The sequence below is a fragment of the Delphinapterus leucas genome, chromosome X (assembly GCF_059928025.1).
Source record: "Delphinapterus leucas isolate spDelLeu-1000000601 "Yukka" chromosome X, BTC_Dleu_Yukka2, whole genome shotgun sequence".
NCBI lineage: Eukaryota > Metazoa > Chordata > Mammalia > Artiodactyla > Monodontidae > Delphinapterus > Delphinapterus leucas.
Window position 1 is genome coordinate 102,358,387 of NC_143150.1, and position 69,116 is coordinate 102,427,502.

General features: G+C 38.9%; 1 pseudogene; it reads left to right on the top strand.

Moving 5' to 3' along the window:
• The first annotated feature begins 43,195 nt into the window (after positions 1-43,195).
• On the top strand, positions 43,196-44,722 carry LOC111169590 (poly(A) polymerase alpha pseudogene; annotated as a pseudogene).
• The last annotated feature ends 24,394 nt before the right edge of the window (positions 44,723-69,116 follow it).

Below are 69,116 nucleotides of genomic sequence, written 5' to 3' on the forward strand. Positions count from 1 at the left end.
AGGGGTAATTGGTATGACAACTTCTAGTGCTTCTAGGAACAGCATGAGTTAAGTCCCTTTTTCCCACGGGATGTCTCACATTCCTCAACGCTGTTGATAGCTGTCTCCCAAGACCTATCCAGAAGTCATAGCCCCTGTGAAGTCTAAAATCTGATAGGTAGGTCTAAGTGGGAAGCATAGTTGATATATCTCTTGTTCTAATGCATACAATGACAATGTTATCTTTCCTGATGTTCAAAGGTATTAAGGGTTAAAGGTATAAATTCTGTTTTTATACTTTATCAAATTTTAAGCCATAACACTTAGTAAAGCTAACTCTGGTAAATATTGTTTTACTTAGAAATCGTAAAGTAGGTTTGACTATATTATCTAGAGAAAAAAAACTTTAAAAAAATAAAGTATATCTTTTTGATTAAAATAAACATAGAAATACTATGTACAGAAACATTGAGTAGTAGGGAGTGTTGGAGGTTGTGGCAAACTAGAGGTTCTGCGTCTCTTCTGGAGGGCATATACAAATTTCATGTGACAGTGGCTCTGTGGGTTAAAGGTGTACAGAAATTCTCAGGATAGGGCTTCCCTGGTGGCGCAGTGGTTGAGAGTCCACCTGCCGATGCAGGGGACAGGGGTTCGTGCCCCGGTCTGGGAGGATCCCACATGCCGCTGAGCGGCTGGGCCCGTGAGCCATGGCCACTGAGCCTGCGCGTCCGGAGCCTGTGCTCCGCAACGGGAGAGGCCACAACAGTGAGAGGCCCGCGTACCGCAAAAAAAAAAAAAAAACATTCTCAGGACCTACAGACCTCTTTATCTCCTGTGACCAAGGCCAATGTCATAACAAATAATCTAAAGGTTTCCTGGATTCATTTACCTCCCTGGGCTGTTGACCTTATGGCCATCACTGCACAGGCAGGAACCCTAGGGCAGAGAGAAGAGATTCTCAGTAGTCTTGGATGGGTCTTGTGACCAAGCCATTGTTTAGGTGGGCGTGGTCTTAATTGTTCTCCAGTTTTTGCTGCTACTGAGGCAGAGCTGATCCTACCAAGATATGGGACATGGGAGATGGTTGAGTTGATATAGGATTGGCTGATTTTCCAAAAGAAGTGGGGGATCCAGATTTTTATGTAGAACCATTTTATCTCTTAACAGCTTTATTGGTGTATAATCGGAATACAGTACACTGCACTTAAATTGTACAATTTTTTGAATTTTGACATATGTATGCACCTATAATACCATCATAACAATTAAGGTAATGAAGATATCATTAAATCTAAAGTTTTCTCATACCCCTTAATAATCTCTTCCTCTTGTCCCTCTCTAATCCACATGCGAGTATTGTTTTGTTTTATTTCGTAGTACATTAGTTTGCATTTTCTAGAATTTTATATAAATGTAATACAGTATGGGTTTATTTTTTTCTACCTTCTGTCAGTAAGCATAATTGTTTTGAGATTATTTACTGTTGTTGAGAATATCAATAGGTTACTTTTTGTTGCTGAGTAATATTTCACTATGTATGGATTTTATACAACTGTTTATCCATCAATTGTTGATGGACATTTAGGTTGTTTCCAGGTTCTATTAAAAATAAAGCTTATTTGAAGCAAAAAAAAAGAATCTTTAATGACTTCACAGAGGCAGTTCCCTTGCAAAAGAAAGGCAACGCCTCAAGAACAAACCTCACCATTCATATTGCCTCCACATTGCCCTTGAAGGCTCAGGTTCTAGCATGGCCCAGGGAAGAATTTCAAGATATGGGGATGAAGTAGCACCTGTATCTGAGGTAATTACAAGTTCTTGCTAATTTGTATAAGCAAGAAATCAGGAAGTATTGTGGGAATGGATTTTAAGCTTGCTGGACCAAGGACACTAGAACATAAGGTTAAATCAGGTAAAATTTATTAAGATGGTAAACTTACCTGAGATTTGGCATTTAATGGACAAGGTGAAGCAGCTGGAAGTGGATCTAACAGTTTGCTAAAGCCCGGATTGAATGGTGGCCTACATAAAAGAGTTCAAATGACCCAGAATTCCCCTGGGGTAATTTTTCTGTATCTCAGAGGTACAACTCCTATAAATTACATTTCCAAGTTTTCTTGTCCTCTGGCTTCCATGAACATTCAGCCCGTGGGAGGCACTTAAGGACAGGAAGGAGAGGAAGTAGAGAGAATCCAGATTTCTCCTCCTCCCTCTATGCTTCATCTGGCTTCTCTGGCAATGTCTGCATCTCCTTTGCTCCAGTAGCACTTGCAGACAGTCCTGCCATGGTTCCAGCACTTACCAAGTTATCTTGGGCCCTGGACACCAGTAAGACAACCCTAGCTTTGTCCCTCTAGCCTAGAGCTGGTAATTGCTTCTTGCTGATACTAATTTCTTTGTTGCCCCACCTCCCCGCAATTTTGGGTTCCCAAGAAATCCATCAACTGAGTAGCTAGTTCCCTTAATTAAGATCCTTCTATTTAAATACTTCTTTAAAGTACTGTTTTCTTAAGTCCTATTTTTTCTGGTAATATCCTAACTAGTAACTAACTATGCTGAAAGAATGGGAGGGGGAGGTAAGTGTGTGAATAAGAAATACAGGAGCTAAATATTCTTTAGTCATGGTTTCTGCAGAAAGCAGCTTATTCAAAAAGTAGTTGAAGAGAATTTAATGAAATGACTATTCATAGAGTTAAGGGAAGGATTAAGGAACTCAATAGAAGCAGTGATGCACCCAGAGATTAACAATAGTAGGGAAGCTATTCCAAGCCTTATAAAAGAAGGCAAGGGAGAGAGCAGGGTTACTGGAACTGGCAAGACCTATAACTGTGGGAAAGGGACCCCCAATAGAAGTTGTGGCCATCAACAGGGGAACACAGCCACTATTAAAGTGTAATCTGGCAGGGAAGGATCATTAGGGAGGGTGAATAGACACCTGACTTTTCTCTGCTCCTGACCTTAGATCTCCTGCCAATACCTGTAATTGGCAAAATGCAAATGCTAAGCATAGCTAAAGGGGGCTCTCGTGATCCAGTCCATAGAAGTCATCCTCCCAGGGCATAGAACAGAGCAGAGAGAGGCAAAGATTGGATCTAGAGGAGCAAATAGAGATTGATCTGTGTACTCAATTTCTGAACTGAAAGTTGAGAGCACTTGCTAAAACTGATAAATCAAGAAATAGCTGTAAAAGTGTATGTCTAGGGAAAAACACACTGTTTACCTTTACTCACACGCAATACTTCTGACACCAGATGTGTGAGATTTTTCCCACACAACTCTCCAATACCAGCTGAGTGTCCTGCAATTGAATTCAATTCTTGTACTAACTGGAGTTAGCACAGACCCCACAGGTTAAGGGCTCAGTCCCACAAGACTCCCCCCACCTTCAAATGCCAATTACAAGTAGTAGGTCCCCAGGTTACTGACACTTATTTCTGACTTGGCTACAAATCAGATTCCCATGGCCCCCTTCTTGAGTTTAATAATTTGCTGGAATGGCTCACAGAACCCAGGAAAACAGTTTTACTTACTTTTGCCAGTTTATTACAAAGGATATTTTAAATGATACAAATGCACAGTCAGATGAAGAGATGCCTAGGGCAAGGTCTGGAAGGGTCTCGAGCATAGGGGCTTCTGTCCCTGTGGAGTTGGGGTGTGCTACCCTCCCAGTATGTAGATGTTGTTCACAAACCTGGAAGCTCCCCAAGCCCCATACTTTTGGAATTTTTATGGAGGCTTCATCATGTAGGTACAATCAATCGTTAACTCAACCTCCAGCCTCTCTCCTCTCCTAGGACAATGGGGGTTACAACTGAAAGTTCCAAGCTTCTAATCATGGCTTGGTCTTTCTGGTTACCAGCCCCCTCCTGAAGCTATCCAGGAGCCCACCAAGAATTACATCATTAGAATCAGAACACTCCTATCACCCAGGAAATTCCAAGGGATTCAAGAGCTCTATGTTAGAACTGGGGTCAAAGACCAAATATTAGAACAAAAGATGCACCTGGTTCTTGTCACTTAGGAAACTCCAAGGGTTTATGAACTCTATGCCAGGAAACGGGGGCAGAGACCAATATATATTTTTATATTATTTCACAGTATATTATATATAAAAATAATACAGCTAAAAGACTTGAAAATGATCACTTCTGAGAGTGAAATGCAAGAATAGGAAAGGAGGATTTTTTTAATAAGCCATAATGAACTATTTGAATATTTTAGCGTGTGTGTGTGTGTGTGTGTGTGTGTGTGTGTATGTATACGTATTGTTCTGAGTGCCAGTCTCAGACTATTAATAGCCAGTATTGTGGCTGAACCGGCCCTTGTGGTTCTTATTATGATTGCAAAACACCCTTCAGCAATAACCATCAGGAAACTGAAAAAAAAAGGTTTATTGCTTACAGGTCCTGGAAATTACATGGCATACCTGGGGCCACACAGCAAGGTTGCAGGTAGAGAGAGAGAGAGAGAGAGCAGGGACCTGGGGTTCTGCTTTTATTGGGGTCGAGGGTGGGAGCCCAGGGGTTCACCAGCTCACTCTTTATTGGTAAATTTAAAACATAAGAGTGGGAATTTAAAGCTCAGGAAGAGAAAAAACAGGTGGACCAGCGGGGAGGGGGGTACAGGTAAGCAACCTGGCTCTTTAGTCATGTGGCTGGCAATGTGTTTATCAGAGATGGCCATCATCGAAGGGAATGTTTCTTTGAAGTGGATGCCTCTGTAAAGCTTGAGTTAGGCACTTGCATTACAAAAAAGAAAAAAAAACTGTCAGGGCTTCACACTATATTAACACATCTCTCTCTCTCTGTCTGTCTATATCACGTAATTTAATTAAAAATAAAGTTCTTAGGGCTTCCCTGGTGGCACAGTGGTTGAGAGTCCGCCTGCCGATGCAGGGGACACGGGTTCGTGCCCCGGTCCGGGAAGATCCCACATGCCGCGGAGTGGCTGGGCCCGTGAGCCATGGCCGCTGAGCCTGCACGTCCGGATCCTGTGCTCCGCAACGGGAAAGGCCACAACAGTGAGAGGCCTGCGTACCGCAAAAAATAATAATAATAATAATAAAATAAAGTTCTTAGAACAGAAAAGAGTGAAAACACTTTTGTGTCAGTAAATATAGGAAGGATTTAAGTGTCAAAGGCTATTTGAGTATTTTCATGTGCATATGTGGGTATGTTTACAGACTGAAAAGAAAATAGAAAGCTGGAGAGATGGGAAAATTTTTTGAATGATTAAATATTATCAAAAAGCAAGGAGGAAATAGGAGGAAATAGGGTCAAGAGCACAAGTATGGAACTAAAACTTCTTCCAAGAGCAGCAAAAGGGAGGTAAAGATTAATATTCATGCAGATTATGGATAAATTGGAGACCAGACATTGAGAAATTTCTTATCTGAGCATGTCCATTTATTGATAAAATAGATGTTATATTCATCAGCTGAGAATGAAGGGAAATGGATAGAATGGGATGTAAGGACAGTCAAGAAATTCTGCAGTAGCTGAGATGGAGATAGAGTGAACATTTGTCTTCCAAAATGGGACACTTTTGACAGTATGTTAGTTTCATGTGGCTGTTGTAACAAATTACCATAAACTGGGTTTGTTTAAAAAAACTGAAATTCAGGGTTTCCCTGGTGGCGCAGTGGTTAAGAATCCACCTGCCAATGCAGGGGACACGGGTTCGAGCCCTGGTCAGGGAGGATCCCACAGGCTGCAGAGCAACTAAGCCCATGCGCCACAACTACTGAGCCTGCGCTCTAGAGCCCGTGCACGGCAAGTACTGAGGCCCGTGGGCCACAGCTGCTGAAGCCTGCGCGCCTAGAGCCTGTGCTCCCCAACGAGAAGCCACCGCAGTGAGAAGCCCGCGCACCGCAAGACAGAGTGGCCCCCGCTCGCCACAACTAGAGAAAGCCCGCGCACAGCAACGAAGACCCAACGCAGCCAAAAATAAATAAATAAATAAATATAAATTTATTAAAAAAAAAAACAAAACTGAAATTTGTTCTCTCACTGTTCTGGAAGCCTGAAGTCTTATGTCAGTTTCCCAGGACTGAAATCAAGGTCTCGCCAGAGTCATGCTCCCTCCAGAGTCTCTAATGGAGAACCTGTTCCTTGCCTCTTCCAGCTTCTGGTGGTTGCCAACATTCCTTGTCGTGTCTGCATAACTCCAGCTGCTGCCTCCATGGTCACCTCACCTTCTCCTCTTTTGTATCTGTCCAGTTGTCCTCTACCTCTCTCTCATAAGTTTACATGTGATCGCATTTAGGGTTCACCCAGATAAACAGGATAGTCTCATCTCAAAATCCCTACCTTAACCATATCTGCAAAGATCTTTTTTTTTCTATATAAGTTAGCATACAGGTTCCAGGGATTAGAATGGGGATATCTTTTACAAGTTGCAGGGGGTGGGGGGGAGTGTTAAGGCATGTTCCAGAGGAAGCAATTATCCTTGAGGTAGAGGCAGGAAGCTGCTGGCCCACACACCTGTGTGTGCATCCTAATGAACGCAGCTCAGCACCAGGGTATATGGATTTGGTCACTCTGCAGTAAGCAGTCTTCAAATATATGTAGTAGCCCTAGATAGACACCAGTTGTTTGTGAAGAACTTTGGAAATCAAAGAAGAAAAGTTGAATTTGAATCACTGATTAAATACAGATACAGAAAATGTGGTGGTAATAGCTGATTTCAAAATTCCTAGTTGACATTTGTTATGAACTTCAGGCACCAGAATTTTTTTCATGATGAGTGGGCACCAAAACTTCTAATGCAATATTTCCCCAATGTTTCTGCTAGCTTCTTCCTCATGACTTATCTCAGTTTCTTAACTTCCCAGATTTCTGTGTGGGAATTACAATTTGGTATAAGCGATAACCTCTTCCCAATAGGGAACATTGAGACCTGACTTTTTCTTAGATTGTCTATTTAAACTCAAATCCATTAGATAATTTCAACTAATTTTTCAACTTTATGCTGTGCAGCTTAAATGTGAATTTCTTAAATTGGAAAAATACAATTAAAGTAAGAAAATTAAATGTAAGGCAGGCATATCCTCCTTTTTCTCTTTTTAAATTTTGTATATACTATTCCCCAACTTTCAGTTGCAAATTTCTGAGAAGGAGCAGAAATTCATTTCCTTAATGAAATAAAATGTCCTATTTAAGCAAAATAATTTCTTCAGTTCTCCTATTCAAAGGAGCATATTCAGTTAAAGAATGATAGGGAGTGAGGAAATTATTTTGGATGAAAAACAAATCCAGACCTGTTAAAGATGCTACTTCAAGAATAATATATCTTTATTACTCTGTTGATAGGTAGTTATGACAATATATAAGCATTGTTTTGAGTTGATAACAGTATTCTATCAGTTCAGAATGTATAAATTGTATCATGTAGTTTCTTGATTTAATGCACACAGAAATAAAAGACAGATCAAAGCAAAACATTTTTCATACAAAAATGAAAGGGAATGAAGAAATAATGGTAAATTAAACATGGTTTGCTCAACCCTGTAGTAAAGGATTGCACTACATTGAAAACAATTCTATTAGATTTTAAAACTGTTGATTGGCGAGCTATTTTTGCTATTGTTTCCCTTGGAGACGCACTGGGTATACACACACATAATCCAGTACATTTCTCATATGCAGAAACACTTAAAATTGAATAGAAACAAACAGCCTTCTAACCTCAAGACATTTGGAAAACAGCATGTGGAAACGAAATTAGAGTATGGATTTGGCAGTAAAATAAAATGACAGAAATGGATTCCCTCATCTATTCTTCTTCAGCTTGAGGGAGATCTAAATTAAGAAGATGGTAAGAAGGTAAAATGAACCAACCATAGGAGCTTCCCTGGTGGCGCAGTGGTTAAGAATATAGGGGACACGGGTTCGAGCCCTCTTCCGGGAAGATCCCCCATGCCGTGGAGCAACTAAGCCCGTGCGCCACAAGCCACACTGAGCCCACGAGCCACAACTAGTGAAGCCCGCACACCTAGAGCCCGTGCTCTGCAACAAGAGAAGCCACCGCAATAAGAAGCCCACGCACCACAACGAAGAGTAGCCCCTGCTCGCCGCAAGTAGAGAAAGCCCACAAGCCCTACGCAACCAAAAATAAAATAAATTAAAAAAAAATTTTAGGGGCTTCCCTGGTGACGCAGTGGTTGGGAGTCCGCCTGCCGATTCAGGGGACACGGGTTCGTGCCCCGGTCCGGGAAGATCCCACATGCCGCGGAGCGGCTGGGCCCGTGAGCCATGGCCGCTGAGCCTGCGCGTCCGGAGCCTGTGCTCTGCAACAGGAGAGGCCACAACAGTGAGAGGCCCGTGTACCACAAAAATAAATAAATAAATAAATAAATTTTTTAAATTAAAAAAAAACAATGAACCAACCATAAACACAGCAACCCATTTCAAAAGCATTTTTGTTCTTAAATGGGCCTGTGATTTATTTATCTATCAATTCTTCCAACATTTTCCCATAACTTGTAAATTTTGAAAGCTTGCCTTTGAGACAAGTTGCTGACAATATGCTCAATCTCTTTCAATTTAGGAAAATCAAGTCTACTCAAAGTGCCTGTACTTATAACTTTGCATTTTGAAAGGCAACAAGTTGTTACAAAAAATGAAATCTCACCTCTATGGTAATGGAGGCAGAGCCTCCGATGCAACAGTGCTAATAATAAGTTTTGAAAGCAATTTTAACCCACAAAGTCAAGCAATGACCTATAGGATTGATTTTACTTCACTGAGGGTGTATTAATGTGTCATTTCTTTGGGTTTCAGAAATTCATTTATTTCACTATAGAAATAAAACAGCAAAGTCAACTCTAGTTTTAAATTACTAAATTATTTCATGCCTACTTATTTTATGAAATATTGTTTAGAATTAGATACTTGTGGACTATTTTAATGTGTCAGGTTAATTTTATGTAGCTCTTAACAGTGTAGCTTCTATTAGCCAAATGCATGATTTTAATATATTATTATACAAAAATGCTCCTTATGATGATAGGGCACGTTTATAAATTCCACTTTCTAAGTTGACATTAAAACATTATTTAGCTTTCTCATAATAAGAACAGAAGTTGATCATGTTGCTGTTCAGGGAAAATAGTTTCTATATTCATTAATACTAACTGTAAAAGAGAAAAAACAAAACATGGTAGCACACGAGTTTATATCTTTAGAGAGTAGATATATTCCACCAAGTTCTCAAGGAAACACTATTTTCTCATTAAGTTATTTTATAGAATGGAGGTGGTTACATTCAAAATTGAATTATTTTAATGAGACAATCAAGATAACAGCCAGATTTATGGCCTGCTGGGAGTTACGGTTTTGAGAATACCTATTTTTACCTCCATCTCTCCTTCTCCATCACTCACTGCCTCATTCTCAAATCCTCCTGTGTTCTAACAATTTCAACAAAATGGGTTTAGCCTTGTCCTTTCTGTTTTTATCTTATACATTTAGAAATTTTATAAAGTGGGATTTTGATTGCATATTTTCCATAGTTGCTGCTGTCTGGTATGTAATGTTCTTATCTGTGATGAACAGGTTTCATATATTAAATCATTTATTCATGTCATGCCTCTTGTAAAATTAATTGATTGCCTATACCAAATAAATTTCGTAAGTTTGAAATTCTGGGCTAAATGGGACTGGGGTGACATGAAGTACTCAACACTATATATAGGGCCTACAATTGTTGTTGATTTTTAAATAGCAGCTTTAATGACAGTTCTAAGCATGTCATCTTAAAATGGTATAGGAAACGTTAAGGATAAATGTCTAACTCTTCTCTACATGATAAAACATAGACCTGGGCCTTAGAGTATAGCTGGAAGAGTAGGGATAGAATTTACAACAATAATGCCTTTAGGATCATTTTACACATAAAATTTTATATTAAATACAATTATTTTATCAAATCAACTAATTTTGTATACAAATACAAAAAGACATATATTGTTCTCCTAATTCAGATTTTATGCAGTTGTTCCCTGTTAGCTTTTAGGAAGTAAAATTTCAATTGAGCTAGATTGAAAAAATGATCCCGTGTACTCTGTATAGTAGAGGCAGTTTCTTCACCAAAGCACAGAAGAGAATTGATATTCTGAAAAAAATAGAGGTTCATCTTGGACAATGTCATTCAACGTAGGCGTCAATGCACTAACGACTGGACAGAAGAAACTGCTAAAACCTACATAGCCTTTTCATTGTATTGCAGAATAAAAAGGGAGGACCTATGTTCTCCACTTGATGTATTCTCTTCTTTTCTAATGCCATTGAAGTGTAATAGAATAGCTATTGTTGGGCTATTTTCTGCCTGTAATAGAATCTTTGATTTATAAAGGCGCTGAATCATGCATTAGCCTTATTTCTCAGTATACACATAGGAGCCATTTCAACCAGAACTGAAGTGCTACAGCCATGATAGAATACAGCAGCTGTTTAACATCATGCAATATAACCATGCATATGAAAGAGCAACAAGAATTTCGCTTTATTGATCTAATTTCAGAACATTTGCACATCACAATGGCAATCATACCAAGACATTTTCATTTTAAGGGACACCACTGGTCCAAGTTCAATGAGATTCTATCTGCAGTAGAATTTGAGGGTCATACAATTTCAGAGTTAGAAAATTCTTTAGAGAATCTATTCCCCTCCCCCTCAATTTATGTATTAGGAAACCAAGGCCCAGAAGAGGTTAAATGATTTGACCAAGATCACATGGCTGGTAAATAGCTCTGATTAGAGCCCAATTCTGAGCCTTTTGATCTTTTTACATAACACGATTATTGAAGAGAAAAATATTATGTAACTCAGTTCTTCTTATGTTGCACACAAAATCTGATGTTCAAAATATACGTTAGGAATTATGTGACATGAACTAGAATGAATGGGAATCAATGGCATTTGTCTCACTGGAAATTCCTATAGATTTTCTAGGTTTGAATATACTTGACTACATAAAGAAATTCAATATAGTGAAAGTGGATTCAGGGAGGGATACGGGAAACATTTGTTCCGAGTAGGATTTCTTTAAGTAATTTTCTCAATTTCCTGGGTCCTTATTTTTCTAGTATTCTCATCTTACACAATCTTAGTTGAGCTCATCAACTTCCTAAAATCTGGTGGAGAATAAGAAAGAAACATTTTTTAAAAGGTAAAAAGTGGTTGAAGAAAACTGTAGCAGAATAAAACCATTAGCGAAGTAGTTGTATTTTTCAAAGCATTCCATAATGTGTGAAGTAACTGATAGTAGCTAAGATCAAGTGAAAGGAGTGGACTTTATTTTAGCTTAATTAGTTGTTTCAGTTAAAGACTATCTATGCCCAGGTTTGACATTAATGCTAGAGGCACCAACCACATTAGCTGCTATGGATAAAAAACCCTGGTTTCCTAGAACCCAAGCTACTGGTACTGTAAGCACCTGGCAAGTCAGGAAATACCAAAACGCAGAGAAAAGGTTAAATGACTGAAAGTACTTAGCAACAAATAATTCCAAAAAATGTCGAATCCTAAAACCCAACCTTTAATGCCAGCTGTGATTGGTAGATGACAGGTGTAAGGGATTTCAAAATGTACCCGGAAACCAATAAAAAAGTAGAGGAGGTCCCAGAAAGTGAAAGGAGAGAGAAAGCAAAGCTAAATAGAGAAAACAGTTACCTGACTGTGCCTGTATAAACCATAAATGTTCACTTTTAAAACACTGTTTATAACAAATTGAAGACTACATGAATATACATCAATGGATAAGTGACTAAATTAATAACTTCACATCAATACTCTGAAATACCAGTTTGATTATATTGAATATGGCAGATCCAGATGTATTTACTTGAAAGGATGTCCTCGACATAGAGTTTTAAAAAAACATGCACAATAATATGTATTTTATCATACTAATTTCATAAAATCTATTTTTTAAAATACCTAACCATATAAGGGTATATTTGTTTTTTATACATGTACATAAAAAAGGAAAAAGGGTGAAGGAAAACAGATTCCAAACAATGGCTACATTACAGGGGTGGAATTAGAGTGCAGTGGAGGGGGAGACCACTGATTTCATTTTAGATCCTCTGATAGTATCGCTATGATACATATACTTTATTCAATTAAGTGATTGGGTTTTTTAAAACTGAGATTCAAAATACTAAGTTTCTGGAAACACATACTAGTTCCTTACAAAGAGCCAAATAAATCACTTGGCAGCTCCTATATAGACTATTAAAATACAAATACTTAACAAAGTGTATACATAGACATATGGCCAAGAATAAGGAACAGTGAATTGAAAATCAATGGTGTTCCTTAGAAGTCAATTGTCTTAAACTTCAGTTCTCTCTCTGCTCTTTACAATTGTGCTCTTAAGCAAGATTTAAACCAGATTCCCTTTATGGGGGCTCTGTAAAATGTAGGACAAAAGTTGAGTAAAGGGTTATGCATCTCTTTTGAGATTCCTTTGAGCCGAAAGCCAAGGTATTCGATAAAACAGGGATGAAATGCAAAATTGTGTGATATTATTGTATTCAAGGGCCTTAGGAAGTATGCGTAAGAGAAGATTGGTATGAACTGGCCTGACTGAAACAAGTTATCATTGAGTAAGGAGACTTAAGCGGGCTTTGAATGATGCACCTCCAGACTTCACATTGAATAATCCAAGAAACTGATTTCATATTGTCAAATCCAATAGATATCATGCTGGATTTTGATACTCTGTTGGGCACCAATTATCACATTTCATTGGTTATACTATCAACTACCTTCAATTTCATGGTATCATTCTCTTTTTCTTCTCTTTCTCATCCTAAATCTGAGTGTTCCTTTTTGAAGTCTATAATTAACTTTTCTTTCTGTCTCTGGCCTTATCTTTCATATCCCAAGGGCTCTATGTAGACCATTACTCTGTTCATTTTACATGCTGTGCCTAAGTGATTTCATCCACCCCTTTCTTCATTTTAAGTACCGTTTAAATACCAACGGTCCTTGGTTCTAATCTTACCCCAGAGCTTCAGATTTACATATTCAACTGTTTGTTGCACACATCCACTGGGATATTGCATAAAAAACTCAAACTCAGGGTGTCATTTTCCTTCATCTTCACTATGTAGCCCTAAGACCCACACCTCTTCCTGTATTCCAGACAATGTCTGGAGATGTTTTGGATTGTCACAACCAGGGAAGGGAGTGCTACTGCCATGTATTTCGTTGAGGCCAGGGATACTACAAAACATCCTACGATACATTCCACAACAAAGGACTCTCTGACCAAAACATCAGTAGTACCTGGACTGAGAAACCCTGATCTAGAGTTTTTGTGTTCTAATTAGAAGACTTTTGAGAAATATTTACAGATTGGATTGTAGAACCAGTGTATAGCCACTAAGAGCATAACCCAATAATAGACTTATATGACTAATATTTGAGTCACAGAGGTAATTTCTTTCAGATCAGTATTAGTAGTATTATAGTGGACATACCATAGGTGGTTTTCAATGAGTCACACCTTTATATAATCCCCTTCCCTTGAGGTCAGCCAGAAACTGTGACTTGCTCTTATGCAATAGAATATAGCAAAGATGAAAGGATAGTCATTCCCTTGATCATGAGATTCCCTCTTAGTACTGGAGCAAAAGAGAGTCTCCTGGCCTCAAAGAAGTAAGCTGCTATGTTTTAAGAGGGCCATTTAGCAAGGAACTGTGGGGGCCTCTAGGAAATGAGAGTGACCTCCAGCCAACAGCCTACAAGAAAGCAAAACCCTCAGTCCTACAATCACAAGCAAACACAAGGAACTGAATTCTGCCAACAACCACATGAGTTTGGAAGAGGATGCCAAGCTCCAGATGAGAACACAGGCCACCTGACAACTTGATTGCAACCTTCTGCAGCTATGAGCAGAGAACCCAGATAAGCTGTGCCTGAAATCCTAGCCCACAGACTATGAGATAATAAATGCATGTTGTTTTAAGTGATTACATGTATGATAATTTATTGTGCAAAAATAGATAGCTAATACAAGTGCCATTAGGGAAAAAAGAAAAAAAGGAGCACAGGAAGAGTAAGCACAAATTCCTTGAGTTAGGACAGTATGACAATTTTTAAGTTTTCTTTTACATCTTCTTGCTTTTTCTTCTAGATATAGATTTATTTCCAACACTTTTCTTCTTTGAATGTGGGGGATTAGATTAATATATATATATTAATCTAATATACATACCTTAAGATTCTCCCAACATTTGTTTTCACTTTAAAACTCTAGCAAGAGTTTTAAAGTGAAAACAAATAGTTATGTTTGTAACGAGATAGTTATGGTGAAGAGAATTTCGGCTGAAGATCTATAGTTAAATAGAATACTTCAGCAAATGGAAGGTCGAGTGTGATGACATGTATATAATAAGGACATGATTTGGATTTGTTTTTAGCTCTATTTAGTAATTTAGATCTGATAGCCATTTATTGTGTAGTCATTTCCAATACATATTATTGGTGCTGTCTCTCTTGTTCAGAATATTTTAAAAAACACAGTCAAAATTTCTGGTAACTTGGCAGAAGATGATAAATAAGCTGTGTAACAAGTTACAGAGGAAACATAAAGGATACGTTTCTAACTTGTAATTATTTTAGCACTTTAAAATAGCCACATCCATTAGATGAGTGAATGGCGTCACGTATTAGGAGATTTCCTCAAATCTGCAATACTTTCAAATTTTAGATATCATAAAATTTTATTTTATCTCATGGACCTTGACCCTCTTAAAGCAGGGATCAGCAAACTATGACCTGTGGGCCAAATCCAGCTCACCACTTGTTTTTGTACAGTCTGCCAGCTAGGAATGGCTTTTACATTTTTAAGTGGATGAATGAAATGAAAAGAAGAATAATATCTAATGACATGAAAATTGCAATATTCAAATGTTAGTGTCAATAAATAAAAAATGTTATTCAAACCCAGCCACATACATTTATTCACATATTATCTATGGCTGCTTTTGAGCTACACCAGTAGAGATGAGTAGTTGAGATGAAACTTGATGTAACCTGCAAAACTTAAAATATATCTGTCCCTTTTCAGAAAAAAGGTTTGCTGATCCTTTCTCTCAAATAGGTTATGTTTTGAAAACCACCTTTAAAAAGAATGTGTGCATATATTTAGTATATGTAATGTATGTGTTCATATATGTGTATCTATGATCCTATTTTTTTCTTTACTATTTCGATTTGATGTTCTTTATTCAGTTCCAATTAAACATCACTTTCCATAAATACAGGATACTATTCTTTTGCACAGCTTCACCCTCAAGGAATCTAGGATACAGGCTTCAAGTTTGAGCTCCATTATTTTTCCCTTTATCCCTTTCTTCATGGATGGTTCACGCCTTGTCCTGATGGCACCAAGCCTGCAAGACATTCCTGCTGCCCAGAGCCCTGCATCCTGCACTGCACTGCTCTCACACCATCTGGGTGATTTCTTGACAAAGGCCCTGCAGGGGCGAGGAGTTGTAAATCACTGCTTGGCATTTACAAAGGGTTAACAAAAGGGACGGAAATTCTATTAGCATTGCTTGAGGAGAACTGGCCAGCCCCCATCTTTCCTGTATGGAGATTTTGATAGCATGATGTCTCTATGAAATAGAAACAGGCCCAAAAGGCAGATAAAGAAGCAATGGTGAAGGTTAGAAAAAGCCAATAAAATTATTCTAAGAAATATGCAGACATTATGGCTGCTTCTTACATGGGAAAAGGGAAGAATGGAAAATCACAGAAGGTAGATGAATTAATGTATTGTTTACTGCTCTGGACATTAGGCTGCCACCCTTTTGACAAAATGATTTTGAAACATATTTGAGATTTGTCTGATATTTATCTTCTCAGACTTCATCTACACAGAGAATTTATTTGTAATTTGGTTTGTGAAACATTGAGACATAACAAAATATATTTTAAGATGCATGTTTTTACAGATAAGCATTTAAATTTTTATTCCTCCCTCCATTTTACAACCTTAATATCACTAATACAGTATCTGTGATTTGTGAAGATAATACAAAAAATTCTTATATAAATGGAATACTTTATAGAGACTTCATACAAGGCCTCTACTCTAACCTCTCTGGCCCAATAGAAGATACTCCTCATCAATATTCCTGTCAATATTTGTTGGGAACAGAAATGGCTGGGGTCCCATTAGGGAGTGGTGTTACAGTGATGCTGGGCCCGGGACCCAGAATTACCTCAATCCTGCTTAGCTAGCCCAGCAAGATCTTCCCTACCACCTTCCCAAGGAAGGTACATAAGAGGCACAGAAAATAAAGAGATCTTTTATTATTCAGTGGGGCTTTGGGCCTAAACCTCAAAGTTGAGCACAACTACAAGATGATCTAGACCACCTATCAGGCTCCATCCTCCTTTGGTTCAGAGGAGAGACAGAGCCCAGAGTCAAAGCAGGCTGAATGGCCTTCTGGATTCCATAGCCCCACAATCAAAAGGTTTTGTTTCGGACTTCCCTGGTGGCACAGTGGTTGAGAGTCTGCCTGCCAATGCAGGGGACACGGGTTTGTGCCCCGGTCCGGGAAGATCCCACATGCCACAGAGTGGCTAGGCCCGTGAGCCATGGCCACTGAGCCTGCGCGTCCGGAGCCTGTGCTCCGCAACGGGAGAGGCCACAACAGTGAGAGGCTCGCGTACCGCCAAAAAAAAAAGGTTTTGTTTCCTATTTCAATTAGACAAAAGGCTGCACCCAATATTCACGTTAAATCCTGGCCCTAATCCCCACTTCTATGAACAAGGAAGAACACTGGAACAGAGAAAAAAGAGCCACCCAGATAAGGCCAAGCCTTATGGGTGGAGAGGGAGAGTGGGGAAAGGAGAGAAAGATCAAGTTCTTCTGAGCAGGCCCTTTACACACATACTCAAAGAGGCAGCAAAAGGTAATATTTGAATGCACGAGGAGCCCTGACTTTAGGAAACCATAATCTTTTAAAGAGGGCTGCTAGTGAACCTGCCCAGCCTTTACTCTTGAGGGAGGCATTACGCTTTTTATTCTGACAGTAAAAAAAAAAATCTGCCCTCTGCCTTCTGTCCCAGAAGGAGACACTATTTCTACCTTCCAAGGCTGTTTGTTCAACAAACAGCCTTGATAGTCCAAAACAAAAGCTGACACAAGATGTACAAAATGTAAGATATCCATGGATAATTGTCTTCCATTTATACATATGTCTGTATGTACACAAACACACAGACACACAGTATGTGCATTCTTCACATTCATAAAAGTTAATTTTTGCATACATTGTATCAATTTTAATATATTTTGTGACATGCTTTTTTCATGGACATTCTTCCCTGTCAGTATGCCTCATTCTTTTTAGCAACTACATAGTATTCCATAGTATTTATCTACCATGATTTATTAAAAGTTCTAAGCCATTTCCCTATGAATGAACTTGTAGATATTTCTCAATGTCTTACTATTACAAAAAATGCTGGGAAAAACAGCCTTTATACATATATATTTGTTCACATGTCTGAGTATTTCTGTAGACAAAATTAATAGAAATGGAATTACTAGATCAAAAACATGTGCATTGAAAAATTTGAAGAATATGTACGAGTTGCCTCTATCAATTTATATTTTTCCAACAGTATATTAGAGTGTCCAAATACTGTTTTCCTATGTGTGTTGAAATACTTGTATAGCCCTACTAAGGATAAACCTATGGAAAGACATACGAACTGTTCCGAGACTGCGTTCATAAGTCCAATTTGTTCGTTATGTCCAACAAAGTTATCCTAGGTACCCAACTAACAAAATCGGCTATATAGTACTGTACTGTAATAGGTTTATTATACTTTTCACACAAATAATACATAAAAAACAAACACAAGAATAAAGAAAACATTTTTAGTCTTACAGCACAGTACCTTGAAAAGTACATTAGTACAGTACAACAGCTGGCATCCAGGGGCTGGCATCAAGTGAACAGGCAAGAAGAGTTACTGACTGGAGGAGGGAGAGGATGTGGGAGATGGTGGAGCTGAGGGATCGTCAGCAACAGGAGACGGAGGGCAAGCTGCAGTTTCACTCACGCCTGACGTTGATGCACACGTTCTGGTTCCTTGCTGGATTCAAGTCTATCTACCCTCTTGAAAAAACGATCCAGTGGTGTCTGGGTAGTAGCTCTTTTTTTCTCGTCATAGATGACACAGTAGCACTGGATTGCATTCTGAACAGTTATTGCAACCTTCGTGTACCATCTTTTCGCCTCACTCCACTTTCTCAATTATTTTCACTTTTGTTTCCATCATTATGGCTTGGCGCTTCTTAGCAGTACCAGCTACATCACTGCTGCTTTTATGCTTGCTTCCAGACATCCTGGGCTTGGAATAAAGATACTGTACTGCTGTACTCTATACAGTACTGTACAGTAAAGTATACAAAGTCACAACCACTTGTAGAGGATGCACACATGTGACAATGTACACCAGACACGTGAACTAACTTACGTGATTGGACATACGAATGCACGTTTGAAAGTTCGTAACTTGAAGGTTCATGTGTAGGGGACTTGCTGTACTTTTGGTTTTAATGTAATTTTGTCCTCTTTATCAAGTGTATCTCTATTCAAACCCTGGAAGCTGGCTTTTATTAGTTCCAACTTTAAATGATCAAGGTGAGGCATTTCAATAAATGAGGAAGCTGTGGAAAAGTTATAATCAGAACTTCCAGTGCTAATTTCTCATATTTTTTTATTCCGTACTTCTGGCTTCCCCTGACACAAATAAGGAGTATGTGCGGTCCAGGAGGTCATATGTCAAAAGGAATGCAGTAACTTCCTACTGAAGCATTTCTAGAATGTATTTCATCCCCCAAAGGCAGCTTTGCTATATAGCTTCATCACATTTTCCAAAATTGAGTTTCATGGCAGTGGACTTGCAACCAGGGACTTGAACTTCAAGTCAACTAGAACTTCAGGTTCCTTTTGTGCTACTGCTATGGTTATCGTTGTGGTTGTTGTTGCTTTAACATAATCTACCACTTATCAAGGTTCCCCCAACCTGTTTATATATGCAATTGATTTTTTTCATCCTGAGTGAAGAACTTCATAGATATCCTTGCTAGATACAAATGCATCATGTTGCTAATTTTAGCTTATATTTCCAAATTCTCAAGATCTTTCTGACACTTGATTCTGTTATCTATTATATTCTCTGACCCTCCCATTTCTGCATTGTCCATACATTTAACAAATATGCATCTTTTCCATGAATTCATTCAATTCATTTTCTATAATGTTGTACAGAATGCATCCAAACTCAAGCACATGTCTGTGCCACCAGCGTCATGTCCAAAGGTGGACATCATTCTGTGTATGTCTGTCTTTCATAAGAAGAGTCGAGACCCTGAATTGAAATGAGTCTGATGTCACTAGCCCAGGCATGGAGTATGTGAGATGTCTGTGGCAGGAAGAAACCCTAATGGAAGGGAGAAAGCTGCTATTTTTCACACAGATCTATAGTTAAACAGGCCTCATGGGAAAGGTAGTAGAGAAGGACAGCATATAAATTGAATTAAATCCTCATAAAATGAGATGCCCTTAATTTATTTTTTCCTGAGCATCAGTGTAATGAATAATTAAAAATACCCTTTCTCATCTTAGCTTTGCAGAAAGCAGTGAATTTCTCATATTCACTTGGCAGCTTTATTAGCTACTATTGTTCCTTTTTTTCAAAGAGGTCATCTGCCTGCTGAACTGTTTTTTTCTTTTTTATCATTTTGGTAATTAAGTTTTGATGCTTACATTTGCATGATTATGTTCAAAGCTCTCATGTCTAGTAAATGCATTGAATGCAGAAAAAAAAGGCAGAATGATAATATTGGATATGAGGGAAATGAGTACTTTAAATGCCCGTGTGTAATTTTGGTCTTAATTAAAGACCAGTCTTGAAGAACTTTAGGTATGAAACCATTTTATTTCATTTTTACCTAGAAATTTCCTATTTTCAAAGTGAATAAGGGACTTTTTTTCTCAATTAAGCTGTTATTGGGAAATTCGCTCTAGTGACAGTGAGAGGACCCAAGTTATGTTTTGAAATATTACAATTAGGTTAAACCCCTGGTGGTCATAGAAAAGCAGTGATCAAATTTGTAACACACTCAAGCTTGAGGCGGTAAGTCCATTACATCTGGATCCCCAAGGTCCTGAAGAATATTGTACTAGGCAATATCAGGAAGATAAGGCAATCCCAAACCTTTCAGTGAAAGAGGAGGAAGCACCACTATAAGAGAGGTCTGTTAAGCTCACGGATGTACTTACATGGCTAATCTTCAATGCCAGGACCTGCTTAAGAGGGCACCTCTTCTTGGCCAGTTGTTGCTCTTTGATGATTTCACTGCACGGTCCTATAGCACACCTAAAGTCCTGTTCAAAATAGAAAAACCAGCCCTTTGTTATTTCACTAAATTCATTCATATTTCAAGATGTAACATCAGTGTGACCAGTCTTCTTGTCCGTCATGATCAAGTCTAGTATTGAAACAGCAGCAGAGCACACCACTGCCATTTTTCTTGCATGCAAAAAATAAATAACAAATATAATCCCACCTAGATAATTTTTCCTTTGTATTTCACTTTCTTCTTTGACTCAGTTTTATTTCTCCCTCTCTTTCCTGTTTGAAATCACCAATTCTATGCAATGAGTACCTAATCAAAAACATTGTGGCAGTAGGAGGGAAATAACTATGACCTAAAAGTCATTTTTGTGTGTGTGGAGTAAATGGAACAGGTAACGGCAACAAGCATAATGTTCATTACTTATAGATTTATTGACATCTATCATAAAATCACTAGCACTACAGGGCTGAAATGGACTTTATGTGTTTTTCTTCTCTTCTACAGTACTTAAACTTTTCTAACATATGTGACCTTATTAATTATAGAAGTTTCTCCCTTTTCTTCTGGACTTTGATTCCACAAAGTTGACTATGGCTTAATCACTCCTTCCCCAATAGTTTTAATAGTGCCTGGCAAAAAATAGGTGCTCAGTGAACATTTGTTAATTGTCTTCTCTGTATAAGGTGGAGGAACTAAAATCCTGAAAGAATGATGTGATTTGCAGAGGCTCACACAGCTACTCAGCAGGGAAACCTATGTTGACTGAAAAAAAAAAGAAGATGCACAGCCTAAAAGTTGAGAATTATGTTTTATTTGGTGGACTTACTGAGGACTATGGCCCAGGGTACAGCCTCTCAGATAGCTCTAAGGGAGCTTCCAAAGAGGTAAGGGAGGAGCCAGGATATATAGTAGTTTTTGCTAAAACAAAACAAAACAAACAAAAAAACCCCCAAGACGTAGTTGAACATAAAAAGATTACTGCTACACTTGCCGCAACTAGAGAAAGCCCACGCGCAGCAACAAAGACCCAATGCAGCCAAAAATAAATAAATTAAATAATAGATTTTTAAAAAAAGATTACTGCTAATCACAAAAACAGACATCTCAAATTAATGGTTTTTACTGCTTTTCTATGTATGGGAAGATGCAAGAGTCTGGGCTTATCGAAATCATTTCTTTGATATGCATCTTAACTATCTAGGTCCAGTATCCTGTTTTTCTCCATCCTGAATTCCCCTCAGGTGCACCATAGGGGGAGGCTGCAGTGATTGATGACTTTATGGCCCCAACATCCTTTGTTCTTTGTCCACACCTAGCTGAAACCCCAGGGCTCCTAGTAAAAATCTTGTGTTGTTTATTAACTATTTTGGATTTGAACCTTGCCTTGTTTCCTTGACTTGCCCTTGAGGACACAGACCATAGGTTGAACTTCTAGAACATTGTCTTTATTCCTCAACATACCCAATTCCAGTCCAGATGCCAGGTTCAGAGATAGCTCCAAAGGAGGTCTTTAAGAAAAACATATGGACTATTTGATTCTAAAAATTTTGTTGTTAAAAACTGCTTTATGAAAAAGAAATGATTTATAGTCACACCCAACCACTATACTGTAAATTGTCCACCCACCATTTTTCCTTGCAAAAGTCTCCCAGATTCCTATAAATTGCGGGGCTATGTAGAAACTACAGGGTAACCATTTCTGTCTCCTGTTTGGTAGTTCATCCAAATGAAGATCTATGCCTTTAGTTGTCCACTTTAGATAGCTTTCGGTTCTTGGACATTGGGTAAGATAAAACCTTTGTAGTAAAGATACCATGCAAGAATATATATCACTCCCCATCCCTCTAGCAAGAGTACAAAGGTAAACCACATGAACCTAAGGAACAAAGTCAACCATACAGATCTGCTAGATTTGATAGAATGGAGAGGAAAATTATCCATTTCCTTTATTGTGAATAACACCGTCTAGAATATGATCATTCTAAAATGTTAATTCTTACTCAGTGCCCTCATGTCTTGCCCTAATCCCCTATAGGAGCAAGTCTCTCTGACAGTGGGCAGTAGTTCAGTCACCACTAGGCATGGGGAATAAAACTGATAAACATGAGTCCCTTAGCCTTTATCCAGGGAAACAATAAATAACTTCAACAGATATGTAGTTAACAGGCTGCCCAGCAAAAAAACCTGAGCTCCCCAATCAGGGATTTAAGTCCAAATATGCCTCAGTGTGTCCCCAGCAGATGAAAAGCACAGACAAAAGAGAGAACCAAAATAAAACCACTAAGGGCCCCCCCAATTCAACAAGAGGCTTAGTACACAATAATCACATCAATCTGTTCAGGTCAAACACTAATACTTCTCTGCCCATGCAAGTCTTCTTAGGTGCAGCCAACAACTGTAGGCACTTATTTTAAAAGGAAGGTCTTAATGCAGGGGGTGGGGAGACAGTATGGAAAGAAAAAGACAAACATTCCTATGGCCAGCACTCCGTGTTTTGTTTTATAGGACATAAATTTACGTCTTGTTTCTGAGAAATGTTTTTGGGCCATAAAGCTTTCAAAAATCTGGTATACCTAATTCAAAGCCTTTAAAATTTATGTTATAAAATTTATTACAGTGCCCTTATAAATCAGCACTTGGTAGTAACAAATTATCAGAACGTGCCATATATTAAAAAGATAAATCAGAATTAAATAGTAAAAAGAGAAGGTGTTTCAAATCAGACAGCCAAAGCACTAACTAATGGGAATATTTGTAAATGTGACAATGATTTACAGCAGGGCTCTTCGAGTGCGAAATCCCTCACAAGTTTTTGCATCAATCAGCTGGAACTTTTGGTCCATTGTTTATAAATCAAGAAGTTAATGAAGAGTCAGGGATCTGTAAATCCAGACACTAAATTAGAAGTTTGTAGTTTTTGATTTATAATAAATTACCTCAAGAATTACACATATAAACAAGCAGAAAAAGAAACTGCAATCAAAATCAGGAGGTTAACATTTAGAAATCAAAGTTGTAAATAAAAAGATTACCAATACCAACTCAATGAATTCTACAGCTCTGCATTTCATATGACCATGACAGGGATGTATAGAGCAAAATTCCAACACTTAGTGACTTCAGTGAAATAATTACCTCGTTCTTTTTTTTTTTTTTTTTAGCATCTGTTTACCAAAGCTTTTATTCAGTGATAGGGAAAATCACATATATCAATAAGAACTAAGCATTTAAGAGAAGAAATTGGTTTCAAAGACCTTAAAGCCCTTTGGAAATATCCATTAATATACAACCGATATGCAATTGCAAATCATTATTCAACAAAGAGGTAACTGAAGAACTCACTCTGCTGAACTTGAAATAAAATCATATTGAAAAATTGAATAATTCAGACTTTTCAAGAATTGAAATGGGATTTTCTGTTTATTATTTTTTTTTAGTATTCTAGTGTATTTCCCTTAAAGACGTAAGAATAAGTGTTCCTGACATTTGTCTAGAGAATTACCTCGTTCTTATCTGTTAATTTTAATAGGTTACAATTTTTTAAAAAACGGTATTGGGCTTCCCTGGTGGTGCAGTGGTTGGGAGTCCGCCTGCCGATGCAGGGGACACGGGTTCGTGCCCCGGTCCGGGAAGATCCCACATGCCGTGGAGCGGCTAGGCCCGTGAGCCATGGCTGCTGAGCCTGAGCGTCCGGAGCCTGTGCTCCGCAACGGGAGAGGCCACAACAGTGAGAGGCCCGCGTACAGCAACAAAACAAAACAAAAACAGAAAAACGGTATTGACATTACAATACTTTTTTGCGCTACCAAAAAAGGATCCCCAAAACGGTTATATGGCAAATCTTAACCTGAAAAGAGGCTGTCTAGTTATACACGTGAAGTTCAAAGATCTTCCTTTTCCATTCACACATACACACGCGCACACACACACACACACACACACACGATCCCAGGTAAGGACAATTCTCTCTGCTTCTGCTTTGCCTCCTGACTTTGCCTCACAGTCGAATACTAGAGAAGCACAGGCCAGTTCAGGGGCGGGTTGCTCAAGCCCCACGTGGTCGTTCGACACAAGCCATAGACAATGACACTGAAGCACGTGAGCTAGGGGGACCCTCACAGACCTCCTGTTTGTTTATCGCCAAATATCTCCTGAAAGGAGAGGGAAGACTCTCATCACAAAAGCACACGAGTGAAGGAGTGAAGCGGAATCAAGGGACATTAAGCAGCGCAGGGCTAAGGACCCCTGACAGGTGACTGACTCCGAGATGAGGTGGAACCTGGCATGTGTGCCTTGCCCTGGCTCTGCTCCAGAGAGACCCCGTTGCTGGACTGTCTCCCTGGGGGTTACTCCCCCGTGGGAGAGCTGCGCCCAGTTGAGTTTTGGGGACTCATCCTGTCAAAGCTTCTCTCAGCCCTTTTACCTCTACATCCCACCCTCCCCTGAGAGTCAAGTGCCTTATTCTCCCGGCTGCTCCGAGGCTGAGGTGAAATATCCTGCTTCCCCATCCGACTGTGGCATCCCTGCCTTCTGTCCTCTTCCCTCCAAGCCGCGTTAGTTAGTGTCTCACGATAAATGAAATCATTTACGCCCCACGTTTGAACGGTTGCTAATCTGTGACCCCATGTGGCTCACACCTTTCCCCGTGAATAGGGACCTTCAGGTGCTCTTCCCTAAGGGAGGCGATAATATGGGACTTCATAGAGGTAGCGGGGAGGGGTGATGAGTGGTGGGAGTTGGGGGCAGTTTCTGTTTGAAGGTATTTGGGAACGGGGATATGTGCCCTCGAATCACCCAGATGATACCTCATACACCACTGCTTACTACCCTGACTCACGTGGGATGAAATCAGATCTCGGCAGCCCACTGCATCATGAGCACTCAGGACTTGTGTGGGGAGTGTCCACCCTTTTCCCTCCCCTGTTCTCACTGACTCATTATTCATGGATATGAACACCCTGGACTCCCCCACGTGCCTCTTGCACAAGGTCTGAAATCATAGCATCTCAAGGCAGACACGGTGGAGAATAGGGCTGGATATATCAGCCTCGGGTCTCCTGTTCTCACTCCTCACAGGAGATTGTGTCTGCCTCGACGTGTCCTTTGTTTTTCTTGGCTTCCCCAAATTCGCGTTTATGGACCGTGTGCTTGTATTGATTCCCCCGCCCTTCAGTTTGGCAGCTGTGCTGCTTTTCACAGCATGACATTGTTTGGGGGGAACCATGTGAAAATCTAAATGTCAGTTGTGTCCTCATCTCCCACTACAGATAGAACCACTCGTCCTATTATACCATGCAGATCCCTCAGGAGCCACCTAATATTATTTGTTAAATATTTTAAAGCACAAGCTAAAGACACAATGCATCTTGTTGCTTGATTAAAATGCATTGTGTTAGAGTGTATTTCAGAAATTGATGGAATGAAATTAAAGGACACAGATCCTAAAACCTGGAGTTTGAAGGTAAGAGCCTTTCCTCACTTCATATTTACTCTCAGGTTTATTTAACATCAGTCCTAAAGTTAGATCTGATGTGGCATTTCAGACTCATTGTACCCTTCTGCACTCTGCTTAGAATTTTAGAAAGCTGGGCATAGCAACAGATTATTGGGGTAGTAACAAAGTAGAAAATCAGAGTGAGTGGTGACATAAATTAGATATAGAAAATCCTCCAGCACACTGTTCAAGCAGCTCCATTAGGCCCAATACAAACAAATAAAATCTATCAGATTGTATAACATGGTATTTTGCTTCAACAAGCATTTGATTATGTTTTGTCTATTGCTTGGAAGGAAGAAAAGAGCCATTAGTCAGGAGACAGATTCACACACACACATAAACACACACACACACACGCACCAGTGTATAAAAATATATTGATTCCTACAAAGAATAAAATCTGGGATTTCTACTCCTCATGCTTTCATTTGTATAAAATAATGCTAGTTATAAAGTTCCAAACGCTTCAATGTATCCCCATTATTTATCAGCATTAAACATGTGTTACCCAAGTTGTAACTAGTCTGGTAGCACCTACTTTAAGAGGACTACCAAATCTATGTCACTGATAAAATTTTATTCTCTACAAGAAAATATGGTACTAGTTTCTAAACCAGTGTTTGTAAGTTTCAACCAGTCACCAAATAAAAATCAATGTTTTTCAGTTATTGTAGAGAAACTGACTGATTTGCGAAATGGATACTCCTCTATCGGTGGATTTACCAGAGAGCATTTTGCAAGTAGAGATAGAAATAACAGCTGTTTAAATGAATAAACAATCAAACATATAAATGGCAGCTAGAACCTGTCACTCTGCACAAAGAACAACCAAGTCATGGTTTGAGGTCTCTGGGGGGTAAGTGCCATCTGCCCCTAGATCTACTGAAAGCCATTCTCTGCTCTTCTCCATGCCCCAGGAGGCTGTGCCCTGCAGTGTGCATCACCTGGGCTCCCCTGCACTCTGGCTCCTGTTGGGTTTGGCCAGTGGGAGGCGTCAGCAGAACCTTGGAGGGCAGAAAGAGAGCAAGGTCACGGAGTTTATTTCTTTCACCTCTTCCTGGCTTGCACAGTTATGGCAGTGACAGTACTCCTCCACAGCTACAGCCCCTGCCCAGGGACCCTGCTGAAAGACTCCTGTCAAAACACCTTTCCCCTTCAGGTGTGGTAAAGGCTTCTGTTGCTGCAGGTTCCCGGGTGCCTCAGCAGCCTCCATGGGCTCCCTGACCCTGTCCACACCTCTGTAAATAGCCCTACAGATAAAGAAGCCACCTAAGAGTTCATCGTGTCAACCACTTTCCTTGTTTTTTAACACATGAAATTAGTCAAACATCATAGAGCTATTGTTAACTTAGGGTTAGAATTTGCCTCTGGAGCCCCAGTCTAGGCATTACCCAACACGATCCTCTACCATATTCCCATGTGGAAAGAGGCCAGGGGGCAGGGGTTATAGTAGTAAGAGTTAAAGCCATGGAACATCCATAATGAGAAAGGATGAAAAGGCAGGAAGAGTGAGGCATGGTCTGTGCACCTGCATCGGGGTCAACAGCACTGTACTGCAGGCTACACCCCTTAGATGCGGAGAAATGCAATCTTCCACGGAAAAGCGCTCATGCAGATTTCATGCCTCCTCCCACAAAGGTCAACTCAAAGTCCACCTTGTTTCTGAAGACTTCCTGGAACTGAAACCACCGTACAAAATTAAATTCCCTTAGACTTTATTGCTCCTAATGTTGTTGTGAAGATCAAGTGAGATAATGCATACTGGAATGCTTTGTAGAAAGTGATAGATTTATAGTACCATTAATGAGAACCATCAGTTAAAGATGAGAATCCTTACCTCTGAGATATGGTGTCTGTTTTGACATGAAAGGAAATGTGAAAAAGATGCTGCTGTCTTCACCTGTCATTAATACTTCTCAACTTTCCTCATAGGGCTCGAATGAAGGGGCTTGATGAAAAGTAAATAAACTGAAAGTGGCTTAGATTCTCATCAGAACGTTGGCTTCAATGTCTGTTTTCAGCTTGATTTATACATCGTGACCACGGTCTGTAGTATTTAATTTTCCTTCATATAACAGACTGAGGATGAGGTTGTCTCAGAGAGGGCCTATATAACGCGCAGGGACAGAGACTTTCTGACTGTTGAATTCCAGAGCATAGCTACAGCCTTGGCTGAGTTACCAACGTTGGATGGATTACGTCATTTCCAGCAGAATTTTGACTGCCCTCCAATAAAAGGTCCCCCACAGAAAAATGAGGAGTTACTAAATCATATTTCAGGGAATCACTTGACTCAGAACTGGCGGAGTCAGCTCTAAGAGAAAGAAAACAGGAGATCTTCCCCTGAGCTGGACTTCATACAAAAGCAGCCAGCGAGAACTTGGAAACTCTGCCTCACGAAGAGTGTGTGGCTTCCACAGCCTGATAGAGATGCCCGGGTCCCTCAAACCAGTAACACCGTACAGTCCCCAGCGCTCAGGCATTGCTTTCCATCTGAGCTGAGGACCCTGAAGCAACTTAGAGAAACAGTCTGTGCGGTGGAGAAGGAAGCCCCAGATTCAATGAAGTTCAGTTCCCCCTCTAGAGTCTCAAGATGAAACACAGGCTGCAGAGGCAGCCAACTCATTATCCCCTATTTACCCTGAGGAAATTCTGCCAGTTCACTGGGCGCGAGTGGATGCAGAATCATCTGCAAGGTGCTCTCAGGAAACAGATTTTTACGTGGAAGACAAAGTCCTTTCCCTCAAGTACCTGCCCCCGAAACACCGGGCACCACTCTGCAGAGAGGGCTCTGCCAGGCAGCTCCTGGAGAGAAAGCAGGCACTGCAGTTCCTGCCTGCAGGCCAAGGTGGGCACCGCATATGCTCAGCTGCTATAGCAACTGGACAGACACTCACTGCGACCCGTGGGACAAGCCTGTGTGTTTTCATCTACATAAAGCTGCAGACCAGCCTGTGTGTTTTCAGCTACATAAAGCTGCAGCAATGTCAGCATGTTTGGAAGAAAGCTGTCAACATACTTCTGACTTAGAAAAGACCCCAGAAAGCAATTTACTTTTATTAAAAGGCCACCAAACTGCAACACTGAATCTGACTCGAATAAGGAAGTGGACCAATTTAGTTCAGAGGCGGGCTTTTAGGGAAGTCAATCTTCGTTTAACCTGTGTTGCTGGTATGTGTCAATGAGCTCTCTCAAGTCCGGCCTGGGCGCTAGTTATTGGAATAAAGGCTACCGGTTATAATTTAGGCAAACATTTGCCGTTGCAGCGACAAAGAGCAAGTGAATTTTACAGGCTGTTAGAGGAAGCCTATCCCAGACCATTTGGTCATTTGCCTGCTGACCATATGGTAACCTTTTGTCATTTTTAGAAGGGCTAGGTCAGGGACCTTAGCGGCCCCCCACCTGGACGAATTCTTCCCAGGAGCTTGACACCATTAGAATATATCTGACCTCAGGGTCTAAGTTGAAATCACCAGATCTGGAGAAGCACTTCCTAAAGGGCTTGCCCTGCAGGCTTTCAAGTCAGGCAATGCTGTTGCCTACACCCCCTGTGTGCCACCTCTACTCTTTTCATTGACAATAAAACTCTGAAAAGGGCTATCTGGACTCTGGCTGCATCTCTCCTCAGCTTGCCTTGTGATAAGTGCCCTGCCATACACAAGTCTGTTACTGCCCTGGAAAGTGACACCGTGATTCTGTTTATGAATGTGTCTTCCCAGTGAGAATTCCAGTTCTTTGAAGGAATGTGTGTTTAACTGTAACACCAGATGTAGCACACAGAAAAACAAAATATGCAAGGAAGGAAGGAAGAAAAAGAGGGAGGGAAAAATTACAGAACTATTAATAATAACAATTGTCACCATTTATTGAATCCTTACTATAAAATAGGAATGATCTTACTTGCTTTATAAATATTTTCTCATGAAAGTCTCAGGGAAACTCTGTTATTAACTCTCTTTTGCAGTAGCGAAAACTGAGCTCAAGAGTTAAACTTTCCTCAACTCACAGAAATGAAAACTGGTGAAATCTACATCTGAAGTCAGTTTTTTTTTTTTTTTTAAGCTGAGTTGGGTCTTTGTTGCTGGGCGCCGGCTTTCTCTAGTTGCGGTGAGCGGAGGCTACTCTTTGTTGCAGTGTGTGGGCTTCTTATTGCGGTGGTTTCTCTTGCTGCAGAGCACAGGCTCTAGGCACACGGGTTTCAGTAGTTGCAGCATTCAGGCTCAGTAGTTGTGTCACACGGGCCCTAGAACGTGCAGGCTTCGGTAGTTGTGGTGCCGCAAGCTTAGTAGTTGTGGCACATGGGCTTAGCTGCTCCCGGCCTGTGGGGTCTTCCCAGACCAGGGATCAAACCCATGTGCCCTGCATTAGCAGGTGGATTCTTAACCACTGGGCCACCAGGGAAGTCCCTGAAGTCAGTTTGAAGTAATTCCAAATCCTGTGTTCTTATCTACCAAGCCCAGAAAATACCAGAGCCCAGAGAATTTGAGAATCTTACCTGATCCCATACCTAGTTAGTGGGAGAGTAAAGGAAGACTCCTGGTTCTAGCAGTTAGGAACTCTTTGAAATTTTGTTCTTTAATTGTTTCACAGATCACACGAAAAAGATTGTGCTCTGGACCTTAGGAACCATTGGAAACTACAGACTTGAACCAAGGCTCAGAAAGTCAGTAGAAGGGTTCATCTCACTTCTTGGTTGCTCTGCAACATCTGCTTCATTCCTGCTTGAAGTTGAGTGTCCTCTGCTTTTCAGTTAAATGCTGGAAATATAGCTGTCTCACAGTCTGGAGAAATTTAAAAATCTGGAAAGCGGGACTTAAAAAAAACAAAATTGACAATACGGGACTTCCCTGGTGGTGCAGTGGTTAAGAATCCGCCTGCCAATGCAGGGGACAAGGGTTTGAGCCCTGGTCCGGGAAGATCCCACATGCCGCATAGCAACTAAGCCCATGCGCCACAAGTACTGATCCTGCGCTCTAGAGCCTGTGAGCCACAACTACTGAGCCCGCATGCCACAACTACTGAGCCCATGAGCCACAACTACTGAAGCCCACATGCCTAGATCCCGTGCTCCACAACAAGAGAAGCCACCATAATGAGAAGCCTGTGCACCGCAATGAAGAGTAGCCCCTGCTCGCTGCAACTAAAGAAAGCCCGCGTGCAGCAACGAAGACCCAATGCAGCCAAAAATTAAAAATAAATAAATAAATAAAATGAAATAGAAGGAATATATACTCATGATAGATAATGAATACAGCATACAAATTTGCTACTCTTTAAACTCACAAAAATAGATTTTACTTACATAATATATATTTTAAAATTGAACTGTGTCCTGTAGTCTCATAAGTACTCATTACCTTAAAAATAATGCCTTCTGATGGATTGGACAGTGAAGTTGTGTTGATCAACCCATTTATAATCTAAATAATGGAGGAAAACTTTGCAGTTTTGTCCTTCTCTATAAAAAGCCGACATGCATATCTCCCCCAGATACACACACGCCCAGGTTGCATCTTAGGAAATTCCAGAAAGCCCGGGTTTCATCTGACATTTAGATACCTAATTTATCATAGCACATCCTGAAAATTAAGTGCATTGTCATTTAATTGATGTGAGGTTACTGGGACCTGTAAAATGGAAAGGATCTTTTCAATGATTGACCAGGTCAATCTGGTCTTTCCTTTATGGAACATTTCTTCATTTACAATTTTCAAAGGAACAGGATTCTAAGGTGCTCCAGATGATTGGTTTAAAACTTCACCAAGGCTTGTCAAAAGAACAAAGTGAAGGCAAAGAACAAAGTGAAGGGATCCAAGGATGAAGAAAACAAATTCCTAGGGCCAACTCCAGTGTAGGAGATGAGAATCTTATTCCATGAGTACAGAAGGGTCTCATGTTCATGGGTGCCAGGAGTTCAGCTAAGAAGTTCCTGGGTTCCTCAGATCCTGGGGCCCAGCGGCGGTCATTACAAAGGAGACCTGCCTGGGTACTATACTGTGAGGAAGCACACATCCTCAGTACCGTGACCCCCAGGAGCACTGGGAAGTGCACGGCATATGTGTATAAGTGGTTCACTTCCCTTGCTAGGTCAGGGAGTACAGGCCTCCTTATGTGCAGACCTGTGCTTTTCTGTAGCCTCAGGATTATCTCAAAGACTAGTTTTTCTAGGAAGTGCTTGGGTCATCAGAATGAGGCACTGAAGGAAGTCCTCTGGCATAAAAGGAGAGAGAAACTGGCTTTATTGGGGCTACAGTATTGCTCATTGTCAAGAACGCATCCAGCGAGGAGACATCCCAACAAGAAATGAGCTTCAGGTCTCTTGGCCCTGGCTCCCTGGGGTCCACCTCCATGCCGGTCTTCCTGAGAGAGACAGGCTGGCAACTGAGCATAGACACAGGAGGAAAGAACTGGACTCTTGCAGCACACTTGTTATGATTATATTTGTTCTCCCTCCAAAATAGACTTTTATGGTATTAATTAGTACAGACAACTTTTTAAGACATTCTTTTTCTGGCAAAGGACAGAGAAATTCTCAAGCAATATATAGCAGAATGCCGTGCTAACTCAAGGTAATTCTTAAGTCCAGCCTCTCTCTCTCTTTTCTCCTGGGAAATGTGTTTTTCCACAAACTACTCTTGGTTCTCTTCAGACCATTCCATTTCTATTTTCTTTTCTCAAACAACTGGTATTCTCTATTTGCTCATGGGTTTTCTTCCCTCTTAAATTTAACATGACCTTTACAAAATTCACTCTCTTCTGTAGTCAGTGTCATGCAGTGATTAAGAGAAGAGGCTCTGGGAGACTTCCCTGGTGGTGCAGTGGTTAGGAATCCACCTGCCAGACGTAGAGAATGGACTTGAGGACACGGGGGGGGGGGAAGGGTAAGCTGGGACGAAGTGAGAGAGTGGCATAGACTTATAAATACTACAAAATTTAAAATAGATAGCTAGTGAAAAGCAGCCACATAGCACAGGGAGATCAGCTCGGTGTTTTGTGACCACCTATAGGGGTGGGTTAGGGAGGGTGGGAGGGAGACACAAGAGGGAGGATATATGGGGATATATGTGTATGAATAGCTGATTCACTTTGTTATAAAGCAGAAACTAACACACCATTGTAAAGCAATTATACTCTAATAAAGATGTTAAAAAAAAAAAAGAATCCACCTGCCAATGCAGGGGACACGGGTTCGATCCCTGGTCCAGGAAGATCCCACAGGCCACAGAGCAACTAAGCCCGTGCGCCACAAGTACTGAGCCTGCGCTCTAGAGCCCACAAGCCACAACTACTGAAGCCCGTGCGCCTAAAGTCCGTGCTCCGCAACAAGAGAAGCCACCACAATGAAAAGCCCGCACACCTGAACAAAGAGTAGCCCCCCCTCACCGCAATTAGAGAAAGCCCACACGCAGCAACGAAGACCCAACACAGCCAAAAAGTAAATAAATAAAATAAATTTTAAAAAATAAAAAAGAGAAGAGGCTCTGGAATCATATGGACCTCAGCTTCAATCATGACCCCACGAGTTACTGCATAATCAAGTAATTTACCTTCCCTGGGCCTGCAAATTAAGAGTAGTGCCTGGGTCATAGAGCTATTATAGGGATTTAAAAGATAGCCCATGAAATGTGCTAGATAGTCTCAGTCACATAGTAGGGACTCGGTAAATGTTAGCTTTTTACATTCTCACTTCATCCCTTCAGTTTCTGCCACCAGTTCTGATTGATAAATTATTTTCTGACTGTCTGTGTTCAAATTCTTGAGAAAGAAAATCAGGTTGGCATAACTGTCCTATCAAACCACACAGCTACAGGGCTGTCCATGGATTAATGAGTCTCCAGCCAGATGCCCTCTCCTGACAGCCTCACCATGGCCTGGACATGAGTTTAGGTTATAAAACCTGCCTATCAAAGAAGCAAAGGCTATGAGGGAAGCAGTTTCCTGAAGGAGAGGCAGGGCTGATTGGTATTGATCAGCATCCTGGAAAGAAAGTATTTATAAATGCAGGTTTTCACAATATTGAACCAATGTTTCTTTATATCAGAAATAATCATGGTAAATGCTTGTTATTGGTTTTGATGAGTTTGGCTGGTAGTATACACCTGTGTTTTACTTAAGCCTATTTACTTTGAGAATTTCTGTTGTAGTTTAAGATCATCAATACAATGATAATAATTCAAAGCCAATTCTAGAAATACAAAGTAAAATTTTTTCTATGAAACTGTCTTCATAGCAATCAGCGTCTGACACGGCAGTGGGCAGAATTAACGTGAACTGTGTCTGCCATTGCCTGTGTGGTGAACATCTTCCTGAAGGTAAAGGGGCTTCACGTATCAGGCAGGCATGCCAAAAAACATCCGCATAAACCTCCTAGAAAGGGGCATGAGAGCTCAAACTCTAATGAAACCATCTGTGCGGAGAGGTCTGTGGAGCTGATGAGTATGTTATTTACAGGCCAATTCTGTGAGGTTTGCTGGCTGAGTAATTAGGACAATTGCTACTCTGGCCTTTAGCCCCTGCTCTGACTCAGCTTACACAATTTATCTACCCAAACAGACCAGTTCTCCACCACTCTTCTGACCAAGCACAGTGCTGTCTATTCTAGGGCATAACTTTATTGCCAGATTATTGTCTACTTTGGTACAATGATTTATTTCTTCTTAGTTCATTTTAAAACTATGAGGAGGGCTTCCCCAGCGGCGCAGTGGTTGAGAGTCCGCCTGCCGATGCAGGGGACACGGGTTCGTGCCCCGGTCCGGGAAGATCCCACATGCTGCGGAGCGGCTGGGCCCGTGAGCCATGGCCGCTGAGCCTGCGCATCCGGAGCCTGTGCTCCGCAACGGGAGAGGCCACAACAGTGAGAGGCCCGCGTACCACAAAAAAAAAAAAAAAAAAAAAAACAAGCTATGAGGAGATAACTTTTGTAACTCATTTGTTAAAGACAACAAGACACGGGTGAATTCATTCATTCACCCATTCATTTAACAAATGTTTTCCAAGGACCTACTTATGGTAGACCTTGTTTCAAGTGCTTGAGATACATCAATGAACAAAACAAAACAAAAGAATCCTACCATAATAGAGCTTACCTTCTATGCAGATAGAAAATAAACAAGATAGGGACTTCCCTGGCAGTCCAGTGGTTAAGACTCTGTGCTTCCACTGCAGGGGGCATGAGTTCGATCCCTGGTCGGGGAACTAAGATCCTGCATGCCGCACGGCCAAAAATAAAATAAAATAATAAAAATAAAATAAAGTAAATAAACAAGATAAATAAGTAAAATATAGGGTATGATGGAGAGTGATAGAGATTGGATTTTTTTTTTAAAGAGCAGCAAAGAAAGAAATACTTTCTTTCCTTTTAAGGTGGCGGGGTAGATATAACATTAGTAAGACTGGGAAAACACTGCATGCAGAAGGAAAATCTCTCACATGGACAAATTCTTCTACGGGTAACGACTCCCCAGTGGCCTATAGCCACAGGTAGAACAGAAGTTGAGGACCTCAAACCAACCAAATCCACCAGAGAGGGACTGAATTCTACTGAAGATCAGAGGATATGTTAGGTAAGGCCATAAGGCAAATAAAAGCAAGAAATAGATCTAGAAACCTGGTAATCAGAAGAGGAGGAAATATCAGGCATGTACTGAAGATAAGGCCAGACATAAGAGAGGACAAACTGAAGACAGTCTCCTATTAGGAGCTCAGAGGTAGGTAGGGGTAATCGGGAACGAGATCCCCAAACGGGATCTCAGTAATAGGGGACAGAACTCAGCCAAAGAACTTGAGAAGCAGATGTGGAACAACTCAGCCAAGCTAACCTTAACTCTAAATCAACATTCACCCTCAACTAGGAGCTTTGAAAAACGTCTCAGGGCAGAAGTCACTTCATTCTGTCTCGGCCTGCAGGTAAAAGGAAGGGAGGGTGGCTATGATAGTAATTTCAGGGATACTTTTGAAAGTTCTTCACAACCGGTATTACAGTGTAGTGTCCAAGCAGAATGGAGACAGGTCCTAATGCTGAAGAGGGTCCTGGAAGGCAGTTCCAGGTGTGCCACCTTAGTTGGTGAATGGATCATATGGTAGTGAGGGGGGATGTCTAGGGCAATGACAAAGAGGACGTCTGGGAGCTCAAGGAAGTGGCTGATAATCAGCTAGTACTCAAACACCTCAATATATTGATATAATTTGCCCATCTCTCAGGTGTTAGCTCCTAAATCCAGGATCCTTGAGGAAGAGCTTTGATGACAAAAAGTAGCTTTGTCCATTCATAGCATTTTGGTCCATGTGAAGAGTGCAGTGTAGTCATTACAACACAGAGTTCTGGCCAAGCCATTTGCAGGCTGTGTCTCTGGCACTTTGCTTATTCTCTCCAGGCTCTGGACCTGCAGTCATGAAATGGGATGATGACACCTACCTCGCAAGGGCGTTGTGAACATCAAAGGGATGGGAAAATGCGCAGAGTAGTGACTAGCACATAGAAACTGTGCAGTCATCACTGGAATAACCTTGCACTAGAAGGGACCTAGATGAGGTCTCGGCCAGTTCCCTGGTATATATGAGAAACCTGACATCCGGGGATGCTGTCATTTCCTAATGGTCACCCAGTAGTTTAATCACAAGCTCAGAAGAGGAACACAGGTTTCCTGCCTCCCAGTTGCATGCTTTTCATTCTACGTTACACTGTAACTCTTTTACCCTTTTACAAATAATGTACTGGAGCTTTGCCCCTGTGCTGCACCAATAAGATATGCATTCATGTTACTGGGTTGGCCAAAGTTCGTCTGGGTATTCTGTAAGAGGTTATGGAAAACCCAAACGAACTTTTTGGCCAACCCAATAGTAACTTTTTGCTGTAGAACGTGTGGTAGGGAAGAGGGAAAAGTAAACATAAAATGAGATTTTATGCATAAAGCATAAAACCTATAGAGGTATGCTTAATGAAGGGCCTTGGAGTGTGGCGATGGGGATTCCAATGAAAATAGCACACATTTATATATAGGCTACGAACTCATTCTTTCCAGAGCGATTAGTCAGCATGATGCCATCTATTTATTGTCCTCACAGATACTTCCCAGTTATTCTCTAAGTTGACTCTCCAGAAGCTCAGGTAGGGGAATATATTCTGACAGAACACGATCTTGCCCTGGGAACCACTGCCCAGACAGATCCCAGACGATCTTGCCCTGGGAACCACTGCCACTAAGTCTCCTGTGAATCTGCATTTCTCTCTCTGTCTGGAAGCTTCAAGACAATGTTTGGAAGCAGCGACGTTAAGTAAATAGCCACAGCATGGAGGGTTCTTTCACCAGATTAGCATGACCCCTGACAGCTGGGGACAGCAAACTCACATTTAAAGAACACTGCCAAATGTGTCACCCTACTCCCTGCTTTCCCTTTAATTACCCCACGCCAGTAAATGGGTTTGTGTGTGGAGACAGCAAAGGAGACAAGCATGAGGTCTGGATTTTAGCCGCCCCCCTTCCCTGTCTCCTCCCCCATCTTCAGATCTAGAAAAGAGCAGCTCCACTGATGGAACTTGAGATGTGCTTCCATGGTTCACTGGTGTCTGGGTTTGTGTGTGTATGTGATTTTTCCATAGACACAACCCTTAACCGTTACTAAGACAGCAGAACATGTGCTACCTTCCAAGAAGCAGAAGACTCAGTCACAATCTGTCAGAAAACAACTGTTTGCCAAGGAACCCTCCCAGAAGCACTAACCTTAGTTTAATATGTTATTGATTTTCTGAACTGTTAAGTATGGTTTATAATGGCAATAACCTACACGATACCACTCATTACATCAGTTAATACCTAGTTTATTAGAACGTTAACTTTCGCCACAGGCAATTAACCGACAAACTGATTGTGTGTGTGTGTGTGTGTGTGTGTGTGTGAAAGAGAGAGAGAGACTTATAATGAGAAATTTCCAAGTGAACATTAGTTAAGTATTTTTAAATGGCTGTGGGAGCTTGACAGTGTAGCCCAAACTCACCTTTTCTTCCTAGAAGCAACAGGCCAGTACTATGGAAGTATGAAACCCGCCCTGACATTAGTGAGCTAATTCACAATTAGCCATGGGAAAATCATGTACATAATTGATTAAATGTCACTATTAACGGAAAGATGTGTGTGTGTGTATACATATACATGTAGAGAACTTGGGAATAGGATAAGGAAGCGTTCTAAACTATGTAAAAACATTAAATGCTGCCCCATCATTGGTGCAACGTAAGAGTCATGTTTATTCCTTTATAAGGATGTAGCATGACATATGGAAAGTTCTTTATCTTTTATTGTATTCTCAACCTAGTATATTTCTATGAAATAATATTGTCTACCTATCTCTACTCATATAACAATTTTTTTCCCTAAAGCTCATATAAACAAATATGTGCCTGAAAAAGATGCCTTGATATCTTTGTTTATTTTAAGTTTAAAAACTGGTGTTTGGAGGAAACAAGACTTCCAGAATGTTAAAGAGATTGGCAAATCCTCTACCTGACACACAATAGTACTACTGAACAAATTGTCAAAACACTCATTTTACTGTTGTTTGGAAATTAACCAAAGGCATACAACAATCTGAGAAGCATTTGGTTATGCTCAAAAAACTGCTGAAATTCGGGCTTCAGGTACAAGCAGTGTCAACCTATGACATTTTCACCTGTACCTGCTCCCTGTGTTCCCCTGCCTCTCACTAAGCTCATCTTGGATGGCAGTTCTACTAAGGTGGACAAGCCATAAAAATCAGGAGCTTCACTGCTAGTTGAGGCTGATCTAATTTGGTAACCCACTTGCAGGGACTTTGTCAAAAACAATAGCTATCTTGGTGACAAACAATCAGGGAAGGCTAACATCACAGCTGTGATACTGGATGAAGCAATTTACCATACAACCCAGCAATTTCACTCCTAAGTATCTACCCAAAAGAGGTGAACACAGACTTGTACACAAGTCTTCACAGCAGCATTATATATAATAGTCAAAAAACTAAAAATAACCCAAATGTCCATCAGTTGATGAATGGATAAACAAAATGTGGTATACACATAAAACAGAATATAATTCAGCAATATAAAAGAAGGAACTACTGGTACATGCTACAGCATAGATGAATCTTTTTAAAAATAGCTAAGTGAAAGAAGCCAATAAAAAAAAGACCACATATTGTATTATTTCACTTATGTGGAATGTCCAGAAAAGACAAATCTATAGAAACAGAAAACAGATTAGTCATTGCCAAGGACCGGAGGTAGCACTGTAGAGTGAACTTAAAAGAGCAAGTGGGATCATTTTAGATTGTGATTATGGTTGCACAGCTCTATAATTTACAAAAAAAAAATTAATTGTACATTTAAAATGGGTGAATTGTATATAAGTGTACCTCAATAAAGCTGTTAAAAATTGGTGTATGATAGAGTATGAAAATATGGGTAAGAATACTAGCACTGACATAGAATAATCATTAGCTCTATTGTAATAATCTAACTTCTCTTGAAGTATGAAGCGTCTTGAAAAAGCATTGTAAGATTCTAAGTTCTATAAAGCAAGTCTCTTACTGCTTCATAATATACTAAAATAGAAAATTCTGAGCGCTCCATTATTTCCCTTGGTGTATCTTAAGAAATTTTCCCATTCAATAAAGAAGATGTGGCACATATATACAATGGAACGTTACTCAGCCATAAAAAGAAACGAAATTGAGTTATTTGCAGTGAGGTGGATGGACCTAGAGTCTGTCATACAGAGTGAAGTAAGTGAGAAAGAGAAAAACAAATACCGTATGCTAACACATATACATGGAATCTAAAAAAAAAATGGTTTTGACGAACCTAGGGTCAGGACAGGAATAAAGACGCAGACATAGAGAATGGACTTGAGGACATGGTGGGGAGGGGGAAGCTGGGACGAAGTGAGAGAGTAGCATTGACAAATATACAGTACCAAATATAAAATAGATAGCTAGTGGGAAGCAGCCGCATAGCACAGGGAGGTCAGCTTGGTGCTTTGTGACCACCTAGAGGGGTGGGATAGGGAGGGTGGGAGGGAGACGCAAGAGGGAGGGGATATGGGGATATATGTATACGTATAGCTGATTCACTTTGTTATGCAGCAGAAACTAACACAACACTGTAAAGCAATTATACTCCCATAAAGATGTAAAAGAAAAAAGAAATTTTCTGATTCAGAAATGGTCTCATAAATCATGATAAAAATAATTTCAGATAGTTATAGGAGAATCTACTCTGAAATTACAAGATGTGTAATTACATAAACTACATACAGGATGTAGCAAAAAATACAGGATTTGCTCCATATTACAGTTATTGAAAGAGAGAAAAATAATTGCTAATAATTTACTTTGGCATTAGCTTCGCATTAGGCAATGCACTGAACAAAAGAATGAATACTATTTCAGATAGAATCTACCAAGGTCTTCTGAGATTAATGTAATTGTCAATTTCTAAACTAATTGAGGAACCTGAGATCATTGTCCTTATGTTCCTTTATAGAGTTTCTTTGCTAGAGATTGATCAGACACTCAGTTTAATTTTGTCAGAACAATAGCAACTCAATAAAATAGTCATTTTGGGGCTTCCCTGGTGGCGCAGTGGTTGACAGTCCGCCTGCCGATGCAGAGCACACGGGTTCGTGCCCCGATCCGGGAAGATCCCACATGCCGCGGAGCGGCTGGGCCCGTGAGCCATGGCCGCTGAGCCTGAGCGTCTGGAGCCTGTGCTCTGCAACGGGAGAGGCCACAACAGTGAGAGGCCCGCGTACAGCAAAAAAAAATAATAATAATCATTTTGTGCTGAAAAGACTTTTCCTACAAAGTAGAAGATAAAATTTTGGCCAATACGCTTTCTCTTTATTTAAATTTAAAATTTAAAATGTTGGAAGAGCCATTTCTACCTATGAAAGTTATATAACATATAGGTATATATACACATATGTATATATTTAAGTAAATAGTATTACCTAATGTTAATGGAGATATGGGAAATTTGATAATACCATATCATGCTGGTGACATTGCCAAATGGAAAACAATTTGTCAGTGTGAATCTTGAAACATAAAAATCTTCATGCCTGTACCTAGCAATTCTCTTTCAGAGAATCTATCCAAATATCCTGCTACTTGGGCACTGCTTCAATAGGTACAACCTTTTGGGGGTTTAGGGCATGTGTGGATAGGAGAAAGCACAATCTGACTCAAAGAATGTTAAATATTTGCTAATTTCAAAGTGCCTGCCTGCATCGTGATAAAAGAATTGACAAAGGCTAATGTAGCTTAAATCTCTTTTCCTCTCTGACGTATTTTCCAAAAAGCCCTCCCAATTCAGCTTCATTGCTGTGTCAATCATATCCCATGTGAATTAACAGAGATATTACCAAAAGATCTGGGCAGAATGAGTCTGGAATGGTGGCTCTCAAAGCTAATGTAGAAAGAATTGTCACTTTGGTCCCATTTTGTAACGTTTTACCTTTAAAGCTTTTGGCACCTTGTGACCTACAATACCTGCCATTGAGCATGTGCAGAGTCCTCATTTGGGTCCCCAAGCTTCTGATAGCTTTGTACCAAGCATATCATTTATGTAACAGGATAAATGCAATTCTTCCTGTAGGCTCAGAAAGAGGCCACAAAGGCTGAGAAGAGAGCAATTGTTGCCTGGTAACTGCAGGATCTAAGTCAAGGGGCTGGCTCATCTATGTAGGATTTGCAAACGGGGCAGGGTGGGGGGGTGGGGGGGTGGCCCAATGCTGGGTCTTCCAGCATTAACAGATCACCCACCTCCAGATCAGATAAGAGGGTGAGATTAAAAAGTCAAGATATTTAATTTCATTTTTGTTGGTTTGTTTTGGTTTTGTTTTGTTTTATATTTCTTACTGAATTGCTGTAGCAAAAAGAGATGTGCATGTATTATAAGTGTGCAGCTCAATAAAATCTTATAAACTAAATTTACCCATAACACTAGAACCAGATCAGGAAACAGAACATTACCAACTCCACAGACTCCTCCCTCAAGCTTCTTCCAGCCAATCACCCCACTATTTTTGACCTCTAACATAACATGGAATAACCTGGCCTATATTAAGAATTTTATATAAATGGTGTCATAAAGTATATACTCTTGTGCCTGGCACATCTGTTCAGTATTGCGTTTTTGATATATTGGTGTGTATAGTTGTAGAATGACAATCCTCAATGCTGTATAGCATTCCATTGTGTGAATATACCACCATTTATTTTTCCATTCTATTATTGATGGTCAATTAGGTAATTTTCAATTTGGGGCTATTACAAATAGGGCTTCTACCAACATACCTTTGTTGAACATATACGTGCATGTCTGTTAGATATATGCCTAAAGAGTGGAATTGCTAGGTCAAAGAGAATAAATATGTTTAGCTATAGTATATAATGTCAAAGCGTTTTCTAGTTATTATATCAATTTATACTCCCACCTGTACCTCTAGTATATGAGAGTTCCAGATGCTCCACATCCTCACTAACACGTAGTATTTTCTTTTTCATTTTAGCTATTCTGTAGGTGATGTAGAAGTGCATAGTAGTGAGGATTTATTTCAAGAAAGATTTAATTGCACTGTGCTTTACCTCCTCAACTCCAATGAGAGGAGCTTTGGGATCTATTAGAAAATCTTCAAATGTGTTTCCAAGAGCTTGAGGAACAAAAGGACAAGCATCTGACTTGTGCTTACGAATTTTTTTAAAGGCAAGATCTATGGCTGGTACCACCTCTTGCTCTTGGCAGAGTGGAGAGGGCTGACCACAGAGCCGGCTCCTTTTTCAAAAAAGTAGGGAAGAGGTGCAGGTTTCCTGGGGATCAAATATGACCTTGAAAAAGGGATCCAATCTGGGTCTTCTTAGCATTTACTCCAACCCAGAGGACTGGTTGGAATACCTAGGACCCCAATTATAAACAGCTGAAAGCCAAGATGCCAAAGGTAAAGTTCTGTACAGTCAGCCAGAGAAAAGGCGTTCCCCTAACCAAGGAGTTGAAGTAGGAGGTCTCCAATTGGAAAATTGCTAAGGACCCCATAAATGCACCCTGTGGGAAGGAAAGAGGTATTATTGGAAAAATACTATCACCAGAGTACCCCAACACCTGATTCCAAATGAACCAACCACTTAAACTTGTGCCATTTTCACCATTGCCCTAGGGTCAGCCATGTAGTAATTAGCAAACAACTAAGAGAAGAAGTTAGTTCCTGTCCTTTTCCTGCTGCAGGATTCCAGTACTGGAGGAGGTCTGTGCTTAGGAAGGAGAAAAGTGTAACTGAATAAGTTTGGCATTTGAAATAACACTAGACTAGACTGGAGTTAAGTCATTACATGATGAACTTGTCAGTGCTTTAAAGAGATTTAAATATTTTTTACTGGTTAAGAGGGACTGGAAAAACCAGGGGGCATGTCAAGGATTTCATCCAGGGGCAGACAGAGAACTGACCCAGAGTAAGAATTAAAAGGAGGAGGATGAGAAAGAATAAGGAAGAATTTCATATAATACAGGGGATTGACTTAATGTTTAAAAAAGCAAAAAACTCTGATAACCTCAATGTTGATCCTCCTGATGATATTCAGTCTTTCACAGGCACAGTTTATAGGCAAGCAATAAGCAGCAAGATGTTTGAAGTTTACGTGAAAAGTGCTACAGTGCATTTAAAGACAAATCAACCTCAACTACTACCTAAGCATGTGCTTTAGAAAAAAGGCAAAATCATTCAACCGAAGGTGTCAGAGTGACATCTCTGAGTGACAACAGCCTCTACTGATCAATGAACAGTGATAACTGCGGGCCTGTGCCTTAACTTGAAGACTGGCCCATTGAACTGTTCTGACAGCTCTTGGGACAGAAACAGTTCTGCTCCAGTTATAACAGCAATATGTGTGACCAACATACAGGCTACTGAAGTTTCTGTGCCACAAGTAAATTCCAGTGAATGTTCGAGGGGTACATGGAGTGTAAGCATTCCTATTCCTATTCCTACTTCTCCACCACCAAAGCCTACAGCCTTTAGAGTCCATTCTTCAACAAGTCTGGTAAACCAACCACATAGACCTTCAGGGAATGTAGCCGAAAAATTTACCTAATCCTATTGTAGGAGTCAGAGGACATCCTCACCTCATAAAGAAGAGCATCCCAACAAAACCAAAATGTAAGAGAATAAAACAAGTGAAGATGCTAACAGTCTTGTTTTGAGTGGGCATGAGAAAACAGAAATAAAGGAACAACTGTATATAAAAAAATACAACTCAACTGGAAACTAAGAGACTTCTCTTTTGGCTTCTCAGAAAACATCAAGTACAAACCTCTCCAATATCCCTGGTCTCCCTGCAAATTCTATTCCAGTTATCAAGGATTCAATAAAACTGAGATTTAACTGGTCAAAATAACTTCAGTGGTCCATAAACCATATCTGCCAACTTAACCTGTTGTCTTCAAATGCTAAAAAAGGAGAATAGAGTGTACAAGACTAGACATGACTAAAAAAGGATTTAGGTTTATTTGCTGACCTCCCTGACTCAGCTAATCAGCATTTATTAGGAAGTCCTAATTAGTAAGTGCAGAGCCAGGAATGCTATTATTAATTTGTTATCAACAGTATGAAGGATGGCAGATATTGATAAACTTAGTTATTCTTTCTTAATCTGGCCAAAGAAAACTAACAGATTTTTCCAAATAACATGTTTTATGAATTCTCCATTGTGCTCCTTTCTGTCATATGTACATTTTTCATGAAAAATTTCAATTATTCAGTCTCTCCCTCTATCTTTCTCAATTAATTTTCCAAAGTTGGAGTATAGCCTTTACACCTTTTGGAGATGCATTAATTGAGGCTTTCTTTTCACCATTACTTAATAGGTCTAACATAGGTACACTATTTCTTCTTCCCACATTTTTGTTCTCTGTAGTCACTTTGCCTTCCCTTCCACTACCTGAGAAAATATGGTATATTAACAAGTGAAATGCACAATGTCTGGTATTTTGTGTAGCTATGGATTTAGGATTTAGACTAATCTCGTTTTGTTTACACAATGGGGAAAATTCAGCTTTTTAAATACTTCATAGAATTGCACCCAAACTTTGCAAGTAGGAAACTTGGACATTTTCTTGGTAGTGACTTTTTAATTCTAATTTTCATAACCTAGAGATCAGGCTGTTGCTTTCACATGATGTATGTAGTATCTCATGACTGGAGTTTGTTTTGTCTTATAATATCTATACTCCTTTTGTTTTTCAAGAGCTATATTGTAAACAGATGATATATTACCTCATTGAAAATACATTTAAAACATGCACACACACACACATACACACACACACACACAAACTTGCAAAAAAAAAAAAAACAGCAACAACCAACACCAAGGTTAAGAGGAAAAATCAAGAATGAAATAAGCTAAATGTTTAGTATTAAAGGAATTGGGATTGCAAATGTATTTAACTGTGCTCAGTATTTCTAATTTTCTGTGACGTAAGTATACAACATGTGTAGTGTTAAGAATATAAAAATAGAAGTTTGGAGCTGTTGATTTAGAACAAACATTAGAGAGCTAAGGATTTAGATTTTACTTTAAGTGGTTAGATTAATGTAATGATAGTTTAGATTGTCTATACATTTAGAAGTTTTGGTGGGAAATCATAGCATTTCCACTAGATATATTCTATATATATAATGTATATGTATGTATGTATAGACGTGTATGTCTCTGTAGATGTTGTGTGTATTTCTGTGTATGTATGTAAAGTTCAAAAGCATTTTATTGCTTATCTCATTATATATAGTACTTTTTAAGTTACAGTTGCAAAACTTTACAACAGATATGGAACTCTGCCTTGCTGGAGCCTAGAAAACTATAAAGCAATAAAGAGCCAAAATGACTTTTTATACATGTTTTCATGTGGATTTAATGGGATTATGGGATATTTGATGGTAGAAATGCCACAGTGTTAGCTGAATCATCAAATAATTCCTAGACTACTTCTAACATCAATGTCTGGAGGTTATTTCTAAGTTATACTTGTAACCTTGGGTCAACTTTATGATGCCTTTAAGCTTAACAACACTAAACTCTTTGAAACTGTTAGGGGGGTAGTCTAGAGCCTTTAAAAAAATCTAGATAATACTGGTCTCAATACCTTGTAGATAGCCCAGTGTTCCAAAAAGATTTTTGCAAATTCCTGGTAGAGGCGCTGAAGTAGAGGGAGGAACTCCAGCTCTGATTGTCTGCCTTCAATTAATTCTTATCCTCTACTTTGTGTCTCAGGATTGTTCCTTCACTCCACCTTAAGGGGAAAACCTAATATGAGACACATACCCTACTCCTGGAGACACGAAGCCAAAAGCAAACAGGATATTATTATTTTTTAATTCTACTGAATAGTATATGAGCCTGATATATCAAAGTAAATTTAAATTGTATGTTAGACATACTTAGCCTTCAAATCCATTGATTACCTGGGTATAGGATATTTCTCCCCAAATCCACTGCCTCAAATAGCACTTTGGCCTCTTGACACTTCCTGACTCCTTCTACTCATCAGTTGAACCATATTCTCCCAATGACACTATTTTCTTACTCTATTATAGAAAACAATTCAGGGTTTATTAATATCTATTTCTATAACCACCACTTATAACCACTGAATGAGAAAAATATCAAAACAAAAGCCATATGGAAAGGAGATCCCGGGATGGGGAGAAATTTATATTTATTTTTTACAGATCCATTGACTAAATTTGTCCAGTCCATTTTAAAAGAGAGTTGAGACAGCATTAATTCATCCACGTTGAGAAATATTGGCACTGTGCTTGGCTCTAAGAATACTGTACTGAGTGAAATAGACAAAACCCCTGCGCTTACATATTTCCTTGTCTGGGGGAGACAAACAAATTATCCTATAAGTAGGCACAGTCAAGAGCCGTGATGAGTGCTGCATAGAGTGTAAGTTTTGTTAAAGTGTACAGGGAACCTAAGTTCAATTGAAAACTCAAGGAAAGCCCTTCTGAGATGGAATCATGTACAGCATGCCTTCAAGTATGAGAAGAAGCCGGGCATGGAAAGGGCAAGGAGGAAGATGGACAAAGGGCCTGAGGTAAGAACCTTGGGTGTTTGAGAGAATGAAAGAAGGTCAGGAGTGAGAAGCATAGGGAGCATGTTAGCAGGGCAATGCAGGGCAAGGAGTTTGTAGAGGAAGATAGAGGTCAGCTACCAAACGATGCGAGATATTATTTTTGGTATAATTCTTGGAAATCCTTGAAAAGTTTTGGGGAGCAGGTGGCATGATCCAGTTGACATCTTAAGGAGATCACTCTGTAGTTTAGGAAGAATAGATCCAAGAACAACAATGAATGACATTTATTTTCATAAATCTAGAAAAGGTTATGAAATTGGAGATACATTACACAAATTAGATGTCAGATAACAGACCTTTTCTGGAAGAATTAGGTGTCAGGGAATAGATTCAATTTGTCTAATGAGAGAAGAAGTGCCTGTTAGGAGCATTAGAATTCTAGAATAAAATTCCTAGTGGACAATACATATATGAACTTTCTCATGTAAGTAAAGGTATCAACTACCTGAAATGCCTTTTCCCATTTGATCGTCAAATGGAACATCTGATTCTAATATTCCCATGGATAAAAGCCTTGTAAGGTCATTCAGACGCAATTTCATGGGGGCAAAGCCAAAAACTGCAGGTCTAATTCATACTGCCTTTGCCTTCACACATCTCCACACAGCTGATTGTGCAACTGCTGCAGTGAAGAATAGGGCTCCTAAATTTGAAACTATATCACGCACATCACTTATCATTCACATGTGTCCTAGTCACTTTATTAATTACATAAATCTTTTGTACAAGGGTCCCTGGGATGGTGGACAGACAGTACGTGCAGCACCATCGGCTGTCGGTGCCAATCATTTGGTGAATATGATTAGCTATATTATAGATTCGTTAGGTGCTTTTTAATCATGTTTACACATTTTAAGAAATAATTGAATTGGTTGCACAGATGTGATAATAAGGAGGCAAAGACAGAAGACCACTATATGCTAAAATTGGTTTTACGCATTTCAGCAAAAATACACATTAACCTCACGCTAATATTCAGAAAATTTTCTACAGCCCTTGCTTACCTTCTGGTACAGATCTGCATTTTCCTAACAGCTGGGAGTGTACAAGTTTAAATCTGGTGTAGGTTGCTCTATTCCCCCAGTATATTTCCTTCCTTGCAAAACTATTGTGGAGCCTTTAAATTTGAATTTTCACAGTAATTCACAGGAAGTTATGCTGCAGCCAGTCTCAGCTCTTAATGGCTTATTCACATGTGATGACACACGAAGTAGGCTTTATTTTGTATTTCAGGAAATTGACTGGTGCATTGTGTTTTTCTTTTCTGGAGGTTGAAAATGTTAGCTAGAAATGCCCCCAAGCATAAAAGAGATGAAGACAAAGCACAATTGGTCAGAGGCCCTACAGGTTTTCATAGCATTCATTCCTAATCTTCCAGAAAAAAACCTTCAACTTTGCTTTCTATGAAATAAAAAATTCTGGCATTGATTATTACCCATTCTTAGTCCATTCAGATATCCATTGAGTGGAACTTTCCCTGTAAATCAATAAAACAGGTCTCAATTTCAAAAACGCTTCATACAGTTTCAGAATTTGTTTTCAGAGGGTGCCACCGAGGGAATCCTAAATCAGTTCTTAATTTTTTATAATATACAAAATTTTGGTTTTGCTCTCTGCTATCACACTGATGAAAATTATAAGTAAAAGGGGTTAAGAGAGCCCAAGGGAGAGCACAAGGAATTTTCTGAATCTTCTTTCCCAATGTCCTGAATAACAGAAAACAAAGGAATTGGCCTCTCTGAATTTGATAGCTGGAGGGGAGAGTATGGGGGGAGGGGAGGTAGAGAAGCACATAGTTAACTAAACAGAAGTCACAGCTGCTCCCCTATCCAACTCCTTGCCTGCTTGTTCTGAGGCCTTTCGTTGGGCAGAATTGGAGAAATAGCATGGTAAACGATGATACGAGATGGACGGATTTGCTCTATACTGGAAACAGCAGCGAGCAAGTGGTGAAGACAGAGAATGGATTGGATTGTATCTGGGGAAAGAGAAGATAGGGGCTGGAGGAGACTAGGTTTGGGAGTCTGGGAGCATTTGGGTAGAGGGGGAGGAAAGACTTTGATTCTACTGTCAAGCCTGTGATACCCTGACAGAGAGAAAAGGACAGAAAGGTTTAAGTTGTGTTGACTGTTAAAAAGTATAATCATGCATAGCCATTTCTTTAGAGACTAAAGTCTAGATATCTAAATAAATAAATAGGTAGGAAGATAAATAGATAGGAAGTAGATAGATACAGATGTAGGTAATAAAATAGCTATCATTTACTGAGAACCTACTATGAGTTCAGCTTTTTGATACAATATCTCTAATCCTGACAAGGTAATTAATATATTGTGCTCATTATACAGATGAGAGAACTGAGGTTTGGAAATGTTAACTGGCTTGTTCAAAGTCACACAGGTATTAAATGGACATACTGAAGATTTTAACCTGATATGTATGAACCCAAAATCTATTAACTTTTTCCCTCTATCATGCTGCTTCCTTGTGCATTCTTCTTTCTAAGCAGACAGAGTACAGCAAGCTTTAGGAGGAAAGAATTTTTGAGCTTCCCCTTTCATCCTTCTTCTGCCAACATAAATATTTCCTCCCTAAATTTATTTTAAATTGAAACTGGAGAGCTAATATTTATTACATAATAGGACATAATTTAAAGGAACAAACAATTACCTGGTTCAATTGAATTTCGTTTGACTTATTTCTTCAGATAGACAGGACTTTTAGTAGGGGTGACAGAACACACATAGAAATATAGAATCACTGGTTTGTGATACTGATCCATAATAGGCATTCTCCCTCTCTTCACACATATCACAGGCAAATTTGTGTTCTTCTCAAAGACCCAAAGATTCATACAGAAACAAGAAAAACAAAAAGCAGTACAGAAGGCCCAGTTCTCCAAATAAAACAGGAATATCACAGAAACACAAGGCAGCACAGCTTCACTGATCATTTGCCTACCTGGAATACTGTCGGCAATATTCAGGTTTAGCCCTCTTTTTCTTACCAGAATGTTTGTCTGGCAGTGTTCTTACGGATTATCTATTTCTGCTGAATAACTTGCAGCAGGGCTGCTAATCAAGAGAAAAAAGAAGCTGCCTTTGGTGATGAAAATTGCTTTCTAGTGACTGATTGTGCTAATCAATCTTCTACAAGGGAAATCAGGAGTAAAAGATGGCCAATAATTGCAAAACACTGCTGCACACATGAAGAAAAATAATTGACGCACAAAGCACAGAAAAGCAACTCTTGAGAAAATGTTGCGGAGTTAGCTATTTTAAAAATATATACATTGGAAAGTAGTTTTTCACGGTTTAACACCTAAGCTTTATTTTTAATATAGGTAAGGACTATGCCTACTTTACTCTGGCATTATAGTATTTAATGACACTGCATAATCTGAGAGTAATCTAGGATTTCTCATTTGGAATCTGAAAACTCATTGAAAGTTATAAAAATTATCAAGATTGTTGATGCACAGATTACATTTAGCTTCTGATCATAACTTTTTTGTGTATGATAATCACAACTGAATTAATAGCAGAAAATCTTTATTTCTAATGATCCCCACCTGTCAGTGCAGCTCAAGTAATGATCTACAGTGTTTCAGCCTCTTCGTTTAGAGCTTGCTTACAAGTTCACTGTGATACTACAGCTATGAAATCCAATGTAGCGTTGACGCTATAGCAAGTTTTGTGCAGACATTGTAAAGTAGAAATAAAACTTATACTCTTCCCCATTAAAAAAAAGTATGGATGCTTTTTCAATCTGTTGTGCATCTAAACCAATTTTTCAGGACTTTATATAACTTAAGAGCCAACTACACAAGAGATCTGGAATCATACATGTGAGTAAAATATGTGAGATAATGCCTGAAATTTGGGAAATCAATTTTGGCTCCTTAGAAGCACATACATACCATGTTTCTTCAAACCTAAGAGAGCATCAGTTGTAAGACTCACTGAAACAACTGAGGAAGAAATATGTCACAAATTAAATTATGATGTATTGCATTAATGAAGGTCTTACATGACACATGATCTGGTCACACCAGCCTCTTTTTGCTTTGAAGTTTTCTTCTGTTTCCAAGTGATTTGGAATTTTTTCCTGCTTGCAGTATATTAGGCAATTTCAAAGGAACGTAATAAAACCTGAAACAGCAAAGTCTCTATGATGGGAATCTCTCTAAGGTCTCATGAAGCTTCTTTTGTATTTCTTTGCACAAAGTCATGAAATTGTATTCACTCCTCCAAGGATAAATATTTGCTTTAATAGCAACAAATCTGTGCCCTACTGCTGTATTTTTGAGGTCAAATAATTCTATATTTCAAACCAAATGATACCGATAATTTTGTAATGCAATGAAACTCAACATGCTTAGTAACATAACCCAACTGAAATGATATTAAAAGCTACAACCAAGAGTGCATATGTGCAGGCAATGACAAGTACGATGTAACTGCCAGCTGGACAACATAGAATACAGACACATCCTGATTTCGGAGAAGTTAAATGTGAAAAATGCCCATCTTAGAATTGATATGATACAGTAATATATTGCAAGGTGAAACTTTAGAGATGATGATGTTCAGTTCCTTCATTTTTCACAGTAGCTCTGTTGGGCAGCACCCCACAGACCTATAAGGCCTGTACTTGTCCAGCTTCAAGACCAAAGAAAGAGCCCAGAGACAGAGACATCAATGGTTTAATGGATGGGGGAGCTTACTTCTGAAGCAAGGTCCTGGAGCAACACCCCACCACCACCACGTGTGGCAGATGGCGGGCAGGACATGGCAGCCATCTTTGCTCCTGGGGCACTGGGGGGTGGGGTGGGGAGATGGCCAGTTGTAGGGGAATTGATGTCAGGTGGGCTCATTAGTTACCAGGGAAACCAGTAGAGGGGCACGCCCCTCACAGACCCTTTGAAAAGAACAGTCACTAGCTGGGGTCTGGGGCAAGTATGTAGGAAGGTTGGTCAAGCGGGTAGAGTATAGGTGAAGCAAACACTGGTCAGGCAGTGGATGTACAGAGAGCAAGAGAGCAGCCATCTTGAGTGGCCTGTGCATACAAGCTCCATGAGGCTCAACAAATTAAGAAAAGCTGTCCCAGATGGTGGTAGAATCTAGACAAAAATCCTAATTTTTAGGACCACAACTTACACAATTTTGGTGATCTGTCCCTTTTAAATGATTTATTACTTTATGATTTTCTTATTATCTTGTGCTCACAGCTGTTATTTGATTGAGGACTGGTTTAACTCATCATTTTATTAATCACTGATTATTGAACAAGACACACAGGTTGCTTCTGTGCTTTACTAAGTGAACCTACTTGGCAATATAAAATGTTAATCCATTACGTAATTTCAATATCTTAGTTTCTAGTAAGTAAAATTATTATACTTGATTAATCTTCCTAAAATAACCCTTTCATTCTGTGAAATTAAACGTCTTCCTTTTGTTTGCTGCATCATTTCTAGATTTCTCCATCCAATTTTGAAGGCTTTTCTTAACTTAGTGTCACTACTCAATTTGATTTCTCTCCACTTGAAACCATATTATCCTGCTTTTTACTTTGGTCAGTATAACTACTACTAATAAAATGCCTGTGAAATTATTGTTTAATCTCAGTTTTAATTACTGACCATGGAATCTTCTGAAAAGTAATTTATTATATTAATTGGCTTTGGCTACTAGCACACAATGTACACCATATCTGTGCTTTGACTGTTACTCACTTTTTGATGCATTTCACAGAATCAGAAAAGTAGGTTCTGGAGTCAACATACCATTGGCTATGAGCTGTCACGTTTGACTTCTTCACCTGGCTTTAACAGTCCTTTTAAAAGTTGGTTTTAGTGGTGTGCAGTAGACATTGGCACACATCAAGTATATGTGAAGGCATTCTCAAGCAGAATATCACCTTTTCAATTCTTTTCTCATGACAATATATCTCTGTCAGTAATGAAGCTTCTTCCTAAAACAAGAAACAAAATTTAAAAACCATTAAATCAAGCATCACTGAATACATTAAAATTATTGCTGTATAACAGACGGTTGATACTGACTTCTGGTTATTATGTCTCACACATCTACTCTGCCAAAAACAATAGTGCTCAAAAAACTGAAGGACTAACCCAATACAAAAATAAGAAACTTCATAGTAAAAACAGACTTACTAGTACCTACATATGTTTGTCATCATTCAGAAAGTATTCTGGATCAGTAGAAGTATGTTTAACTATGGATCAAAGGACAAAGGAGGAATTATATGTTGTTTGAGTTGGTTTGTGGTAGGTGGTAATTTCCTTTCAACTTTTCTCTTTATCTTTATCTTAACAGACTGAAATCCTATGAACAATCTTTAACCTGAAAGCCATGGTCATTTTGCCATAAAGATTAGTCAACAAGGCATACGTTATAAACTGTTGATCACATTTCTATTTCAAATACAATTATACCATCCTACATAATTATAGATATTATGATTGAATCATCACCTTTTACATGGTAAAACATACACACATATAGCATTATACATAGCACCATATAGACATGAAATTTTATTTTATTTATTTATTTTTTTTTGTGGTACGCGGGCCTCTCACTGTCGTGGCCTCTCCCGTTGCGGAGCACAGGCTCCGGACGCGCAGGCTCAGTGGCCATGGCTCACGGGCCCAGCTGCTCCGCGGCATGTGGGATCCTCCCGGACCGGGGCACGAACCTGCGTCCCCTGCATCGGCAGGTGGACTCTCAACCACTGCGCCACCAGGGAAGCCTGACATGAAATTTTAGATATTATGACCACAGGCTTTACAAACTCAGGTTTCTTAAATCAGAAAATAAATTAAATATTCAAAAATAGATCATTTAATTAACATGGTGGAATATTAATGACCATTAGAAATTATGGCTTCAAGCAATTTCTCAGTGTATAAGAAAAGTTAAACTTATATTAAGGTTTTTTAAGTTTTAGTTATATGTTTTTTATTGTAGTTATATTGTTTTTTAAAGCATATCATATTATACAACTAATGTGGTCCTAGTTAAAATCTATACATATTATATATAGCTACCAATATATATTTATTTATCTATATATTAATATTTAGAAGGTATACCTCCAAATGTAAAATGAGAACAGTGATTGCTATGAACCATGGCATTATGAAATACTATTCTGATAAATTAAACGGGATTACTTTGGTGTTTTAGTATGTTCATTTTATGTTATTGTTCTTTTTTTCTAATACAGAGTATTCATATTTTCTGGAAGATTTATTCATAATACAATATGAAAATATTCCATTATGCCTACTGAATAAAAAAATAAAACTATCTACTAATAGGCCAGGATATTTGCTAATTGCATGACATTGGTCAAATATGTGTTCTTTGATCACTTTCATTACCATCAAAAAATCTATGGTCATATCTATAGAATTGATAGATCCTTATTCTGACAGACCTATGTAACCTATGCCTGCACTGGGTATAATAATAGGTAACAGGATTGTTTTAAGAATGAAATGCAATAATGTATTAAAATACCTAGTGTACTGACTAAAAACTAGCAAGCACTCAATAATAATAGTTAAATTTTTCTTAATAAAAATATGTTATTTTGGATGTTTTTACTGACATATCAGCAAACATATGCATCTTAAAAATTATGACAAAATTAGTTAAATAATGTTAAACCAAGAGTTGAGGACTTTATTACATCATATTGGAAACATGCAGACCTTCTGCTTACAGATACTTCGAAATCCCATGCATATTTCACCAATCAGTGGGTTCTATGCCCATCTAAAGGTATTTCAAATAACAGCTTTTCCGATTCATAGATTTCTATTTAAGGAACTAAATTTACAGTTCAAAATTAATCCAGAATTAAAGTATTGTAAACCTCACCTCACCTCTCCATACCTCCAACTTATTTTTCCAGCCATGTCTGCAACTCTTAGAAAAACAATTAGGTTAGGGAAGAAAACCATGACCTTCTTATTAAAATGAAACATCCAATAATAATAAAGTGAGAATTTCTCAGAGGGCAGTCATCATTGTACATCAAAGCTCCAAAATATTTCCTGAAATTTATTTTCTCTTTGTGTTTCTTCCTAGGTACTATAGAGACTACTATATTGGCCAGGGGTGGAAATGGAGATTGGAGGGGAGACAAGTAGAGAAACTCTCTAAGAGCCACAATACTCATCTCTGAATATATTACAGCATTGTTGTCTTTATTAAAGGTTAACATAATGCTTTCAATTTATCATAGTGTGTCCATGAAGCAAAATCTCTCATACCTGTCATGAAAAAGAGCTTATACGTGATTCTAGATTTTAGGAGGTTTAAATTCAACAAAGCAAAGTTCAAAATGAGGTTCTTCTCTGGCCCAAGTTTGACTTTCTAGGTTCTACTTTCTAGTCTAGGGACTTAACTCTTCCCAAGCATTAACACAAGAAAAGCCCACTTTTTGAAGGAAGACTGCAGGAAAAGTTTATCAAACTACATTGCCATACTCGAACATATACAATAGATCCACACCTACCATATCAGGTACAGTTTCATAACACAGTATTCCCCATCCCCTCAAAAGTCTAAGTCCTGATTTTATTTAGCACCCATTCTGGTATATTAGGACTAGCAGACTAACAGAATGGTCACTCCATACAACCTAAAGAATGTCAGCTACTGATTCTGTTTGGAAATACCAAATTATTTTGATGCTACAAGGACCTATTAATTTTAATATTTCCAACTTAACTGACCATCACCAGAAGATGACATAAATATACTAAATAAGAACATGAGTATTTAGAGACACTTTCCTTGTTGAGGGATACAAAAAATATTTTTAAATTATAGTGCACAATCCAATTTTAATTTTTTTCCTTATATTCTCACAGAGCTCTTCTTTACTGTAGAGACGGGGTGTCTTATAAAAATGCAAATATATTCTTTTTATCTACATTAATATTAATAACTAGAATTTTTAAAAGGTAAAAATTTGTTTCAGTCTAGAGTCAAATCTGGAAAAAAATAAAATCCTTAATTCAGTTGATATATTTCAATATGAAATACTATTTTTCTTTTCACTTTAAAGGAAATAAACGTGGATAAATGTTATTAACGTTTAATGAATGATTAATAGCAGTGACTTTTCCATAATAATTTATTATAGAAGAGTTTTATCATGTTCAAAAGACATGTAAATAATTCTATGCAATGCCATTTATAAACGCTTTATAACGGTTTGATAGAACATTATTTAGAACCTGTTTCAAACATGAAATGGTAAAAACAAGCCTCCTAATGACTGAATCATAAAAGTCTGTGTTCTCATTAATCAAGTTTCTTAAATCATTCCTAAATGTTACCTCAATTCAAAATGCAACTTCCATTTCTTATTCAGTTTTGCCCTCAAGTAGGAATAGAGGAAATCTACAGCACTCAACCTGGAGTAAGCACCAGGCATAGAATTGTTAGGTGGAGTGGTAACAAAAGTTCTAGAGCATTACCTGTCATCCAAGCCTAGAATATTCTGTTACTAATTGTAGATAGATTTTTCAGTAAGAGATGTAGTAGGCAGGAATTTATGACAGATTTTTACACAAACCTTTCCAACTAATTTACTGATACTAAACCTAACTTAGAAATGAATGTCACCTATCATTGGAATATGGGAAATTTCCAACCATATGTGGCATTTTCCTCCTCTCTGGCTTCTTCATGGAAATTTCATCTTAATTCTGCCGTTGCAGATCCATGGTACATAATAAGCCTTCCAGAAACTGGCTGAGGAGAAAACTTCTCCCTGGCTTCCCCTGGGGGTGAGGAGTCAAGCAGTCCTGTCTCACTTGGGTGGGGTGGGGGGATTCCTTAGAGGTTGGTTCCTCCTTAGCCACTGGTCACAAATGAGATTTAAGGAATTTAAGAATACTTTCATTGTACCTCTTCTCCTTCATGCCCTTCATCTGCTTTCTTTAGGGACTAAACCATTGGTTAAATTCTTGAGCATGTGCAATCAGCAATACCACAGTCAGGTAAAAAAAAAAAATTATATATATATATATATATATATATGGGTAAAATAAACAAACCAAAGAAAATTTAAAAAATAATAAGGAAACTCCTACAGTACTATAGTGAACACTAATCCAAAATTTAACAAAAGCCATTTCACATGTAAAAGATGTTTTCAACTCTGTAGTTGTTGTGTTGTAAATAGGAGAGAGCTGTCCAGCCAATGTCTCCAGCCCTCGTGCCTTCTCCCTTGGTTTTCTCTTCAACCTTCGTCTTTCTCTCCTCACCACCCTCCTCCCTGTTCAGGTCTGCCTTCCCTGCCTCTATCTCCTCTTCTCTCCTCTTTATCTTACTTGCTGCTGCAGGATCCTTTTCCTCAACATAACTCTGGTCATAGCTCTCCTTCAAGGGCCTGTATTTCCTTACATTAGCATGTCTGACCCAAGTCCCTCAGAACACATTTGTCTGTGGACATGTTACATGGTGTCTGATGAAAAGAGGAATCTTTGATCAAATATACTTGAGGAATTCAGGATAAACAAAGTCAGTTTCTCTACTTCTCGTAATCTTTGATATCCCCAAAACTCAGTGTGAATTTTTAAGTTAGAGCTAAGATATGAAATACTTCCCAAATTTATTGGTCCATCAGAATCCCTTTTTGCAGAACATCTTCCAACATCTCAAAGGAGATTTAAGAACACATTTGAGATACTGGTCGACAGTATAATGAATCAATTCTAAACCTGATGTTCCATGAACTTCATAATAGGAGCTTGTATTAGTTTACTAGAGCTGCCATAACAAAGTACGATAAATTGGGAGGCTTAAAACAATAGAAAAGTCTTCTCTCATAGCTCTTAATGCTTGACGTTCAAAATCAAGGTGTCAGCAGGGCCATGCTCTCTCTGAAGTCTCCAGTCTCTTTCCATATCTCTTCTTGGCTTCCGGTGGTTGCCAGCATTTCTTGTCATTCCTTGCCTTGTAGCTGCATAACTCCAAACATAGTTGTATTATATGACTCACAAATATAACATACTTAAGGGAAAGACTTCTTATATTTCCTTCTACATCATAGCATATAATAACTGAAAATATTTTATCAAAACATGCCCACTGTGTTATTAAATCTGGGACTTGTAGCTATCTGTAAAGGTGTTGTCTTCTCAGGTAGTTCTTTTTGCTGAATCTTCTGCAATATTCATCAGACTGTGCTGCTGACATCCTTGTGCATAATGAACCTGGGGGCAAATATTTCAGATATTTTCTATAAGGAAGACTAAGTCTATAAATCGATTTCTTTGAGAGAAGAAATTTAAAAATTAAGTGTCTGGGACTCAAAGGGTCAGTTCAGAGTTTGTTCTTTGTTCAAACCATAACTTCTCTCTGCTCTTGGAACTCGACTCTTGGCAGAAAAATAGGACTAAAATGTTCTTTTGGGAATTAGAGAGAAGGAGCCAGAAAGGGCTGATGCTGATGTTTGCAATAAACTTTGAAGAATTTGGTAAATGTTCCATTTATCCTAAGCTAACCTTCTGACAATCTTAGAGAAAATCTCTTTATAATAATAGATTCTGAAGGTAATTATATATGTTTGCCTAGGCCTGGCCCCATAGCATGGGCAGAGCCAAGCCTCTACTTAGCGACTTTGCTACACATACATACCCATTCATAAATATGTACACATATCAAACACACACACATTCATAAATATGCACATATAGACACACAGACATTCATAAACACACAGACATTCATAAACACACACACACACACACACACACACACACAGACGTGCATGCACACACTAAAACCCTGCACTAATCTTTACATATCTTGAATATTCCAAATCTTCCAGGTAAAATGGAGAAAGAAATGTCCGTGATGGTTTCAGCATAAAATTTATAATTAGGAGTTTCTATTGTCTCACCATTGAGATAAGGAGCACAATGAAATAATGACAGCTAATTTGTTTTTAAATAGCATGGGAAGGCTTTCCTGGTGGCACAGTGGTTAAGAATCCTCCTGCCAATGCAGGGGACACGGGTTCGAGCCCTGAGCCGGGAAGATCCCACATGCTGTGGAGCAGTTAAGCTCGTGCGCCACAACTACTGAGCCTGCGCTCTAGAGCCCATGAGCCACAACTACTGAAGCCCGCACGCCTAGAGCCCATGCTCTGCAACAAGAGAAGCTACTGCAATGAGAACCCCACGCGCCGCAACAAAGAGTCGCCCCCGCTCACTGCAACTAGAGAAAGCCCGCGCGCAGCAACGAAGACCCAACTCAGCCATAAATAAATAAATAAATAAATAAATAAATGGATTTAAATAAATAAATAAATAAATAAATAGCATGCGAGAAGCTCCACACCTCAGATCCTGCAACAAGTATTGTTTTAAAAGAACGCCATGCCATGTCCTCTCCCACTTAATCTATGTGAGCCACACACACTGGCATTCATTTAATTTCTTAAATGCTGTGCCTTCTTCTTTCCTGATTCAAGACTTTGTCCTTGTTCCTTTCTGTCACCTAGTTAACTGGTACTCTTCTTCCAAATTCCAGGTTAAATAGGCCTTCCTTGTGGAAAATTTGACTAGAACAAGTACTAGGTGAGCTTCTCCTTTTATAGTCTTTTATAACCTTGAGTATATCTCTTTTTTTGTGCTTTCAAAGTTACAATTATACCTTTTTTTGTGATTATTTAATGAAAGTTTGTGTCCCAAACTAGACTATAAGCTAAGAAAGCTAGGATTATCTAATTTGCACAAAATTTTCTCCCCTGCACCTAATAAAGTGATTGGCGCATACATAGCAGATGAACAAAAAACATTTGTTGACTTGATGGGAGGTTAGCTCTGTAAAGTCAGAAAGCACAAAGCATCACTGCCTTGTATCAGAATACATTCAGCTGCAGAAAAGAAGAGCTAAATACAGCTCAAACTGTAAAGGAAATGTATTGGTTTACATAGTTGGAAAGTCCTGATGTGGGATGAATTTCAAGGATGGTTTGATTCAATAATCAATAGAATCTTCAAGAATCCTGATCCCTTTCATCTCTCTCCTTCTGCGGCATCATCTTAGACTTGGCTCTCATCCATCGTCACAAGATGGCTGCCAAAAACTCCAAAGGTTACATGCTTTCTTGTCCATATTCAGAAGAAAAAATATCTGCCACAGTAAAAGAAAGAAGTCTACAGGTTCACAGTAACTGGGCTGGCATAGATCATATGTCCAGCACTGCACCAGTGGCTGTAGCCAAAGAGAAAGGTATATGCTGACTGAGCTAAGCCAATCCAGGCTTACCGCTTGGTGCTAATGATCTCATAAACAGGTGGATACCTGAGGGAATATCTTGGTAGTCTAAAGAAAAGGAAGAGATAAATGGATACTGAATAGACATCACGCAGACTAAAATGTGCCATACTGATGCTATATAACTGTGCAGGACATACTGGGATACAGCTCATTAAGAGGGTTACAGAAAAGTGATAATGGACCTCATGGAGTGTTATGGACTCAATTGTGTCCCCTTCCCCCAAAATTATATGTTGAAGCCTTAACCCTCCAGTAACTCAGAATGTGATTGTATTTGGAGATAGGGTCTTTAAAAAGGTAATTATGTGGGGCCATTAGGGCAGGTTCTGATCCAATATGACTGGTGTCCTTATAAGAAGAGGAGATTAGGACACAAACAATACAGACAGAGGGATAGCCATGTGAGTTCACAGCAAGAAGTTGTCCATCTGCAAACCAAGGAGAGAGACCTCAGAAGAAACAAACCCAATGACACCCAGAACTGTGAGAAAATATATTTCTGTCATTTCAGCCACCCAGTCTGTGGAATTTTGTTATAGCAGCCCTAGAAAATTAATACATAGAGATAACATAATTTCCAAATTAATTAGACAGCTATGTAGAACTTAATGGAAGTACAGTGATAACACAGTAACACAGAGATCATTTAGGGGTATCACAGATTTATGTGGCTTTTCACTGGATTCCACCTTCCTCCATCACACACAGCTTCCTATGATACTCTCATGCAAGTAAATTCCTGTCAGAATTTAAAAACATTCAAATTCCTTTTTTTATACTCTGGCTTTTATATTATTGCTCTTTTATAATCAGACTTACATCATCCCCCTAGAAGACTTAACATAAGGATCTATATGTTTCCATTTAAAAGATGTTTATAAATTCTAGATATTTTGCCTCTTGAACAAAACTGAACGAGAGCATGTTCATGATACTTATGCAGCAAGAGGAAGTGAGATCTGCCTAAGAAAGGCTCCCTAAAAAATACACATGACTCAGCATCCCAGGGTTCTTGAAAGCCATTAGCCCCACAGTCTAACTCCAAGAACTGTTGTCATAAATCCTCTTCAGCAGATGTTCCCACTTCAACAACCTGACTGTTAGTAAATGTGAAGTGAATATTGACATTTTCCAACAGTTGGAGAATGACAGACAAATTCAGGGCCCTGCATCTACATAGACGCCAGGGGGGTTATTACAGAGGCCTCTAGATCAGAAGAGGAAGCAACTACAACATAAACCTACTAGCCCTTGAAAGAGTTGAAACCCAAATCCTCTGCTTTCCTTCTCTTAATTTACGGTTCCTATATCAGACATGAACGTAGGGTCATAAACTCAGCTGTGCTAGAATTGCAGATTTATGTATTTCTTTAGGGCTCATTTTAATTCCTGTAATGATCTTTCATTCCACAGCCATGCTGGTTATACTCCATCTGCCCCACCATACCCATTCTTTTTTTTTTTTTTTTTTTTTTTTTTTTTTTTTAACGTACGCGGGCCTCTCACTGCTGTGGCCTCTCCCGTTGCGGAGCACAGGCTCCGGACACGTAGGCTCAGCGGCCATGGCTCACGGGCCCAGCCGCTCCGCGGCATGTGGGATCTTCCCGGACCGGGGCACGAACCCGTGTCCCCTGCATCGGCATGCGGACTCTCAACCACTGCGCCACCAGGGAAGCCCCCCCCCATACCCATTCTTACCTCTCCCCTGCTTGGTTCTGTGCCCCAGAAGGCTGACATCTACAGGCTGCATATCCCATACTCCCTTGTTCTCGGGGCTTGAAATGAGAAAGCAGGCGGTAGCCAATTCCCCACCCTCACTTTTTTGCTGCTGGGCAAAGCCCTGAGCAGGATACAGGAAGCTTTTGCTTTGCCAGCTATGCTTTCTTTCCTACTGGATTGTGGAGAAATCTAGGAATTTCCTAGATTCCAGGTAAGGTGATGTCAGGCAGGCTGGTGCAAGGCAGGTGGGAAAGTACTATTTCCAAATGTTAACAATCATTTTAGCTAAATTGGTTCTTACTGGCTGAACATCAGCCCTTGTTCTTCTCTAATCCATGGCCCTCCCTGTGGGAGTGAGTGTGAGACTTCTGCTAGACTACCCTGTGGCTTAAACGGGGCACACTGACCTCACAGAATTATAACCCAATATTTTTTTAAAGAGAACTAGAACAAAACCTTGTTTCTGTAATTTCAACAAACATCTTACCTACTTTGAGCCTCAATTTCTTCAACCAAAAGTTAAGATGATACATACCTCATTGGATAACTCTAAAGGTAAATGAACTCAGCATGTGTAATATGCTCAGTAATGTGAATGACACCTAGTTTAAGGATGGTACTGGAGCAACCAGTCTATGATCTAAGTGAGGCAAAGTGACATACATACATATGTATGTGTGTGGATATATATATATATATCAGTGCTTTGAATTTGTAATAATATGAGCAAGTATATACTTTATATACCAATACAGAAATCATTACTTTTCAAAATAATTTGAAATACCTTTTCTCATTTTATTTTGTTTGAATTTACTTTTTCGATGGCAAAATCAGGATGGATTCATGCCCCCTTTGTTACAAGATAAAATTTTGTGAGGTTGTAATTTCAACCTTACCCCAACACAACCCTGCCCACTCTCAACAGTTGCACTTTTGCTGTGCTGGTTTTTCTCCTTCTAAATCAGAGAAGAAAATGCTTTCTTTTAGATTTTGAAAAATCTTGAAATAGGCAAGAAAAGTATTTTACATTGAAATCAACCATCTGGTCATTTTATCCTATTCTACATCTAACATCCAGAGTCGCTACAATATTTATTTATTGGATTCTTTATTCATGAAAGTGATATTACAACTGTAAATTGCCATGAGTAGTCAGCAACTGCTTTTAACTGTTTCTTTTCCTTTTTAAGTAATAAAAATTATCTTTAAGAACTATAATTAAGAAATGTCCATGAAAATTAGAACATGAATTAAGAAATCTAGATACAAACCTTAATTCTGCCACTAATAATTTTGTAATCACCAACAATTTACTCAGTTTCCTTACCAGCTAATGTAGGATTGGGATAGGTGATCCTTAAGGAACACTTCAAATTCAATTATTGTATCATGGTATTCCTAAGACATTTTTAGCATAAAATAGCACCTAATATATATTCAGCAATTCTACCTTGGGCCATATGCATTTAATAATCACAGCAACCCTATTTTGTAGATAAGAAACAAGACTGTGAGGTTAAGTCTATAACTCAAGATCTTACAGGTAGAAGAAGAGTCATAGCTTGAAATGGTCATTTTGAATTTGAATCCTATCGTTCTGTAAATATTACCTTCTTTTTATTATGATTTTTCTAAAATAAACTGAAAGCTTAAATGACTGAAAAAAAAAGTTTCACAAGCAATCAGTCAGCCAGTAAGTAGATAAGCAACAATTTTAGCAAATTTGAAAGACTGGTAAGTATTCAAAATGTGTCAGTTAAGAAACGTGGAGATATTTTTAATCCATTTATAAATAAACTATAAATATAACTCTACATTGCTAGAGAACAGAAAAATAACAGCTACAAGAAAGAACACCCTCCTTCTGCCTCAATGGAACCAGAGATTGTTTTACTCTGAGCAGATGCCAAGGGTGTGGCACCTGCTACCTATTTTCCTGCTGTGCTTCTCTGGAAGGTGTTACTTTGTTGAGTGTTTGTGGAATTCAATGGATGGTTGGCTCATCTTCTTGAACAACACAGGAGTTAGGGGTGCTGACCCCTGCAGTTCAAAATCCATGTATAACTGAACAGTCGGCCCTCTGTATCCACGGTTCTGCATCCTTGGATTCAATCAACCATGGATCGTGTAGTGCTATAGTATGCACTTGGTGAAAAAATTCCATGTATAAGTGGACCCTCACAGTTCAAACTCATGTTGTTCAAGGGTCAACTGTAGTTCCTACCAACATTTAATAAGTTTCTCCTACAGCACTCACCTAGCCTATGAAATATATTTTTAGAGCACTGATCTGAGGAAATGTACTTTCAAATGAAGACTGAATGACAATCACCTTCAGTCTATACAGTAGAACCACAACACTCATGGTGATTATTTGGCTGTCAGTACCACCAAAATTAATATTCAAGCTCATTTCCATAAAATTTCAGCCATCTTTAGAGAAAGAATATTTGAAGTGTGGCACATCTTTGTCTTTAAGAAAAAATATTTAAAAATTCAAATCTATATGAAGTGGCCACTACAAGTAAGGCTACTAATCTTATCCATGTTAGGTTTGCTTTTCACATCATGACAAAAATAAGCCCCTCCTGCCTACAGGACCATTTTCCCAGGTCAGAAGACACTACCTGCCAAATTGCCAGTAAACAAAGTACTATACTCCCTGTCATTGAGCTATTTCATACTTTAGCTCTTTGGCCCCAAATTAGTGTATCAGTTTCTTGGAAGAAATTAGTGCAATTCAGGGCTCATTTCTTTTATTACAACCATAGGGATAAAATAAACTTCAGAAGCTTTTTTGCTTTTGTTAAAATAAATGCCTCTTAGCAACATTTTATGCAATGAAGAATTTTCTCTTGTTTTAAAAATATTGCTTATAAATGTGCATCTAACCTTTTATCCGTGGTAGAAATGTTGGAGTCATCCTTTACATTTTCCTCTTCCTTAGAAAAAATCACCATGATTTGCTCATTTCACCAAATAACGTAAACAAATCTATTCTTTTTTACCAACAGCCAGTGTTGAGCTTGTTAAGAGTGTAGACTCTGGAACAACATATCCTGGGTTTACATCCAAGCTCATCCACCTCTTAACTCTGATCTTCAATAAAGTACTCAAACTTTCTCCACTACAGGTTCCTAAAAATACATATAATAATAATTTCTATTGATATGGTTGTTGTATTAAATGACTCATTATGTTAAAATTATGTATTTGGCACATACTGACTGCTAAATAATATTAGCTTTTATCAGTATTGTCTCTATTATCATCGTCATAGTTTCGAGCCCTGTGATCTCATCACTGGAGAACTGTAACAATCACTGAATTGGTCCACTTCAATTCCATTCTCCAAATACCTTCTAGAGTGACCAGTCTAGAGTACAAATCTGACCACATCACTCCTACACTTATAATCCATCCACAGCTTTCTGTCACTGACAAGACCAAAAGACAAAAGGTCCTCATACGGCAAAAAAGAGCCTCCATGATTGGATGCCATATTATCTCTTCACTGCTATCTCATGCCATGCAGCCTCTCACATTATACTTCCTATGATATATCATGTTGTCTTGTGCCTTCATACAAGTGAAACCACGCTGTGCACACCTGCATTTCTTTGAGAGCTTTCTCTGGCCATCAAGGCCCATTTTCTCACTTGTATATCAGGCAAAAAGTGCTGGGGAATCAACACCTCCCAGGAGAAACCTATAATCAATGGCTAACAGAAGCTGGTGCATAAAAACTCACACTCCCATCATCCCTTAGTAATCACTTAGGAATAACTCTGAAGTGTATAGTCTATACTGTCCTTCAGAATTCCACAGCAGGATGAAGCTCAAGTTACCCATAGCAACTGCTTGAAAACAAATGTTTTATTCACCATCACCTCTTCGCCATCTTACTTCCTCACTGGTGTGTCCTGGTGTCACCTCCCAAATAAACCACTCATTCTCAAATGCCAGTGTTGGGGTCTGTTTTGGGTGGATCCCAACCTAAGACCTTACTGTATTAATCTAGGTAATTAACATTACCTGCAGCTATAGCCAGACATCTCATAACTAAACACAATTAATATCTTTTCTCACTTTTGTGAAGTCTAATGAAGACTGGTCAGTTCTTCTCCATACTGTTGCCATACCACCTGGAACACACAGGTCATGTCAGCAGGCAAAGCAGGATGAAAGAGGTACCCCCCACTCTTAACTGCCTTAGCTAAGAAGTGACTTATGCTACTTTCATGCATTGTCCATTGACCAGAACCTGTCATATAGCCTAACTTAACTGCAAAGCAGATTGTAAATTATAGATGGGATAACTGTTGAGCACCAACTGTTTCTTCCCTACTCAATTCTCCAATTGTTCTAGATTGTGCATCATGGTTCAACATCTCATCCCTCTGATATTAGATCAGAGAGCTTTCCTATGTGATATCTTAATGCTTTTTATAAATCTCTATTCATTATACCAATATAACATGTTTTTGTTGGTTAGGCTAAACTAGCACACAGTGATTTCCTTGAATATAGAGATAATATCTCACTTTTCCTTTAATCCAAACTCTTAATAGAAAATAAGCTTCTCTTGTCAAGGAGCTTATAGTCAGTATTTTAAAAGATTCTGATTTTTGATAATCAAATTCCAAAAGCTTTTAAGTATATATTCCATAGTTGTCAAAATGCAAATTAATGACTAGGGAGAAATCAGAAAGAAGCTCAGGATAGTGTTTTATCCATCTCTCTATCACATCACTTGTCAATTTCCTAGTATTTTTGGAGATAGTGAGAAGAAATATAACATTGAAATAGAGATTAAATTGAGTGGTTTTTACCTCTAGTTTTCAGACTACCAATTTGGAAAATGGTTGTCCACACTTTATACTAAAACTATGGTTTACATTTTGCTGATTTCTAGTAGACGTAGGTGATAATATAATTGGATATTTTCCTGTGACATACTAAATTATTGTTTATCTCCAATTTTTACCAACAATTATCAAATTATCAGGTTTAGCTTATTATCACAGTTACCTCTTTCTTCACAGTATATAATCTTTTGGGAGAGAGTCAAAATGAAACAATATATTTCATATTTACATATGAAATACATAAAAGAGAAAAATAATATATTTACATGTAAGGAAGGAGAGCATGTGTGAAGTGGCTTTTATTTGAAGCAGTATGGCAGACTTGAGACCTTGAACACTCCTTCTAAGGAAAATAGGAAAAATTTGCATAGAATATAAACATCTTTTTTTAATGTTACCACTGATCTGGCAAGAAATAAAGAACAGGCGAATAACAAAAAATAAAATGAAAATAGAAATCCCAAGATGTAAGAGAAATAAAGGTAGGCTTTATCCTCAGGGCATCTGCTTGGTGACCTTGAACAGAGCATTGGTGACCTTGAACAGAGCATTCTCTGCTGCTTTGAAAGTCACAGGGACAGGAGCAGAGCCTAAGGCTTGCCCAAGGCTGGAGTCTAATACAACTCTCAGGTTAAAGCTAGGATCCAGAAAGGATAGACCTTCCATGTAATGGTAATGAGAAATAAACCTGGCACACCATGGGGACAGCAAGTGAAATTGCCTGTCTTGACATTCACCTTGTATGGAAGGGGAGTACAATCTGCCCTGAGAATATTTAAACAAAAGCAGTTCTCACATATGTCTGTAGCCCAAATTTACATAAGCAGAAACTTCAAGAGAAGCATTTAAGATAAGTGCTCTGGACCCCTAGATGACTGGCAGAATCAAACAAACCCTTCTGGGGGAAACAATTGCAACCCAGCCCTCAAATAATTCCCACAGATAACAATCTAAGGGACATGAGATCACAGAAAAAAAATACAAAGGCCACAGAAACCAGTTACCACAACTAAGAGGAAGAACCCAATGTGCAAAGAAATCCAATGTTGCAATCCTCAGAACCAGAACATAAAATAACTATGGTTATATATTTCAAAACATGAAATAGAGGTTTAAATATTTAAACAAGGAATAACGAACAATAAAAAATAAGAATGCAGATCTAAAACAGAATCAAAAGAATTTGTAGAAACTAAAACCAAAATAATTAAAATGAAAATTTTGATGGTGGGTTAAACAGCAAATTAGACAGCTGAAGAGAGAAGAATAAATGAAAGATGGATCCATAAGAACTCTCTTGAAAGCAGCTCAGAGAGACAAAGATTTGGAAAATGTGAAAGAGACTAAATAAAGTATGCATGTATAAATACCTAGAATAAATACCAAAAGAAATAGAGTATAATATCTAAAATAACTTAATCGAAAATATAATAAAAAAGAAGAAAAACTAGCAATGGCAATGAAAGGGATAAACAGTACAAAATGAATGCCTGGAGATAGCAGAAATTAATTCTAATATATCCATAATCCTATAACAATGTAAATGGACTAAACTCTAGATTTGAAAGATAGTGATTTTCCAGACTGTAAACAAAATAAAGAAAAAGCTAGCCATATATTGTTTACATGAGACTTACCTAAATTATCAAAATTCAGAAAGATTGAAAGTCAAATGATGGAAAGATACACCAGGCACACACTAATCAAAACAAAGGTGGTCTCAATGTATTTGAAAGCAAACCAAGTAGATTTTAAGACCAATGCATTATTGAAGATAAAGAGAGGCCTACATAGTGATCAAGAGTTTCAATTTGCCAGAAGATAATAATGATTTTTTTTTTGATGTGGACCATTTTTAAAGTCTTGATTGAATTTGTTACAATATTGCTTCTGTTTTGTTTTAGTTTTTTGGCCACGAGGCACGTGGGATCTTAGCTCCCCAACCACGGATCCGACCTGCACCCCCTGTATTGGAAGATGAAGTGTTAACCACTGGACCGCCAGGGAAGTCCCAATAATAATGATTTTTAACTCACATGGGCTTCATAATATAGCCTCAAACTATATAAAGCACAAATTGACAGAATTAAATGGAAAATTACAAAACCTCTATCACATTGAGAGACTTTGACACATCTGTAGTA